Consider the following 56,616-nt stretch of genomic DNA (forward strand, 5'->3'; position numbering starts at 1 on the left):
GAAAGTTATAGCCATATAACCAGGCCCAATGCACACATACATACATATGTACAAGTACACAAACACGCATAAACACGATTCTGATGTAAATGTATCTATGCATGTATGGAATATTTTATATTTAATTTACTTAATTAATTTAATTTGTATAATATTAATTTAGTTAATTAATTACATTAAGTTCGTTAATTAATTACATTAATTTAATTAAATTAATCAATTAATTAATTAAATTAATTTAATTTCTATTTATAATACAAGGTATTTTAGAGTTGAGCCTGCTCGACTTTAGCATTCCTTTCTTGTTTATTTAATGCAATATTCGATCATGTGTTCTGGATTGCATTGCAAGCTTAGTTTCAAAATATATCATGAAGGGGCAGGTGTATATTTATGTATTTTTATACCCTGTAACCGTAGGGTAAAAAGGGATATTACAAGTAGGTTTGTGCAAAGTGACGAGAGAAATAGATCTAGACATGTCCGTCCGTCTGGCTTTCTGTCTGGATGAACGCCTGGATTTCGGAAACGACTGAGCGTATATTAACCAAACTTGGGATGAAAACACTCCTAGTCCCTAGTCTATACGAGTTTTTTTTTTTTTTTTGCTTGCTCAACACTAGCTTTCTCTCTTGTTTAATTTTTAATTAACACATTATATTTTTTTCGTATTAAGTTAAGATTCTACCAAATTAGCTGGAACTTTCCAAAGTGAGAGTTCAAGATTCGTTAGCGGCTTTACAGACGAACTTAATGAACTTAGATCCAATTGGCCAGACTCTACATTGCAATCTAGTGATAATTTTGAACCATCTACAAATGAAAACGTAAATGACTCGTCCATAAATAACAAAAGATCTATTTCTACTATTGAAACTCCACTTTATGATTTAAAAGATCTAATTATACCATGTGCTACAAAAAAAAAATGCAAACAACATTTTTGAAAGTTCTGCAAAACTTCGCAGTTAAAATTGGCTCGTCATCTTGAGGGCAAACATAAAAATGAGCAGGAGGTAAAAAGTTTCCTAAGATACCCAAAAAATGGTCCTGAACGTAAACATATGATTGATAAAATAAGAAAAGAAGGTGATTTTTTGCATAATACCGGCAGAACATTAAACACTGGTACTTTAATTGTTCCCCGACAAAAAAAAGTGAGCTCTACTGTCAGACCAAAAGACTTTACCACATTTTGCCGCGGATTTTTCCCAAAATGTACAATTCGATATCATATACGAAATTGTTCAAACAAATCCTATGAAAAAGGATCTCGCGATACTATACGAAATGGACGAACATTTACAGGTTTTATGCATAAAAAACCTAATGACATTTTACGGCGCCAAGTTATGACTCATGATGAAATATCTGATACTGTTTTATACGATCGACTGATTGTTTTATATGGAAACTTGGAGTGTCAGAAGCGGGAAAAGTTTCAACACGAAATGATACGGTAAAATATGAGGAATATGGGTCGTCTTCTAATTTGTATTAAAGAGACTTGAAACGAAATAAAGGAACTGGAGGATGCCATTCTTCCTAAACACACGGATATAATTGTCCAATGTATACGAAAAGTTGCAATATGGTGCATCGGCTAATTATCGGCCGCAGTTTCTGGCAACGCCGGCATACATGGGTCGCCTCAACCGGTTACCAGCGCCACCTTGCGGGACCGGCAAGTGACAGTGTCAGCTGTTGCGGACGCAGGGCATGGTTGTTTGGCGTAGAAGTATGAAAAGGCGGCAAAAATGGAAAGGATAAACGGACGTAAAAAGGATTGGGAATTATCACGCGGTACAGGGAATGGAGCCGACGCGGTAATCGACATTTTGCTGAGGATATTGGAAGAGTGCGGTTGTGCAGTGGGACTCTGCTGTCTTTTTTTTTTTTTTGTTCTGTTTAACCTGCAAATTGGTAAGAGAGCAAGGCGTGTAGTTGTGGAAAGAATGAACATTTACTGATACATTATATCCGTCTACAGAAGTTGTAGACCCAGCAGCAGATGAATGGCCGCTGGGTCTCTTTATTAACTCTGGCCGTATAAACCATCCACGCATTTTGTGGCCCCCATCACATGCCACATCGTCTCGCCGACCACCATTTCAACGCACGTTGAGACTGCATTGACCGTCCGCATCATCGCATCATCTCCAGCAGTATCCCGTCAATCATCATCGTCAGCGGTAGCCAGTAAGCGGCCTATACAGCGCAACCCCACCGACCGGCAGATTTGACAGCAGCGTCGGCGTTGGAGGCGTTATGAAGAGGAAGAACGACTGAGTGAGTCCTTTCCAATACGAGTCCCGTGGTGCAAGCGGCGCCCACGCTGCGCCGCCTCAGCAGCTGAGTTCTTGCCCCATCGTTGTAGCAGAGTAGAGGTGTTAGGCTGGCCGTCATCAATTGTAGTGCCGATGAGAAAGTGTTGTTCCTTTAAGACTGAAATTTTAAATAAAATAATCGTTTGCGTATACATAGGGCGTATAAATCTTTATATGTATGTATGTACACTTACGCGTATTCAGTGTGAATAGTGGAATTTTATACAAAGCAATCGCATGTACATGGAAGCATAGAGATCAGTGTCGACTCGTGTAGCTAATGGAAAAAGAAGGAAAACGAGTAAAATAGTGAATGTCAGGCCATAAATGGTAATCAATAGGAGTGCCCCTGACCCGTAAGAGCTCTTAGGGGGGAAGGTGAATTGCGCCCATAGCTTAACTGTCGTGTAGGCCTACGATTTGTCTCGAGCTTTCGTTCCACTTCTGTTGGCTTATATGAGTTTCGGTCCTTGTGTACATGCCCATGTTGAATCTGTACATACTTAAATATCACATATAGCACAACATTCATATACATATCACAACATTATACGCACATTTCGCAACGTTTATATATATACATAAATACCGCAACATTTACATACATGTCATAACATTTATGTACACCGTGCAACATTTATATATACATTCATAGCACAACATTCATATACATATCATAACATTATACGCACATTTCGCAACGTTTATATATATACATAAATACCGCAACATTTACATACATGTCATAACATTTATATACACCGTGCAACATTTATATATACATTCATATACATATCACAACATTTATACGCACATTTCGCAACGTTTATTTATATATATATACATAAATAACACAACATTTACATACATGTCATAACATTTATACACATATCACAACACTTATATATATATATATATATATATATATATATATATATATATATATATATATATATATATATATATATATATATATATATATATATATATATATATATATATATATATATATATATATATATATATATATATACATATCACCACACTTGCATACATATTACAACGATCAGGGTCAGATTCGACCGCGACAGGGGTGCGGCAGACCAACAATGAATTTATATTTTTTTTTAAACACACCTACTCATATGTCGGCTGAGGGACGTCTGTGGAATTTGGGTGGAGTTGTGGCTACCTTGATGTCACGTAGCCGCGTGGCCCTCCCTACCTTGAGCCGGTTTCGGCATTTTGTTGCCGGGTCCCGGGTTATTACAATAAAAATAAACTTTAATACTTAAGCCATTGAATTTTGGGACGCTGCAGTTCGTTGGCTATTTGTGCCTATTTTACTTATTTGAATTTGTAACCTCTTTCTACCTATACTCGAGTATGTAGTTATGACGGATATTATTAAAAGGAGAGAAACAAAAAAAACTGCGCCGCTCCAATACAGATTACAAACTCCTTTACTTATATTAAATTTTATACGTTTTCTTTTACCTTTTTTTTCTTTTTTTCTTTTTTTTTTTAAGTATACATTTGAATTTTTGTTTACAATATGGTTACTTGTTTGGTGTTGTGTCTCTGTTTAATGTTTTATATTATGTTGTGATCGTTTGGGCTATGTGTGTAACAGAAAATTGTTAATTGTTTTGTGTGTTGTATTGTATTGTTATGTGACTTGTATATGAATGGGTGTGTATTTTGAATTTTGTCCATGGCATACATGTGTATTTTCTTTTGGTGTTGTATATTGGAGTTTGTTGTATATAAATGGACTATGGAGCGGTGGGCTTTATATAATTATGGGCTTTATATTAAATGGATTATGTGCGTATGGTTGTATATAATTATGGTTTGCTCGAATGGTATGAGTATGTGGTGTATATAATTTTAAATTGTCCCAGTGGGAGTATTCATATAAACTTAGATTCTAAAGGGGGGTACTTAGCCCAGAATCAGTCTCTCGCTTCCAGCACGTGTTCCTCCGGTACACCCTGTCCGCTTTGGCGGCTTGTCCCGTAGAACGTTGGCGACTTGCCTCTTCGAACGTTGGCGACTTGCCCCACTCTCATTCCCCCTTGCGCCTGGTTCATTTTCTGTGCCCCTTACCTCGTCTGTCTTTGCGCTCTGCTCCTTTTCCTCTGCGTGGACAACCTGGGTCTAAACTCTCCTTTTCCCCTTTCCTGGATCTCCAATTTGCACCACTGATGTATATATTTTCGGTCACTTCCACACTTTTCTGCGCCTGAAAATTTTCTGCCTGTCACTTCCTTCACTTTCGCTTTCCTTCTGCCCTTGACAAAGGGCACGGCCGGCCACTCTTCATGGAACCGATAATTTCCCTTCTCCCCGATGCTACTTTCCCCACTTTGCAACCCTCCTAATTGGTAGCACTGGTCCTCGCACCTCACGCACGAGTACTCGGTATCGGCCCGCGCCAGCTGTCAATCGCGCGAGTTGCCACTCCTTTTGTCCGACGACATTTGTGGTTTGCCAATACTGCCGCGTCGCACATAACACCACACTCCGGTTTTATTTTGGTGTCAAACGAAAGAAACGGGAGTGGAAAGTGCCGCGGTTCCTCTTCTGCCCAACGTAGGCCAACGCCCACACCCTGAGATGGGTCTCTCGGTCTACCGACGAACAAAGCCGGGCCTTTGCTATTGCTTCAAATCTTTGGCGTGGAAGACTCCCAGCCGACGCCCGTGCATGTCCTCCAATTCGTACAGGCTGTTGCCCACGCTGCTCCGGACACGGCATTTCACATACTTGTGGCACAGCTTCGCGTTCACGTTGTCCTTAAAACGACTGAGGACAAAGTTTCGCCTGTAAATCTCTTGGTCAGGTACGTACGCAACCATCCTCGCACGCTTATCGTACTGCCGTTTCGCCTTTTCATACGCTAGGTGGACACTCTGCTGTACCTCATCCCGCACTGCCTTCTGCTGATCCGCTCTGGGCAACATGCGCAATTCTGTATCCTCCAGTGCTCCCAACTTGCGTGCCAGCTTGTAGTCCTTCTCGCTGGTGAACATGTGCTTTCCAAACAAAACGAAGTACGGGGACGTGCCAATGCTGCTATGGATGGCACTACGTGCTGCACACTGCACATCCGAGAGCTTCTCGTCCCACTTCGTGTGGTCGCCCTGTACATACGTCCTGATGGCCGCTAGCACCGTCTGGTTCACGCGTTCCGCCACATTGGCCTGTGGGGCATAGTTCGCCGTGCGTACGTGGGTGATGCTCAGCCCCTGCAGGAACCCCGTAAGCTGGCTGGGCACAAATTGCTTCCCGTTGTCGGTATGGACGGTTTCCGGGACTCCAAATGCAGAAAACACCTCCTTCTGCAGAAACCGGACCACTGCCGCCGCTGTTGCTTTTGGCATCGCTCGCAACCACACGAATTTGGACATATGGTCTAGAATTACCAGGATGGTGGTATTCCCTCTCCTGGATCTCGGATACGGCCCCAGAAAGTCTAGATATAGCCTCTGCATAGGTCATCACCGGCCTCGCTAATTGCGTGCTGTGTTTTGTCGCTTTGCACGTCTCGCAACCGGCCACGTACCTCTTCACCTGTGCCACCATCCCGGGCCAGAAGAAGAACTGCCGGAGCCGTTCTATGGTCCTCTTCATGCCCCCATGCATGGCCGCGTCGCTCTCATGGGCCTGCTGTATAAGGACTGCGGACACAGAACGCGGTACCCAGAGCTTCCAGGAAAATTCCTCTCGCTCGGGCCGCGTGAACTGCGCCCGCTTATACAACAGCCCATCCTCCACGCGCAAATCCGGAAATAGCTCCGCGTTTTCCCGCACTTGCTTCAGCCGCTCGGTATACTCCGCACCTTCGAACTCGGTTGTCTCGAAATCAAAAAAAACAACTTCCTCCAGTTCGAAAGGCCGTGAGAGGGTATCGGCTACAATATTTTCCTTGCCTTTCCGATGCTCAATATTAAAGTCGAACCTCTGCAGGGCCAACGACCACCGCGCTAATCGACCGTCCAACTCCTTCAATGACATCAGCCACCGCAGGCTGGCGTGATCAGTCACCACCTTAAACGGCATCAACTCAACGTACGGTCGGAATCTTTCGACCGCTTTTACTGCAGCCAGGCATTCCTTCTCGGTGACACTATAGTTCAGCTGAGCGCCCCGAAGCTTCGCTGAAAAAAAAGCTATCGGCCTTTCGGCCCCGTCTGCATCGAGTTGGAACAAAACCGCTCCTATGCCCGCTTGCCTCGCGTCACATTGGTTCACGAACGGCTTCCGAAAGTCTGGATGCACCAACACTGGCGCGCAGGTGAGTGCCCCTTTCAACTCCTGAAATGCCGCAACCGCTTCGCCCGATAACTGGAACTTTCCCTTCCCTTTCAGGCAGTCCGTTAACGGCGCGGAAAGCGTGGAAAAATTCCGTATGAAACGCCTATACCAGCCCGCGGTCCCCAAGAATCGGCGGAGCTGCTTCGCGCTGGTCGGCAAGGAAATCGCCCGAATCGCCTCGACTTTCTCCGGGTCAGTCCGCAACGCACCATCGCCAACCACAAACCCCAAATACTTCAAGTACCTGTAGCAGAACTAGAATTTTTTTAAGGAAATCGTCAAGTTGGCTACTCTCAAGGCACCCGCCACGTCCAACAGCACCTTGCAATGATCCTCAAATGTTCTGGATATTATGAGAAGGTCGTCAAGGTAGACGAATACATGGCTTCTCAAACGCTGGGGAATCACCTTATCCATCACACGGCAAAGGCGCTGCGCCGCATTGCACAGCCCAAACGGCATGGCCTTAAATTGGTACAGTGGCCTTCCTGGTACCGTAAACGCGGTGTACTGCCGGTTTTCCTGATCCAGCTCGATCTGCCAAAAAGCATGCTTTAAATCCAGGCTGCTGATGTAAACGGTATCCTCCACTCGGTTCAAAATCGACTCAATGCTCTGGAGTGGGTAAGCGTCCTTCACCGTGAGCTGATTTAGCTTTCTCGCGTCTAAGCACAACCGGTTCTTTCCAGGCTTCCTCACCAAAGTCACTCGGTTGCTCCATGGACTCTCACTTGGCTCGATCACCCCTAGCCGAAGCATCTCGTCGATTTCTGCAAACAATAGCGTCTGCACTGCCGGTGACACGGGATAAAAACGCTCTTTCACTGGCAGTGCCCCCTCCGTCAACTGAATGTGGTGCTGCTCCACTGGCGTCCTACCCAGACCGTGCTCCTCGAAGAATCTGAATTGGGCCACGACTCGCTGTAACTCCTCCTGTTGCCATGCCTCTAAATCGTGCGGCTCCGTTGGTGTACTCTTCCCTAAACGCTCCTCGTCCAACTCAGCCACGTGCTGTCCTTTGTCTCCAGCCGGGATCACATTCGGAGCCAAACCGAACCTGCTCCAAAAATCCACGCCCAGATAAAGCGTTTGGCATAACGACGGGCAAACGTGGAATACCATGTCCGACTCCGTTCCGTTATAACTAACGCGCGCCATCACGCTGCCAATAATGCAGTGTGGCGCGCCGCCGGCCGTCCTTACCGCGGATTTGTTTTCACGCACCACCAAACCTAGTTTTCGGACCGACTCTATGGCACCACTTCCCAGCAAGCTCACCGACGCCCCGGTATCCAACAGACCGGTAAATTCCCTGCCTCCAATCGATACCGTCGCATATGGGCGGCTGTCGGCACGACATGCAGAATTCACCGCTGCACACACCGCTTGACGTTTCTGTCGGCGTTCGCGGTGTCTCCTACGCGCCCGCAATGATGTCTTCGACGCCCCTCTCGCATCCAGTACGTGTTGGCTACCAAATATGCGGTTCCTGGCTACTTCATAGTCGCGCTGACGCTGCTCCAAGGGTTCCCGCTGCGACCATACTTTCTTCGGTGGGACTGCTTGGTTGACTTTATAAATCTGTGAGTAAATATGGCTAACGGTACTATCCTTATCGTTACTAATTCCTAACTTAACTACTGTTTCATCGGAGGTACGCGTTTTATCGTCTACCGAGAGTGCGACTCCTCCGGCTGCGTCGGACTCCTCTCCGAGTTTCCCGGACGGCATTTCGGGCATCTTGGCAGCACTATGCCTGGTTGTCCGCATTTGAAGCAAAACATATTGCGCACCGCGGACTCGCAATCGAAATATGTATGCCCTGGTTGGGCACAATTCCAACACTTGAGAGTCGAGCGGCTCCCACCAGTTTCATGTGGCCTATATACCGCCTCCAAATGCTCCAGTTGGCTGCCTTCTGGACTTTCTGCTACCACGTCTAGCTCGTGTACTCGATGCTGCTCTCGCTGCTGCCCGTAGTTGGTAGTAGCTGAGGGCCGCGCCCAACGTGTTGCCAGCATCTTTTCGGCGTCTTGGCACTCCTCTCTCAGCTTCTGCAGATTCGTGATATTCATCGGATAGATGACCCTAGACACGGTGTCTTTAATGTTTGCCTTTATCACCTTAATAAGGTCATAATCCGAAAATGGACACACCAACCGAGAACGCAACACCAACATCGCCTGAATATACTCCTCAATGCTCTCGCCATGCCGCTGCTTCCGCTCCCTCAGCTCCTGCTCTCGTTCAAACTCCGATCTTCGAGTATGGAATTGCTGCTGCAGCCCATACCGGAGATTCGGCCAGTCCGGCACGCCCGAGGTACGTATGTACATCCAATACCAATCTTTCGCTCTTCCGTTCACCAGGCAGTGGAAGTCTCGCAACACGTCGGCCCAGGGCACCTGATACAAGGACTGCAAATGCTCCAAGCGGAATATAAACTCCGCCACCGGCATTCCTTTGGTTTCGCCATCAAACACAAGGCCCCACTTCCTGATGTGGACGACGTCTGGCCGGGAATCGCCCATCGTGGTTCGCCTTAATGGCCTGTGCACGTCAGGGCCCAAATCGCGCATCCACGGATCGGCTGAGGACTGCCGCTGCTCAACATGTGGCCGCTGTTCTGCCTCTAAAATTCGGTTGTCGACGAACAGGTGAGTGGGTGCTGCAGCTACTGGTCTACTGCTTACAAACTCTCTTTCCTTCTCTGCCTGCTCGTACCCGCCTATGGCTGACCGCTGTATTTGCGCGTGAGCTCGCTCTGGCCTACCCACCGGCGCATGTGCTACAGACGGAGGCGCGCTATGTGTGGATTAACTCACCGACCGGGCCAAAATAAGGAGTACGTAGCTCCATAGTGGGTAGCCACAAACTGTGCTGGCTACAGGATGGGCGGGAGCGCTTGGGCAGAAACATCGACGTCCACAGAAACTGCCGGAGGAGTTTTTTTTTGTCGCATTGTAGTTTCGTTCTTTTGCAGTTTGTATTGGTATTTGTTCGACTCACGCGGGCATTGGGATGGACCCACACCCTGATTGGAGTTCCGATGAGCCAGCCGGCGTTGCCCAAGAGAAGAAGCGTGGTCGTAACAATTTTTGATGTTTGAACATTAGTCGCATTGGTGTTTTTGAGTGTGCCACTTGGCTTATTTGTCATTGTCTGCGTTGGCATTGTGGTCCGTGTGCCCGGGAGGCTTTTAGTTGTTTCAGTGGCCCAGGCGACATAAGTTGTCACCTGCGATGCACTGGCAATGGCACGGAGGATAAGGTTTAGGGCAGATTAGGATAAATTTGTATCCAAAGAGGCATGTAGGAAGGTGAGATCTCTTCACTGTCATCCATCCAGATGAGGATGAATGGAACAGTGAATAAAGATCTCGCGATACATAAATAAAAGATGAATCTGGCAAAGTATGTAAAGCGCAGAAAGGAGCAACTGGTGGTTCCGGTCGGATAAATGATGAATTTCCTCCCCTCATTGAATTAGTCAAACGTGAGAGTTTTTTTTTTTTTTTGATATCGTGTTTGATTGCAATTTTTTTGGCGGTGTACAACCTTTTTTTGATGTTTTTGTTTGTAAGCTGAAATAGAAAGGAAGATAGCATTTCTTTTTTGTGCTGTGTACATTTTGGGGAGTTTATTGGTTTAGTGCAGGTACATTTTTATGCGTATATACATATATATTTTTTGTTGTGTATAGTGCAAATTTTGTCATTTTTATATATTTTATTATTTATAATTTTTGTTCCATCGTCTTATTTAAATATTTATTTCGCATACAGCATATATATATTTTCTTTCGCATAATTTACTTTTGGTCGTTGTGTACAATTATATACAAATATCATTTTAGTTTTTTTTTTTTGGAATATAAAAATATACGTTGTTCTTGGTACACAAAATTTGACCGCAGCGGTTAGTTTTGCGAAATATAATACAGATAATAAATATAGAAATTATACAGGTAATAAATAATATAAAATGGAGCAGGACACGCAGCGCGAAGGGCGCTCGTATAATACGAGGGCGCAGGCAGCTCGAGAAGGTGGGCTGGTAGAGCTCGATGAAGGCTTGAAAGCGGGTGATGTGGCGGCGCGGTCTGGCAGTCTGCTGCGAACACCGCCCAGACAGCATTCGAGGCAAGAGGAGCGACGTGATGGCACACCGGGGCGCGTCGATAGCGAAGTGGCGTCAGCGGTAAATGTTGCCATCGCACAGGCCAACCAAACCTATCGGCATGCGCAGGTGGACGGAGTAAACCAGGTGTTGCAGGAGGAGATTCGAAAAGGCTTTCTGGAATTAATGCGAGCTGTTAACGAGGCATTGCTACCGGTCAGAACAGGCGTGGACTACGTACCTGAATTGCGCGCCGAGCAGCAGGTGTCTGATTATGGCAGCAGAGGAGCAGTCCCGAAAAGGTCTGAGCCAAGGCAGAGCGCAAGCAGGGCCCAAATACACGACGGCTCGAGCCGAGAGTATAGGCGGCAAAGCGACAACACGTCGAGCAGCATGGACGGCAGGAGCGAAGCGGCTGCGAGGAACTGGCGAAATCCGGGGAGCGCTCAGCGGCCAAGGCGCGTAGATTTCCGGGGCCACGATGATGCGCGGCAGGCTGATCCACCCCCACCATACGTTCAAGGGAACGAAAGGTCGTCTTGGGGCCGAGTTGAAAAATGGGGCCTATCGTTTGATGGCGACAGACATAAAATGGCTGTGGAGGATTTCGTGTTCCGTGTGGAGTTCTTACAGCGGCAGTGCAGATGTTCCTGGCCTGAAGTTTTGAATAATTTCCATCTATTGGTGAGCGGCAACGCGAGAGAGTGGTACTGGCAATATGTGCGTGACCACAGGGCCGATAGCTGGCAGGAATTCAAGCGTAGCCTGATCGCTCGGTTTAGAGGCGCCGCCGATGAGTTCCAGCGGATGCAGGAGTTGCGCGAGAGGCGACAAAGGCCCACAGAAAGCATCGAGGACTTCTTCCACGCCATGAGGAAGCTGGCATCACGGTTGCAATCACCGCCAGCCGAAGCCGAAATGGTAAAAATAATCAAAAAGGGGCTGAAAGTCGAAGTGGCGCGGTATGTTTACGCACTTCGAGTTTATAGCGTGGACCATCTGAGTGACGAGTGCGTGGAGGTGGAGGCAACGAAGGAGCGGCAGGATGGAACGCCTGCATACCGCAGTGGTTTTAGAGCTGGTCCCAGTGGGCGAACCAGGCCCGTGGACGAGTTGGAGGCCAATTTTGGAGGGCCTGATGCAGCAGACGACGTAGCCGTAGAAGAGGCGCGAGTCACCAGGCGTGTGCAGCTGCAGCTAAATTGCTGGAACTGTGGCCAAGCGGGGCATGGTTTCCGCGATTGCATGGCGCGAGAGCGGCGTATATTTTGTTACCGCTGTGAACGACCAGACACGTATAGTCCGCAGTGTCCGAGCTGTACGGGAAACGGGCGGTAGAGTGCGGTACCGGTGGGCGAATCGCGCTCGGCAGCTGTGCCCACACCACCGGCCGGAGGTCGAGCCTAGAACAGAGCGAAGAAAATATTAATCCTAGGTATAAGGGTAGTATTAGGGGTTTGCCGATGGTGGAGCGGATGCGAGCTTACCTAGAGGCGCGAAACAGGATATTTCATCAGCACCAGGTCACCGGAATGCGGATGCTTACCACCCGCGTTGTGAAGGCGAGGACGCGGTTTAAGAAGAGGCGTCAAACGAAGCGACAAGTCGCGGAAGCAGTTCAGCGTGGGGCGAGTAAGGATGCTAGGGTATTTGCCGAAGTCAAGGTGAAAGGCCGCCAGATACGAGGTCTGCTGGATACCGGCGCGTCGGTGAGCATTCTTGGTAAAGATAGTCGGGAATTGCTGCAGTTGCTGGATTTACACGTGCAGAAGTATGCCTCACAAGTGCGGACAGCATCGGGTGAACACCGGTCCATTATTGGACGCATCCGGGTGTCTGTGGAGTATAAAGGTATGATTAGAGAAATAACATTCTATGTGTGCCCGTATTTGGAGCAACCTAGTTACTTGGGAGTCGATTTCTGGCGAATTTTCGAGCTGGCACCAGCGGTTATTCCTCCACGTGAAACTGGCATCGCTAAAAGCTGCGTAGATGAGATTTGCGCTCCTAAGCGCGAGCGAAGAGTGGGTGTGGCCTACGTTGGGCGCGTCGGAAGGATCGACAGCCGAAGTCGAGCGACGGCGGAAATGATGCGCGCAAAGGTTGCAGCATTCCGGATGGCGTCATTCGCACCTTTGCGTTGGTGTTGCATCGGCTAATTATCGGCCCCAGTTTCTGGCAATGCCGGCATACATGGGTCGCCTCAACCGGTTACCAGCGCCACCTTGCGGGACCGGCAAGTGACAGTGTCAGCTGTTGCGGACGCAGGGCATGGTTGTTTGGCGTAGAAGTATGAAAAGGCGGCAAAAATGGAAAGGATAAACGGACGTAAAAAGGATTGGGAATTATCACGCGGTACAGGGAATGGAGCCGACGCGGTAATCGACATTTTGCTGAGGATATTGGAAGAGTGCGGTTGTGCAGTGGGACTCTGCTGTCTTTTTTTTTTTTTGTTCTGTTTAACCTGCAAATTGGTTAGAGAGCAAGGCGTGTAGTTGTGGAAAGAATGAACATTTACTGATACATTATATCCGTCTACAGAAGTTGTAGACCCAGCAGCAGATGAATGGCCGCTGGGTCTCTTGATTAACTCTGGCCGTATAAACCATCCACGCATTTTGTAGCCCCCATCACATGCCACATCGTCTCGCCGACCACCATTTCAACGCACGTTGAGACTGCATTGACCGTCCGCATCATCGCATCATCTCCAGCAGTATCCCGTCAATCATCATCGTCAGCGGTAGCCAGTAAGCGGCCTATACAGCGCAACCCCACCGACCGGCAGATTTGACAGCAGCGTCGGCGTTGGAGGCGTTATGAAGAGGAAGAACGACTGAGTGAGTCCTTTCCAATACGAGTCCCGTGGTGCAAGCGGCGCCCACGCTGCGCCGCCTCAGCAGCTGAGTTCTTGCCCCATCGTTGTAGCAGAGTAGAGGTGTTAGGCTGGCCGTCATCAATTGTAGTGCCGATGAGAAAGTGTTGTTCCTTTAAGACTGAAATTTTAAATAAAATAATCGTTTGCGTATACATAGGGCGTATAAATCTTTATATGTATGTATGTACACTTACGAGTATTCAGTGTGAATAGTGGAATTTTATACAAAGCAATCGCATGTACATGGAAGCATAGAGATCAGTGTCGACTCGTGTGGCTAATGGAAAAAGAAGGAAAACGAGTAAAATAGTGAATGTCAGGCCATAAATGGTAATCAATAGGAGTGCCCCTGACCCGTAAGAGCTCTTAGGGGGGAAGGTGAATTGCGCCCATAGCTTAACTGTCGTGTAGGCCTACGATTTGTCTCGAGCTTTCGTTCCACTTCTGTTGGCTTATATGAGTTCCGGTCCTTGTGTACATGCCCATGTTGAATCTGTACATACTTAAATATCACATATAGCACAACATTCATATACATATCACAACATTATACGCACATTTCGCAACGTTTATATATATACATAAATACCACAACATTTACATACATGTCATAACATTTATATACACCGTGCAACATTTATATATACATTCATAGCACAACATTCATATACATATCACAACATTTATACGCACATTTCGCAACGTTTATATATATATATACATAAATAACACAACATTTACATACATGTCCTAACATTTATACACATATCACAACACTTATATATATATACATATACATATCACATTGGGGGGGGGGATTAACTCATCGACCGGGCCAAAATAAGGAGTACGTAGCTCCATAGTGGGTAGCCACAAACTGTGCTGGCTACAGGATGGGCGGGAGCGCTTGGGCAGAAACATCGACGTCCACAGAAACTGCCGGAGGAGTTTTTTTTTTGTCGCATTGTAGTTTCGTTCTTTTGCAGTTTGTATTGGTATTTGTTCGACTCACGCGGGCATTGGGATGGACCCACACCCTGATTGGAGTTCCGATGAGCCAGCCGGCGTTGCCCAAGAGAAGAAGCGTGGTCGTAGCAATGGGATAATGAATCTATGTCGTTTGAAATTCGGAACACGTTAAAGAGGAAACTCAGGAAAAACGACAATCTGTCAACGATTTTATAAAGTTATGAGAGCACGACATATTTATAAATATCAACAAATAAGCTGTTGAAGATCAATTTACCAAAAGCCGCTCTGCTAAAATTATTCTTCCTACTAACGAAGTCATTAAAACACTCTTCGAAAATGTCAAAGGAAAGCCTACAGAAGCTGTAAAGTTCTTAAAAAATAACTTCGATGTTGAAACTTGGTCTGTGCTGGTGAAAAGCACTTTAGTAAATTTGCTCATTTTCAACCGTCGGTGGGTTGGTGAATTTGAAAGATTAACTGTGGATAATTATAAAAGTGCGCAAGCCATAAATGAAAAGGTGGATAAAGATAATTTCAATAAACTAACAAAAAAAACACAAGAAATTGCAAAGCAGTACACAAGGCTAACAATTCGAGGTAAACTTGGCAGAACTGTATCAGTTCTTTTAACGCCATTCGACCATGTTTGCATTGATACCATACTGGACAATCGCAAAAAAAAACTGGAATTAAAAATAAAAAATATGTGTTCTGCGCTGCAGATTCCGCAAAGGAATACATAAGAGCATGTCCCGTATTAAAAAAATTTGCTAAAGAATGCGGTGATTCTAACCCACAAGCATTAAGAGGCACTATGTTGCGTAAACATTTAGGAACATATACTTCATTGTTAAGTGTCGCAGATTCTCAAATTGACCGCCTAGCAGGGTTTATGGGTCACTACAAAGATATTCATACAAATATTTATAGAGTCAATGCAACTTATGATGAAATAACACAAGTCTCACAATTATTAATGGCTGCACTTAATAGTGAAAATGGTGATAAAGATAAAAATGACGCTAATTGTATGTATTACCTTTTTATTAGAATTATTTATAAGTAATTTTATTCCACATAAGTCCCTAATCACTATTAACTCGTAATTACCTTTTAATAAAACCTAAGCTGTCACTACATCATCTTTGAACATTATTAATAACACCAGCTGACCTTAATGGTTGTCGCAGTGTTGCATCGTCTTTGTTTGTGTTTTTTATTTTGTAGTTTACTTAGCTTTACTAATAAACTTACTTTGTAAAAGCTATTCCAGATCGCCCCTAGGCATAAGCTTCTAATTAAATTCCGAATATCTTTTTTTATATTAAATTGGCTAATACTGTTGTATTGGTAACAATAACGTTATAAACAAAATGTTTTTAAATTAATTGTCATTGTATTATTTTATACGAAGATCTTGACTGCTATTAATGTACATAAAGTTACGAATAACAGATTCATAAAACAGTAACTATAAACTAAAAATATATTTTGAACAAAATCCTCTCGGTAAGTTTATATTGGTATATTTTGTAAGCCCTGTCTAAGGCCCAGATAGATCAAGTTTGTTCATTTCTTTTTTTGCACCCAAACTCCCCCGCTATTAGGGATTTTTCCACATTCTTTACAGTCGAGCAACCTCGATAGTACAAAAAATGAAAATTAAAAAAAAAAACAAGAAAGGAATGCTAAAAAAAAATTAAAAAATGTAATTAAATAATTAAATTAAATATAAAATATTTAACACTTGCATACAGACATAAGTGTTTATGTACAATTTCAACAGCATAGATTTACATCTGAATCGCGTCTATGCGTGCTTGTATGCAGTAAAAAAAACAAGTAAAAAAGCTAAAGTCGGGTGTCCCGACTTTAAAATACTCTGTACATATGTTTACAATAATTATAGAAAATAAAAAAATTAAGAAAATAAAAAAAAAAATTTGATCGATTTTACCTCTCTCGGTATTCGAACTCACGTAAAGGGTGTATAATTGCACATTTACATAGCAATTGCGTCTGTGTGAGTGTATGTATGCCTATGCGCATCAATTCGTGTCTGTGTAAGCATTTTCGCAGTCAACCAAACACCAACATCAACAACAGCCGCGGGCAGCGCTGCAGCAGCGCTGCATCAGCAAATATATTTATGGCTATAACTTCTTGTTAAATCGGTCTATCATAATGAAATTTGGCATACGGACACATAATAACTAACTGGGGGTATTTCCAAAATTTTAGTTCGAAATTCCAAGAATTACGGGAGTTACGATTTGCGGGGTAGAGGGGAAAGGGAGGGGAATTCCAAAACATACATTTTCTGCGTATTCACATAAGGCATCTGGGACTAAAATTTGGTGTTCCTAGGTCTTATAGTCTCCGAGATATAGGCGATTATACGAATGGAAAATCGGGAAAACCCCCATAGGGGGGAAGTGGGGGGGAAAATCAAAAAAATAAAACAAACTCGTATAGAATACACACATAACGCATCTTTGTGCAAAATTTGGTGTCTCTATCTCTTATAGTCTCTGAGATCCAGGTGTTCATACGGACGGACAGACGGACAGACAGACAGACAGGGCTAGATCGACTCGTCTCGTCATGCTGATCAAGAATATATATACTTTGTGGGGTCTGCCACGCCTCCTTCTGCCTGTTACATTTTTCAGCTCCCGCAAACCTAATATACTCTTGTACATTTCATGTACAGAGTATAATAAGTCATCAGAAAAAAAAACATAAACTCGTCCTTGGATTTAGGAGAATCTGGATACAGAGTTTGGTTATTCTTGCTCTTGTACTTCCTGAGATCCTTGCGTTCATACAGACGGGCGGACATGGCTATATCGACTCGCCTTGTCATCCTGATCAAGAATATATATACTTTGTGGGGTCTGCCACGCCCCCTTATGTATGTTAAATATACATACACACAAAACTACTATACCCTTTTACCCTTTGGGTACAGGGTATAAAAACACACCAAAAATAAATTGTTATGTGCGGCGCGGCAGTATTGGGAAACCACAAATGTCGTCGGACAAAAGGATTGGCAACTCGCGCGATTGACAGCTGGAGCGGGCCGATAACAAGTACTCGTGCGTGAGGGGTGAGGACCAGTGCTACCAATTAGGAGGGTTGCAAAGTGGGTAAAGTAGCAATTCCTTGGGAATGACAAGTAGTAGTTTCCGACAAGGGCAAAGGCACAGTTTTGGCAAGTGACAAAGGGACGTGCACGTGGTAGTTGGAACGCACACAGGGAAAGAAAGAAGAAAAGGAAGCAAAGTGGAAGATTTAGAACGTAGGAATAGCTGGAGGACAAGGAGAGGACGAGGAAGTATATCTTTGGGAACATCTAGGCTGAGGTAAGTCAGTCGGAAAAGAGCTATGCCAGGAAATAATATATTATTACGCATGGTAGGCGATCGGCAACCGAAGCGACGGGGGGGCCTGAAAATTGGGCTGTGGGCGGTTTGGTGAACGAGCGTAGCTTGGATGCAGGAGGGCTTCATTGTAGCCACGACAGACGACAGCGCCAACACCGGCCGGCGACGCATCATTCTTCATGGGGCCTCAGCTTTAATTTGATTACAGCCAGCGGTGCTCGTTTGGACTCGGGCTAAGTACCCCTACGACTACCAACTTACATATATCTATACACATATGCATATTCTTTTTAAACACATACACAAAATTTATATACAGCCCACACGCACACATCCGTCATTTTCATAGCCCAATTTAAACACATACACAAAATTTATATACAGCCCACACGCACACATCCGTCATTTTCATAGCCCAATTTAAACACATACACAAAATTTATATACAGCCCACACGCACACATCCGTCATTTTCATAGCCCAATTTAAACACATACACAAAATTTATATACAGCCCACACGCACACATCCGTCATTTTCATAGCCCAATTTAAACACATACACATAATTATATAAAGCCCACCCCTACATAGTCCATTTATATACAACAAACTCAAATACACTACACCAAAAGAAAAATACACATGTATGCCATAGCCAAAATTCAAAATACACACCCATTCATATACAAGTCACATAACAATACAACACACAAAACAATTAACAATTTTCTGTTACACACATAGCCCAAACAATCACAACATAATATAAAACATTAAACAGAAACACAACACCAAACAAGTAACCATATTGTAAACAAAAATTCAAATGTATACTTAAGAAAGAAAAACAAAAAAAAAAAAAAAAGGAAAAAAAAATGTATAAAATTTAATATAAGTAAAGGAGTTTGTAATGTGTATTCCTGTTAATAATATCCCTCATAACTACATACTCGAGTATAGGTAGAAAGAGGTTACAAATTCAAATAAGTAAAATAGGCACAAATAGCCAATGGCTTAAGTATTAAAGTTTATTTTTATTGTAATAAAATTTAAAATTTGCACATGAATCTGGAGTAGAGTCCATTTATGGGGTGAGATGGGGTGATAAAAGTCCCGGAGCAGGAGAAAAAACCAAACCAAGCATGTTGAAGGGAGCCGGCAACAAAATGCCAAAACCGACTCAAGGTAGGGAGGGCCACGCGGCTACATGACACCAAAGTAGCCACAACTCCACCCAAATTCCCTCAGCCGACAATATGAGTAGGTGTGTTTGAAAAAAAATATAAATTCATTGTTGGTCTGCCGCACCCCTGTCGCGGTCGAATCTGACCCTGAGCCGATGGCTAGCCGGCGTAACGACAGGGGATGCACTGGCAAAGGCGGACCTAACAAGATGGCGCCCAATATAAATACACCTGGGTCTACATTTTAGCAAATGTTGCCCCAGTTTGAAGCAAGTTAAAAGCCAGAGTCTTGTTGTTTGTTTTTTTTGTTGATTTGTTTTCTTTATTTAATGTAGCTTTCAACAACAATAGCTGCTGGCGGCCCCTGAGCCGGCGGGAAACGGTGCAACTGCCAGGTCCGTGGGTGAGCTTCACTAGGGCTCAGCCCATCGTTGCCGCAGGTGCATCCTTCTTACAGCGCGGTGTAGGGGGGTAACCAGCAGAGTAGGTGCAGCGAAGGGGCAGGTCCGTGAGGGGTCTTGGTGCCCACTCATTGTTGCCCTACAGGGTGTTCTGAGGCTGAAAAGATCGAGAGGAATGTCTGTTAGGTGTTAAGTAAAGAATAGTCTAGTTGCCTTGTTTTTTTTTTGTGTTAGTTACCTTTTTTTTGTGGTTATTTGGTATTTCTTATGTATGGTTGCGTAGTAGGTCCATGTCCAGTCCCAAGCGGAAGGAGCATCGTTGCCCTACGTAGCAGAGCATAGGAGCAGCAATTCGCCATAGCCCGAGCAGGATTTGAGTTTTAGTCGGCGCCTGGAAGAAATTGGGTGGTGTAAAGCGTGCGATATATATATGTTTGTTTTGGTTGTTTACCTTCTGCAGTGACAGCGTGCCGTGGTGCAGCGTCATACTGAGGATCCCCATCTCACCCTTACATGTCTGGTTATTGAGTCTGTAATTGTGAGAATCTGTTTTTATTGGTCTTATGGTCAGTTAGTGTATTAATTACCTTTTATTTATTTATTTGCGTAGCAGCAAATAAGTTGTCAATAGACAGGGAGTCCATTGTGAATGGTCCCGGCCTAGCACAGCTGTTCCTGGGCTGAACCATCGATATTAATAAGTATCGATAGGGTTTTTTTTGGCACAGGTTAGCGGGTCTGTACATAGGGCGGGAATTTGAAGTTCAACTTATCGTTAGTTTGTTTTTTTTTTTTTTGGAGTAATATTTTCGCTTAGGATTATTTTTTTTGTTTGTTCAGTTTTTTTATGGGTGTATTTATTTATTCTTATTTATTTATTCTACTTATTTATTTGCGTGTGGCACTTATATATTTATTTAGTCTAAGTTTTTTTTGGTTTTGCCGGAGGCGTACAAATATCGTATATCCACGATTTATTTATTTATTGGACGTTTTTGCGTGTGGAGTATATTTACGTTTTTTGCATTCACTTATTACCAATTTCTTTGTTATTTGTGGTTTTCCTTTTTGTATTTGCATATACTGGTAAATTTAATTATTTTATGTAGGTAAGCTGGTGTTGGGGGTATATAGTGTGTATATAGCGGTGGGAGTATATTATCCCCGCTGCCCATTTAGAGACACATACGCGTACACCGGTCGGTTTATTTATTCGTTTATTGTTGGGTTTAGAAGAATTTTTAGCATTAAGCCTTAGTACTAGCACTGTTTTTTTTTGGGTTTGGATTAACAAGGTACTGAGAAATGAATCTTGACCCGAATGTTACCCGGAAGGTCAGGCGGAGTCAGGAGTTTAGTAGAAATAGGCCATTGGTTCACTTGGACTCTCCTCCTCACGTAGGATTGAGTGAGGCGGGCAAGCCAGCAGAAGCACTCCATGATGACGCATCGCCGCCGAGTGTAAGCGAGGCAGCGTTCCGAGGATTTGGGGACGAATTGCCGAACAGTTCCGGAGCAACAGCCGGCGCACGCGCGCATGACTATGGCGGTGAAGAGCAGGGTGGCAGAGCCGAGTCTGCGCTGCCAAGCGAAATTCGGTCGGCGATCAACGTAGCATTAGCACAGGCCCACGAGACGTATCGCGCATCGTTGTCGTCAGAAGTAGAGGCCATTCGAGAGACGATGCAGGCCAGCATGCTGTCGTTCATGCGCGAGATTAATAAGGCAGTGGCAGCGCTGAGGCAGGAGAAAACGCATAGCGCGCCTCCGTCTGTAGCACAGGCGCCGATGGGCAGGCCAGAGCGAGCTCACGCGCAAATGCAGCGGCCAGCCTTAGGCGGGTACGAGCCGGCAGAGAAAGAAAGAGATTTTGTAAGTAGTAGACCAGCAGCTGCAGCACCGACTCACCTGTTCGTCGACAACCGAATTTTACAGGCAGAACAGCGGCCACATGTGGAGCAGCGACAGTTCTCAGCCGATCCGTGGATGCGCGATTTGGGCCCTGACGTGCACAGGCCATTAAGGCGAACCACGATGGGAGACTCCCGGCCCGACGTCGTCCACATCAGAAAGTGGGGCCTTGTATTTGATGGCGAAACCAAAGGAATGCCGGTGGCAGAGTTTATATTTCGATTGTAGCATTTGCAGTCCTTGTATCAGGTGCCCTGGGCCGACGTGTTGCGAGACTTCCACTGCCTGGTGAACGGAAGAGCGAAAGATTGGTATTGGATGTACATACGTACCTCGGGCGTGCCGGACTGGCCGAATCTCCGATATGGGCTGCAGCAGCAATTTCAGACTCGAAGATCGGAGTTTGAACGAGAGCAGGAGCTGAGGGAGCGGAAGCAGCGGCATGGCGAGAGCATAGAAGAGTATATTCAGGCGATGCTGGTGTTGCGTTCTCGGTTGGTGTGTCCATTTTCGGATTATGACCTTATTAAGGTGATAAAGACGAATATTAAAGACACCGTGTCTAGGGTCATCTATCCGATGAATATAACGAATCTGCAGAAGCTGAGAGAGGAGTGCCAAGACGCCGAAAAGATGCTGGCAACGCGTTGGGCGCGGCCCTCAGCTGGTACCAACTACGGGCAGCAGCGAGAGCAGCATCGGGTACACGAGCTGGACGTGGTAGCAGAAGGTACAGAAGGCGGCCAACTGGAGCATTTGGAGGCGGTATATAGGCCACATGAAACTGGTGGGAGCCGCTCGAATCTCAAGTGTTGGAATTGTGCACAACCAGGGCATACATATTTCGATTGCGAGTCTGCGGTGCGCAATATGTTTTGCTTCAAATGCGGACAACCAGGCGTGGTGCTGCCAAAATGCCCGAAATGCCGTCCGGGAAACTCGGAGAGGAGTCCGACGCAGCCGGAGGAGTCGCACTCTCGGTAGACGGTGAAACGCGTACCTCCGATGAAACAGTAGTTAGGATAGGAATTAGTAGCGATAAGGATAGTACCGTCAGTCATATTTACTCACAGATATATAAAGTCAACCAGGCAGTCCCACCGAAGAAAGTATGGTCGCAGCGGAAACCCTTGGAGCAGCGTCAGCGCGACTATGAAGTAGCCAGGAACCGCATATTTGGTAGCCAACACGAACCGGATGCGAGAGGGGCGTCGAAGACATCCTTGCGGGCGCGTAGGAGACACCGCGAACGCCGACAGAAACGCCAGGCGGTGTGTGCCGCGGTGAATTCTGCATGTCGTTCCGACAGCCGCCCATATGCTACGGTAGCGATTGAAGGCAGAGAATTTACCGGTCTGTTGGATACCGGGGCGTCGGTGAGCTTGCTGGGAAGTGGTGCCATAGAGTCGGTCCGAAAACTAGGTTTGGTGGTACGCGAAAACAAATCCGCGGTAAGGACAGCCGGCGGCGCTCCACATTGCATTATTGGCAGCGTGATGGCGCGCGTTAGGTATAACGGAACAGAGTCGGAAATGGTATTCCACGTTTGCCCGTCGTTGTGCCAACCGCTTTATCTGGGCGTGGATTTTTGGCGCAGGTTCGGTTTGGCTCCGAATGTGATCCCGGCTGTGGACGAAGGACAGCACGTGGCTGAGTTGGAGGAGGAGCGCTTAGGAAAGAGTACACCAACGGAGCCACACGATTTAGAGGCGTGGCAACAGGAGAAGTTACAGCGAGTCGTGGCCCAATTCAGATCCTTCGAGGAGCACGGTCTGGGTAGGACGCCAGTGGAGCAGCACCACATTCAGTTGACGGAGGGGGCACTGCCAGTGAAAGAGCGTTTTTATCCCGTGTCGCCGGCAGTGCAGGCGCTATTGTTTGCAGAAGTCGACGAGATGCTTCGGCTAGGGGTTATCGAGCCAAGTGAGAGTCCATGGAGCAACCGAGTGACTTTGGTGAGGAAGCCTGGAAAGAACCGGTTGTGCTTAGACGCGAGAAAGCTAAATCAGCTTACGGTGAAGGATGCTTACCCACTCCAGAGCAGTGAGTCGATCTTGAGCCGAGTGGAGGATACCATTTACATCAGCAGCCTGGATCTAAAGCATGCTTTTTGGCAGATCGAACTGGATCAGGAAAGCCGGCAGTACACCGCGTTTACGGTACCAGGAAGGCCACTGTATCAATTTAAGGCCATGCCGTTCGGGTTGTGCAATGCGGCGCAGCGCCTTTGCCGGGTGATGGATAAGGTGATTCCCCAGCGTTTGAGAAGCCATGTATTCGTCTACCTGGACGACCTTCTCATAATATCCAGAACGTTTGAGGATCATTGCAAGGTGCTGTTGGACGTGGCAAGTGCTTTGAAAGTAGCCAATTTGACGATTTCCTTAAAAAAATCCAAGTTCTGCTACAAGTACTTGAAGTATCTGGGGTTTGTGGTTGGCGATGGTGCGTTGCGGACGGATCCAGAGAAGGTCGAGGCGATTCGGGCGATTTCCTTGCCGACCAGCGCAAAGCAGCTCCGCCGATTCTTGGGGACCGCTGGCTGGTATAGGCGTTTCATTCGGAATTTTTCCACGATTTCCGCGCCGTTAACGGACTGCCTGAATGGGAAAGTTCCAATTATCGGGCGAAGCGGTTGCGGCATTTCAGGAGTTGAAAGGGGCACTCACCTGCGCGCCAGTGTTGGTGCATCCAGACTTTCGGAAGCCGTTCGTGAACCAATGTGACGCGAGGCAAGCGGGCATAGGAGCGGTTTTGTTCCAACTCGATGCAGACGGGGCCGAAAGGCCGATAGCTTTTTTTTCAGCGAAGCTTCGGGGCGCTCAGCTGAACTATAGTGTCACCGAGAAGGAATGCCTGGCTGCAGTAAAAGCGGTCGAAAGATTCCGACCGTACGTTGAGTTGATGCCGTTTAAGGTGGTGACTGATCACGCCAGCCTGCGGTGGCTGATGTCATTGAAGGAGTTGGACGGTCGATTAGCGCGGTGGTCGTTGGCCCTGCAGAGGTTCGACTTTAATATTGAGCATCGGAAAGGCAAGGAAAATATTGTAGCCGATACCCTCTCACGGCCTTTCGAACTGGAGGAAGTTGATTTTTTTGATTTCGAGACAACCGAGTTCGAAGGTGCGGAGTATACCGAGCGGCTGAAGCAAGTGCGGGAGAACGCGGAGCTATTTCCGGATTTACGCGTGGAGGATGGGCTGTTGTATAAGCGGGCGCAGTTCACGCGGCCCGAGCGAGAGGAATTTTCCTGGAAGCTCTGGGTACCGCGTCCTGTGTCCGCAGCCCTTATACAGCAGGCCCATGAGAGCGACGCGGCTATGCATGGGGGCATGAAGAGGACCATAGAACGGCTCAGGCAGTTTTTTTTCTGGCCCGGGATGGTGGCACAGGTTAGGAGGTACGTTGCCGGCTGTGAAACGTGCAAAGCAACAAAACACAGCACGCAATTAGCGAGGCCGGTAATGGGCGCCGAAACCGTATCGCTCCGACCAATGCAGAGGCTGTATCTGGATTTCCTGGGGCCGTATCCGAGGTCCAGGAGAGGGAATACCACCATTCTGGTTGTTCTTGACCATCTGTCCAAATTCGTGTGGTTGCGAGCGATGCCAAAAGCAACAGCGGCGGCAGTGGTCCGGTTTCTGCAGGAGGAGGTGTTTTCGGCATTTGGAGTCCCAGAAACCGTCCATACCGACAACGGTAAGCAATTTCTGGCCAGCCAATTTACGGGGTTCCTGCAGGGGCTGAGCATCACCCACATACGCACGGCGAACTATGCCCCACAGGCGAATGCGGCGGAACGCGTGAACCAGACGGTGTTAGCGGCCATCAGGACATATGTACAGGGCGACCACACGAAGTGGGACGAGAAGCTCTCGGACGTGCAGTGTGCAGCACGCAGTGCTATCCATGGCAGCATCGGCACGTCCCCGTATTTCGTTTTGTTTGGGCAGCACATGTTCACCAGCGGGAAGGACTACAAGCTGGCACGCAAGTTGGGGGCGCTGGAGGATGCGGAATTGCGCATGTTGCCCAGATCGGATCAGCAGAAGGCAGTGCGGGATGAGGTACAGCAGAGTGTCCACCTGGCGTATGAAAAGGCGAAACGGCAATACGATAAGCGTGCGAGGATGGTAGCGTACGTACCTGGCCAAGAGATTTACAGGCGAAACTTTGTCCTCAGTCGTTTTAAGGACAACGTGAACGCGAAGCTGTGCCACAAGTATGTGAAATGCCGTGTCCGGAGCAGCGTGGGCAACAGCCTGTACGAGTTGGAGGACATGCACGGGCGTCGGTTGGGAGTCTTCCACGCCAAAGATTTAAAGCAGTAGCTTAGGCCCGGCTTTGTTCATCGGTAGACCAAGAGACCCATCTCAGGGTGTGGGCGGTGGCCTACGTTGGGCAGAGAAAGAACCGCGGCGCTTCTCACTCCCGTTTCTTTCGTTTGACACCAGAATAAAACCGGAGTGTGGTGTTATGTGCGGCGCGGCAGTATTGGGAAACCACAAATGTCGTCGGACAAAAGGAGTGGCAACTCGCGCGATTGACAGCTGGAGCGGGCCGATAACAAGTACTCGTGCGTGAGGGGTGAGGACCAGTGCTACCAATTAGGAGGGTTGCAAAGTGGGTAAAGTAGCAATTCCTTGGGAATGACAAGTAGTAGTTTCCGACAAGGGCAAAGGCACAGTTTTGGCAAGTGACAAAGGGACGTGCACGTGGTAGTTGGAACGCACACAGGGAAAGAAAGAAGAAAAGGAAGCAAAGTGGAAGATTTAGAACGTAGGAATAGCTGGAGGACAAGGAGAGGACGAGGAAGTATATCTTTGGGAACATCTAGGCTGAGGTAAGTCAGTCGGAAAAGAGCTATGCCAGGAAATAATATATTATTACGCATGGTAGGCGATCGGCAACCGAAGCGACGGGGGGGCCTGAAAATTGGGCTGTGGGCGGTTTGGTGAACGAGCGTAGCTTGGATGCAGGAGGGCTTCATTGTAGCCACGACAGACGACAGCGCCAACACCGGCCGGCGACGCATCATTCTTCATGGGGCCTCAGCTTTAATTTGATTACAGCCAGCGGTGCTCGTTTGGACTCGGGCTAAGTACCCCTACGACTACCAACTTACATATATCTATACACATATGCATATTCTTTTTAAACACATACACAAAATTTATATACAGCCCACACGCACACATCCGTCATTTTCATAGCCCAATTTAAACACATACACAAAATTTATATACAGCCCACACGCACACATCCGTCATTTTCATAGCCCAATTTAAACACATACACAAAATTTATATACAGCCCACACGCACACATCCGTCATTTTCATAGCCCAATTTAAACACATACACAAAATTTATATACAGCCCACACGCACACATCCGTCATTTTCATAGCCCAATTTAAACACATACACATAATTATATAAAGCCCACCCCTACATAGTCCATTTATATACAACAAACTCAAATACACTACACCAAAAGAAAAATACACATGTATGCCATAGCCAAAATTCAAAATACACACCCATTCATATACAAGTCACATAACAATACAACACACAAAACAATTAACAATTTTCTGTTACACACATAGCCCAAACAATCACAACATAATATAAAACATTAAACAGAAACACAACACCAAACAAGTAACCATATTGTAAACAAAAATTCAAATGTATACTTAAGAAAGAAAAAAAAAAAAAAAAAAAAAAAAGGAAAAAAAGAAAATGTATAAAATTTAATATAAGTAAAGGAGTTTGTAATGTGTATTGGAGCGGCGCAGTTTTTTTTTTTTGTTTATTTCCTGTTAATAATATCCCTCATAACTACATACTCGAGTATAGGTAGAAAGAGGTTACAAATTCAAATAAGTAAAATAGGCACAAATAGCCAATGGCTTAAGTATTAAAGTTTATTTTTATTGTAATAAAATTTAAAATTTGCACATGAATCTGGAGTAGAGTCCATTTATGGGGTGAGATGGGGTGATAAAAGTCCCGGAGCAGGAGAAAAAACCAAACCAAGCATGTTGAAGGGAGCCGGCAACAAAATGCCAAAACCGACTCAAGGTAGGGAGGGCCACGCGGCTACATGACACCAAAGTAGCCACAACTCCACCCAAATTCCACAGGCGTCCCTCAGCCGACAATATGAGTAGGTGTGTTTGAAAAAAAATATAAATTCATTGTTGGTCTGCCGCACCCCTGTCGCGGTCGAATCTGACCCTGAGCCGATGGCTAGCCGGCGTAACGACAGGGGATGCACTGGCAAAGGCGGACCTAACAAAATGCATTATTCTAATTTTTTTCTTTTTGTGGTAGATGATGATTTCCTTCCTGAAGAAGAAAATGTTCGTAAGCCTGACAATGACAATACCAAAAATAATGATGAGGAATTTATTCCGACCATACGCAAGTGCCGAAGCAGCAAGTTTTAAATTACCGTTATTTATGTACAATAGAGGCTAGACTGTAACAAACAATTATATCTATAACATTAATTTTTTCGTACTATAACCCATAACATGCATCTCATGCATTATAGTCGGAGCATTATAATAATAATTTTTAGGCTCTATTACTGGGCGATGTTAACCATATTTAGGGAATCGATATTACAGCTTTTAGGTAATTGGCCTGAGTAAGAAGACACAATTTTCTTAAATTCCATCAGAAAAGTAGGATTTATCGGCTGACCTCATTTAAATGAAATCTCTTTTAACCTAGTCGTTTCTTTAATTTTAATAAAATACAATATCCAAAGGGCAGAAGAATAAGAAAGATGTAGATTTATTTCTAAGTCATGGCGACTATCCAGGCAATTCTAATTGAAAACAATTTTTTCCATGCTAGTTAGTTGTTCATTAACTTCAGAAGAGATCTATCCAATAACTCATAATACATTGTACAAGACCTTCACCAGAAAACACCTTGGGTCTTTTCTTAGCTATCCAATATAAACTTTTCATCATACAGCAGATTTCTGGATCTGTCCAGTACAAGCTTTCAAAATTTTGACAATTTTTTGGCATTTAAGAACAGAATTACCTAAAATTATTTCAGTTTTCTAACTGATAATTTTTACTACGCGCTGTCGCTTACAAAGCAACGAATTTGTAATATTTAATCCTACAACTCTTGGTTGTATATTTTCTAATTTATTGAGCACTGTTATTTTATAATTCAATACTTAAGTACGATTTTTGTAGGCCCGGTTACCTTACTTTTATTACACATTAAATTTAATTTTATATCTTTTGCAGGGTCGCCTACTGGTTTTATAAAACGGGTACGGTGGACGAGAGAGGAGCGTTTTGAAATGATGAAAGCGTTCGGTAATGCAAAAAGCATGAAGGATCTGCCGTCCCTCAAACAGTGCAACAACATAATTAAAAATTCCACATACTTGAAAAATCGTTCTGCGGCGCAGCTGAAGACATGGATAGATAACCAACGGAAAGCTAAGGCGAGAATGCGCTTGTAATTGATAAGATTTTTGATAAAATTTCGTTTCTTTTTTGTAATAAATAATAAAATATATATACCACACATATGAAAGAATTATATGTTATACATTAAGAACAAGTAAGACTAGATACAAGTATCCTTGAAGAAATATAAAATATTGGCATATGTAAAAAAGTGGTTAAACTGTTATTTGAGAGTGACTTTTCTATTGATTCTCTTATTTCACGATGACTTCACTACTGTTTTGTGCGTACTATAATTTAACAAGTAAAAAAGCTAAAGTCGGGTGTCGCGACTTTGAAATACTCTGTACAAATGTTTACAATAATTATAGAAAACAAAATAAGAAAATTTATCGAACTCACGTAAAGGGTATATAATTGCACATTTACATAGCAATTGCATCTGTGTGAGTGTATGTATGTTTATGCGCGTCTATTTGTGTCTGTGTAAGCATTTTCGCAGTCAACTAAACAGCAACATCAACAACAGCCGCGGGAAGCGCTTGAGCAGCGCTGCAGCAGCAAATATATTTATGGCTATAACTTCTTGGTAAATCGGTCTATCATAGTGAAACTTGGCATACGGACACATAATTACTAACTGGGGGTATTTGCAAAATTTTTGTTCGAAATTCCAAGAATTACGGGAGTTAGAGAAAATCGCATTTGCGGGGGAGAGGGGGGAGGGAGGGAAATTCCAAAATATACATTTTCTGCGTATTCACACAAGGCATCTTGGACTAAAATTTGGTGTGCCTAGGTCTTATAGTCTCCGAGATATAGGCGATTATACGAATGGAAAATCGGGAAAACCCCCATAGGGGGGAAGTGGGGGGGAAAATCAAAAAAATAAAACAAACTCGTATAGAATACACATATAACGCATCTTTGTGCAAAATTTGGTGTCTCTAGCTCTTATAGTCTCTGAGATCCAGGTGTTCATACGGACGGACAGACGGACAGACAGACAGACAGACAGGGCTAGATCGACTCGTCTTGTCACGCTGATCAAGAATATATATGTACTTTGTGCGGTCTGCCACGCCTCCTTCTGCCTGTTACATTTTTCAGCTCGCGCAAACCTAATATACTCTTGAACATTTCATGTACAGAGTATAAAAAATATGTTTATATTTGTGTGGGATGGTTGGTAGAATATAAGCGAATAAACTAAACAACCCTAGACAACAATAAGTATAACGGAGCCATAGAGAAGAGGAAAAACTACAAAACTACGAAGGCGACAATTATGAAGTGATCGACGGCGCAAGCATAGAGTTCGGCGAAATGACGAGAGGCGACAACAACGGCGGCAAGAAGTGCAACACAAAGCTATGACGGGTGGCGTGTGATAGAGTCTTCGAGAGTTCGTCGAGCAGGACAGACGGTCCAAGAACATTCGAGTAGAGTTCGTCGAGAAGGACAGACGGTCCATGAACGACGCAGAGAGTTCGCCTTGAGACATAGTGAAGGACAGACGGTCCGCCAACGATGTATAAGACGAGCCAACGATGTTAAATGAAGTTTAATCACTTTTATATTTCAAATACTCCTAAATATTATATTCCATATATTCCATATGTGTTAGCCGCTGGAATGGTTGTATATACATGTGCACTATTTTCTACCTAACAATCATTTTGGGGACTGGGTACTGTAAATAGGAACAGTTTCTGGTAACAGTATTTATTTATCGTAGAGTCAGTTTTTGTTAGTTGCAGACCACTGTACATGTGTGTGCATTTTTGGTGGCGAGACATAGACGCAACCTAAGTAACGGGGTTCTAACGAATACGTGTAAGGCATGGTATCAGGATGAAAGAGAGAGACTCTGCTGCTGAGTAATGTCTGATCGTGGAGCGCTGACTGTAGAAGAGAGACAGGGAACACGATAGATTCGCAAATTGCGAAACTACGTTAGAGTGCTTTTTGAAGTCAGTCTGGTATGCGCTAAGGAGACGAGCAGAACTTGCTGTGCTGATACATATCGTGAAATATAATAAACTTGGAACAAAATGATACACACCCGACATCAGAAGTGGGATCTGCGTCGCCTAAAGATCATGACACCAATTCGTACCTTACAGTGTTGGAAGCGCAAAACCGCAATTTAATAGAAGTCATCAAAGCTATGCAAACATAAAGAGCGCCGTCAATGGATGGGAGGGCTTCACACGTCACTTTGCCTAAATTTGATCCCGACTGTGCTGGAGCGGACGCTTCAGCGTGGTGCACTACAATTGATCTTATTTTTGCGGATAACATTCTTGAGGGTAGCGGCCTGGTGATGGCATTAAGCAAGGCATTAGAAGGCAGCGCATCACAGTGGCTGTTACAAATATGCTTTGCCGGCATTACTTGGACGCAGTTCAAAGAGCTGTTTATTCAACGCTTTGTCGGTATTGAGACATCTGCGGCTATTCTAATGAATGTTTTGAACGGTCGTCCAAAATCTGGAGAAGGCATGGCTGAATATGGCAGCCGAATTGTCACACTACTTATGTCTAAATGGAAAGCAAAAAATTTGGAGGAAATCGCAGTGTCTGTAGCGTTGGCTCATATGGCGCAAATTGATAATAAATTGTTACGCTGGGTGTTTACTACCAACGTGAAGTCACGTAACGAGCTGCAACAACAATTACAAGCACACGCTTTTAAGAAGCGTAATATAGATGAAAATGCGTATACTACTGGTCCAGAACGAAAGAAGTCAACGTTTTTGTCTCTGGTGAAATGCAACTACTGTGGAAAGGCGGGCCACAAATATGCTGAATGTCGTGCTCGATTGGAGAAATCACATAACACCAAAGGAAAAAGTCACAACGGAAGCAGCGCATCTGGAGTGAAAGACCGGTCCAATATAAAATGTTTTAAGTGCGACGAAATTGGACATTACGCATCTGCATGTCCAAAAGGGAGAATATCTAGAAGCGACAAGACCTGTGAGAAGCGTATAGAAATTTGCACAGTTTCTCCACCAATGGGAACAATAAGCGTATCCGGTGAGTCTATTCCATTTTGTTTTGACTCAGGAGCTGAATGTTCTTTGGTCAAAGAAAGTGCAACTGATAAATTCAAAGGAAAGAGACTCCATAATATTGTAAAACTAAACGGCATAAGTAATGAGTCTATTTGTAGCACATTGTAAGTTTTATGTAATATAAATGTTGAACAATATTATTTTAAGATTTTGTTGCATGTTATTATGGATAAGTTTCTGAAATATGATGTACTGATAGGACGAGAGATTCTAAGCCAGGGCTTCGGTGTATCCATGGATGCTGACACATTTCATATTTTTTGAACAAAAAGAGTAGATGTATTAAGTACAAGTGGATATGAAAATGCTATAGAAACTGATAGTAATCTGAATGACTCTGATAAGACGGCTTTAAAGAATATTTTAAAATGTTACTCTGACTGGTTTATAGATAGCATTCCAAAGACACGAGTGTGCACAGGGCAGTTGGAAATAAGATTAATAGATCCACAAAAGACAGTGCAACGCCCTTATAGGCTTAGCGAGGATGAGAAAGAAAATGTACGATGCATGATTAATGAATTATTGAAATCAAATATTATTCGCCCCAGCTGCTCACCTTTCGCTAGCCCTATGATGCTGGTTAGGAAAAAGAATGGTACCGATCGTCTTTGTGTAGACTATTGCATATTAAATGAGAACACTATTACAGATATGTATCCGTTACCTCTAATTTCAGACCAGATAGCTAGGCTACGAGGAGCAAAATATTTTTCGTGCGTAGATATGGCAAGTGGCTTCTACCAAATTCCGGTACATCCAAACTCAATTGAGCGTACTGCTTTCGTTACCCCAGAAGGACAGTATGAGTTTTTTAACATGCCCTTTGGTCTGAAAAACGCGCCATAATGAAAGCGTTAGGTACTTTAGCACACACATATGTAATCGTTTACATTGTTGATGTGTTAATTATAGCCCAAACTAAAGACGAAGCGTTAGATCGATTGCAGAAAGTGCTAGAAACATTAAGTAAAGCTGGTTTTTCATTTAACGTAACTAAATGTTCCTTTCGCAAAACAAGTATAGAGTATCTCGGATTCGAAATAAGCAACCGTGAAATCCGGCCAAATGAGCATAAAATTCGAGCATTGGTAGGTCTGCCACCTCCACAAACTGTGTCACAGTTAAGGCAATTTATAGGTTTAGCATCCTATTTTCGGCAGTTCGTCCCAAAATTTTCCGAAACACTAAAGCCATTATATTTGTTGACTTCAAAGAAAAATTCTGATTTTGTTTGGCTAGCAGACCATGAGCGAATACGTTTAAAAATAATAACAGTATTGACACAGGCACCAGTGTTAATCATATTTGACCCACAATATTCTATAGAATTGCATACAGATGCTAGTTCGATTGGATATGGGGCGATATTGCTACATAAAATCGATAACAAACCGCATGTTGTTGAATATTATAGCAAATGTACGTCACCAGCAGAATCGAAATATCATTCATATGAGCTTGAAACTCTAGCAGTTGTTAACGCTATTAAACATTTTCGCCATTATTTGCAAGGACGTAAATTTGTTGTATATACAGACTGTAATTCTCTGAAAGCTAGTCGTACTAAAATGGATCTAACTCCGAGAGTGCACAGGTGGTGAGGTTTTTTGCAGTCATTTGATTTCGATCTCGAATATAGAAAAGGCGAGCGAATGGCTCACGTGGATTTTCTTTCTCGGAATCCACTGTCAGATCATAATAAGAGCGTAAATAAAATAATGGAAAAGCGAATTAATTTGACTGAGGTAACTGACAACTGGTTAGTTTCCGAACAACAGCGTGATCACGAGATATCAGATATATAAGCAAAATTAAGCAGCAACGATATGCCAGAAAGTTTAGATAGAACATATGAATTAAGGAGGGGAATACTGCATAGAAAAATACAAAGAAACGGCAAAACCAAATGCTTGCCGGTAATTCCTAGAGCTTTTAAATGGGCAGTGATAAATCACGTGCATGAATCTGTAATGCATCTGGGATGGGAAAAAATGTTGGATAAAGTTTATAGGTACTACTGGTTTGAAAATATGTCGAAATATGTGCGTAAAGTTGTTGAAAATTGTATCACGTGTAAGATATGAAAGCCACCGGTTGGGAAATTGCAGGAAGAGCTACACCCCATCCCTAAGATAGATATATCGTGGCACACAGTACATATCGATATTACTGGTAAAATGAGCGGCAAAAATGACCTGAAGGAATACGTTATTGTAATAATAGATGCCTTCACGAAATATGTCTATTTTCATCACACATTGAACACAGATACCGAAAATTGCATTAAAGCTTTAAAATCTGTCGTGTCTTCATTTGGCTTGCCGACTCGTATAATAGTGGATCAAGGTCGTTGTTTTGCCAGCACGGGGTTTCGGGAATATTGTTCTTCTCGAAAGATTCATTTACATTTAATTGCTACAGGCGCAAGCAGAGCAAACGGCCAGGTAGAACGAGTGATGAGTACACTCAAAAGTATGTTGACAGGTGTAGAAACAAGTCAAAGATCGTGGCAGGATGCGTTAAGCGAAGCGCAACTAGCAATAAATTGTACAATAAATCGAGTTACAACGGTTAGTCCCTTAGAACTGCTTATTGGTAAGGAAGCTAGACCTTTTGGTCTATTGCCAATAAATGAAGCAGGAGACGACGTAATAGATAGAGAAAATTTAAGAAAACAAGCTAAGAAAAATATGGATGAAAATGCACGTTATGACAAACGTAGGTTCGACAAAAATAAAGCCAAAATTATAAAACATAACGTAGGTGATCACGTATTGTTAAAAAATGAAGAGCGCCATCAAACAAAACTTGACCCAAAATTTAAACCGTTTCAGGTAGTTGAGGTGTTAGAAGGAGATCGATATATTTTAAAATCACTAACAAGTAAACGAACATACAAATATTCACACGAATTTTTAAGAGCCTTACCAAACAGTCAGCTAGTTGATGAATTGCTTGAAGATTCAGACAGCACCATGGAAGATGCTTCCGCTGCTCAGGAAGGAAGCAATGGATGACAGAAGAGACTTGTCAGAATCCCGAGGGGGGAAATGAAGACCGCACCATAACAGAAGAGACTTGTTATGGCGGGGGTTGAGAATGTAATGTGTAAAAGGAAATACACAAATGATGTTAAATTACTTAAGAATTAAATTAAGTAATGTTGACTTATTGATAGAATGTAATGTGTAAAAGGAAATACACAAATGTTGTTAAATTACTAAGAATTAAATTAAGTAATATTGATTACTTGATATATAATAATGTGTAAAAGGAACTACACCAATGAGTTACGGAATTAAATTTGATTTATGAGAAGAAATTAAATAACTGGAATTAAAAATTTATATGTTACATTTTTGAAGAGAAACATGTTACTTGGTTAAGAAGAATTTTTGTTATGAAAATAATGAATGTTTATGTTGGTTCAAGCGACTGTTTGTTTATACTTAAAATAAAATCATAAGTTATAACGTGTGAAAGAAAAACCGAATCTGGTGGTTTTAACAAGAATACTCTAATTCGAAGTCGACACACGAGGACGTGTGATTTGTCAGGAAGGCCGTGTCGTAGAGTCAGTTTTTGTTGGTTGCAGACCACTGTACATGTGTGTGCATTTTTGGTGGCGAGACATAGACGCAACCTAAGTAACGGGGTTTTAACGAATACGTGTAAGGCATGGTAGCAGGATGAAAGAGAGAGACTCTGCTGCTGAGTAATGTCTGATCGTGGAGCGCTGACTGTAGAAGAGAGACAGGGAACACGATAGATTCGCAAATTGCGAAACTACGTTAGAGTGCTTTTTGAAGTCAGTCTGGTATGCGCTAAGGAGACGAGCAGAACTTGCTGTGCTGATACATATCGTGAAATATAATAAACATGGAACAAAATGATACACACCCGACATATTCATCTACTTTCTATCGATAATTTTGGGGTCTGTCCTCAAAATGAACGCAGTACATACGGAGAGAAACGATACTATCAATTCAGGGACCCACTCGGTCCTTAAAAAAACCATTCGCATACTTTAGTGTATCGAGTGGCAACTCCACATTTTTGTCCTCATAATTAACTTTACACATAATTTTTTTTTATACTTATATTTGAACTCTGGCGCAGTGCTGATTTCAGGGACGGTGTCCCCAAAATATACGTTACACATAGTGTCCCCGAAAAATACTTTTGGCTACACTATTACCTTTATTTTTCGGCACAGCAGTTCAATAGGTCCAAAATTTTGTGAAAGAAAGTGTCCAATTTATAAAATTGTATTAAAAAAAACTGAAAAATTGTATGGTCCTCAAAATACACTTTATCTATATATATAAAACAGTTTGTCCTGACTGACTGACTGATTGGTGATCAACGCACAGCCCAAACGGTAAAAGCTAGGAAGCTGAAATTTGGACTCAAGTATCCGTTCATAGAATGGATTTTGGAAAATTCGAGCTCCAAAGGGTGGAAAACGAGCACCAAAGTTTGTTTGAAAAATCTTCAGTTTTTCACCAATCAACTTTAAATTTGATTTTCAAATTTGGGGACTGTAATCTACGTAACTAAATCTACAACTTTGCGTTCAAGGATTTTCAAAATATGCATTTTACAAATGCAGGCAGAACAAACAATACAAAATATCAAACAGTTGGGGACAACTTATACTTATACATACACACACACACACACACATACAAGCAGCTGTTCGTCACAGGGCTGAGCTCAGGCTACTGTGGGGGTCACAGGTGGCGGATAGTGAACGGCCTGTGCAAACAGGCCAGCTGCGAATAACCAATAAGCAGTCCCCGACCAAGAGCAGCAAGGATGGAAAGTGCATCTAAACGTGGGACATCCCGAGTAGCAGTGGCAAGACTGCAGACCCTAAAGAAGAACCGGCATACCAAGCCGAAATACCCACGAGCACACCAAATGGAGAAGCGGAAAAGCGGGTCCGAGGACCCATCAGGATCGACCCCAGTAAGATCCTGATTATGGTATACTGGGCAAACATGCAACACCTTGAACAGACGATACTAGGCTGGTGGGTGAGGTATTCTGTTACCAATATGGGCCGGAGTGGAATGTGATCCAGGCGGCTTTCAGGCTCGTCCCGTTAATTTGGGGTGTAGGGTCAGTTAAAGTTATCCTTCTGTCTAGCTCCCGGTCTGGCTCTGAACACATGCACTCATAAGGTCTTGTGTCAACACTCGCATGGCCTCCCTGCATTGCAAAGATAACCATGGGACCTAATAAGGGTAACTACACAACGAATACAAGATAACGGCTACGAGTTGGGACCCAACAGCACAAAAAATGGAAATAACAACAACAACCACACTGGTGGAAGTACAGATAGGCTCGAGCCCTCAGGCCGGCGCAAAGAGGCACTAACGGGAAGCCCGGGGCAAAACCCCTTCCAAAAAGCATCGAGGCTACCACGCTCTCTAGTACAAACCCTGCAGGTGCGGAGTATGGAAAGATCATGGTCATCTCCTCCGGAACTAGAGAGCGTACCAATGCTAGGCCAGGCTCCGAAACAAGGGAGAGACCCTCTCACGAAGTTGGGGGAAAAAATCGGAGAGCTCAACGAAATGATTGGTGGTGGGAGAAGGTCTATCCACCAACCAATGCGTGACTTGGTGGCGGTGATAACATCACTATACCAACAAGTTGCTAGGGCCAAGGAGTCCCAGGCAGAGAAATCCGTGCGAACAAATGATAGGGGCACACAGACTGCCCGGCAGCAAGAGGTACGCGGCACACCAAAAAGGCTAAGAGAAGAGGTAGAGAGACTTAGAAGAACACCGCCAAAAAAGACGAAAACTAGCAGACAGGAGAGCCAGGATAACGCAGATGCAAGCGTGCCGAAAAGAACACCGAAGCCAAAAACCGACCAAGCAAGCGGACCGAGCCAATAGAGGGAAAAGGCACCAACAAAAGGAGGAAACAGCCAGGCAACCAGCAAGTGGATACACGTATCCAAAAAGCGAAGGAGGCCGCCTAGGCCTGATGTTATGATCATCAAGCCGACGGAGAAACTGTCATTTGCAGATATTCTCAGGAAGGTAAAAAGCGCCCCTGAATTGAAAACAGTCGGAGAAGAGGTCCAGGCCGTACGGAAGACGCAAAAAGGAGAGCTGCTGCTCGAATTCAAGAGAGCAACTGATGTGACCACCGGACAACAACAGGAGCACATTAAAGGAATGCTGCCCACTGAGGTCTAGGTCAGAATGCTTACACAAGAAGCCACGTTCGAGCTAAGGTACCTCGATGAAGTGACTACGGAGGACGAAATACTCACCACATGGAGGAACCAGGTAGGTGACATACATGGCGAGGCCATCAAAGTAATCAGGGATGCTCCTGGTGGCACTAGGACGGCCATAATCGTCATACCGGAGAAACAGGCAAAAGAGGCAGAAGAGTTAGGGAAACTGCGAGTTGGATGGACAGTCTGCAGTCTACTCAAAAGGTCTACACCGACAAGATGCTACAAATGCCTTGACTTCGGGTATATGGCAAGAAACTGTAGAAGTCTCAAAGACTGGTCGAAGCACTGCTTCAAGTGCGGGGGACTTGACCACCTAGCCAAAGCGTGCCAAGGAGACCCACACTGCTTACTATGAAGAAACGACCCAAATGCCGACGCCAGGCATGTAACAGAAGGGCCTAAATGCCCCCACTATATATCAGCCCGACGGAAGGTCTTGAATAAACACAAATGAGGGTCCTTCAATTGAACTTAAACCACTGCGAGGCTGCCTAGGAGCTTCTAAAACAGATAGTGCGCGAGCAAAAAATCGACCTAGCAATCCTCAGCGAACACTACAGAGCGGATGACTCACAACGATGGACCACTAGCGGATGCAATAAAGCATCAATATGGACATGCGGCAAGTTTCCACTTGAGAAGACGCACAGTGGCGAGGAAGGATACGTAAAAAGCACAGTGAACGGAATAACGTACTACAGCTGTTACTACCCTCCCAGCATGCCGCTAGAGACATACAGACATGCACTTGATAACCTCATCAAAGGCGCGGAAGAAGTAAAGCCCATAGTTATCGCAGGCGACTTCAATGCATGGGCAGTCGAGTGGGGCTCAAATCGCACGAATCACAGGGGAGAATACCTTCTTGAAGCGTTTGCAACCCTGGATGTGGCACTGCTCAATTGCTGCGAAAAGGACACTTTCTCCAGAGGGGGGAGAAGCTCAAAGATCGACATAACTTTCATCAGTTCTGCCCTACTACCCTCAACGGAATGGCACGTATCGGATGAATACACGCACAGTGACCACCAGGCGATAATATTTGAGATCCACAGACGACCTACGAGACGGAACCCAACAAATGGCACCCGACCCAATCCAGGATGGAGAGACACCACCTTCGACAAAGAGGCATTCAAACTGTCGATGGGTGAGTGTCACCTAATGGGTAGTGCGAGCAACAAAGCGTCCATCCTGATGCGTTGCATTGCTGATGCCGGTATCGCGTCTATGGCCAAGAAAGGCCAACAGGCTAGAAGACAACCCGTTTACTGGTGGAACAGACAGATTGCCGACCTCCGCAAGAAATGCATACGCGCACGTCGAATATGCCAGAGAGCTAGAGGTCGCGAAAACTTTGCCGAACTCCAAGAAGAGTATAAGGCTGCGAGAGCCACCTTAAAAAAATCTATCACCCAAAGCAAAAGGAACTGCTACAGAGAGATGTGCGACGACGCTGAGAATAACCCATGGGGCACAGGGTACAAGCTGGTAATGAAAAAGCTAAGCAGCTTCCGTTCACCAGTCACAACATGCGCTACGAAGCTCAAGGCAATTGTGGAGGGCCTCTTCCCCCAGAGGGCAGAAATTACATACTCAGTGGCAGGCTGTGAGTCCACAGAAAACATCCCAGGTGTCACTCTTGAAGAATTAGAGGCGGCGAGCAGAGGACTAAAACTAAAGAAAGCACCTGGGGTGGATGGACTCCCAAACATTGCCCTCAGGATGGCTATCGAACACGAAGCTGAACTATTCATAGAGACCTTCGATGCATGCATTAAGGAGAGGAAAATCCCCCGGATCTGGAAGAAGCAAAGACTGGTGCTAATCCCAAAAGGAAATAGCGCCCAGGACGCTTCAGGCTACCGGCCGCTCTGCATGATTGACACTGCCGGCAAACTACTGGAAAAAATAATTAGCAGAAGACTGGACGAATCCCAGGAAGTAGATGGCCGACAGACCGACAATATGGCTTCTGCAAAGCCCGCTCAACAGTAGATGCGATAGCAGCAGTTATACACACAGCGAAAGACGCCATTAAAGGAGTGCGGTGGCTTGAGGAAGAAAAAGAGTACTGCGCCATTATCACGCTGGACGTAAAAAATGCCTTTAACTCAGCAGACTGTGATGTCATTCTTGCAGCACTTGATGGGAAAAATGTACCAAAGTACCTAGTAGAGATCATTAGGGACTACCTTAACGACAGAGTGCTCCTGTACGACACAGACGAAGGCAGAAAGCATTATGCCGTGACAGCGGGTGTACCACAGGGATCAGTGTTAGGCCCAATACTATGGAACATTATGTATGATGGCATACTTAGGCTGGAACTGCCCAAGAGGGCAGAAATCACTGGGTTCGCGGACGATATAGCAATAGTAATGACGGGAAAGCACCTTGACATACTGACAAGACTGTGTAACCAGACTGTAGCAATAGCTAGGAGCATAGGACTCAAACTAGCTGACCACAAGAAAGAGGTACTACTTGTAAGCAGCAGGAAAAAAGTAGAGTTTATAACAATAGAAGTAGGAAATGAACAGATCACCTCCAAAGCAGCAATCAAGTACCTGGGAGTCATGATGAGTTTCTAGCAGCACATAGAGCATCAAAACATGCTCATCTCTAGCATCTCAGCTGATCGCATATTTACAGCGACTTACCGTTTTAATGTTAGCTAACATCGCTCCAAATGTATTCTGAACAATTCTTAGAGTCATTTATCGTTAAGCCTATTTTGTGAGTGTATTCATGCGATTTACAATAGCAGAAACACACCTTTTACATTCACAACAATCATATTTGGAATTTAAGACACAAATTAGTGTTGAATTAAAAAATTTAATACATACTTATATATGTATAGGCGGATAACGCCTGCATGAAAAATTTAAATGTATGTATTTGCTCAAGCATTTGCTGGTTGGGGGCTGAGGGTTGTTGATTAACTACTCCCCCCTTCAAGACGCGGCCGTCCTCGGTTGTGCTGATGCTTGCCACCATCTTCTTTAGTTCGCATGTGTTTTTTCTTTTCATCATGTATTGTCTGACGAACACACGCAGATCGCCAGGTAGCCTCCAAGTCCCATGGAGATTCCAACTGCTAGTTTGGCATTTGCAACTACATCATCCTTAACCTCCTCAATAACACGTATGTTATCTTCGTTTAGTCGGTGGATGAAGGGGAGGCTCAGCATCTGGCCGTGTGCACTGATGTTAAGCAACGGAGACGATGCGATCCCTGGGAAATTGCTTTGAGCGTTGTTGCGGTTCACGAATCTGGTGTCGTTAATGCGGGCACTGGCCCGTCGTCGACGCAGATTCCCACCATGCGATCGTTGACGATGATGATCCCGTCATCGACGTATCAATAATACCTGCGATAGTTTTCAAGGCTGCACCCAAAAAGTCTAAGCTTCTCGATATTCTATGGTGCTCATTCAAAGCGGACAACAAATTTCTTACGTGCTCGGCATCCAAGTCCAATAGTTTCCGCATGTGAGACTGAGGAAACATCTGACATTCCAGCAGTCTCGTCTGTCATGCGTGCAAACTCGGTCAAATTCGCTGCTACCGCTAGCAACAGAAGTATCGCGCGTCCAAGTCTGGAAATAAAGCTTAGAGTCGTGTCTGTCCAACATAAATTATGTGTGCTTCATCTGATTTTTGGTCCCCGAGAGGTGGCTATTCAAGGCTACCCTGGTTACTACCTTAGGTTGTCCTTGCGGACAACTCTGCCATTAATTAGAACCGTCGTTCCTAAGTCTGCGTCCACCCTCCGCTCAACGCATAAAGGTGTCAGTTTGTTGCCCAGCCTTCTGTTTGTTTTTTCTAGGACCCTTTCTCCTACTTCGAATACTCTGTTCTGTCTGCGCTGGTTCTCCCTGTTGTGCAGGAGGTTCTGGGCTTTTTCCACCCTGCCCCTCAACAACTCCTACAATCCCGGGTCAGAGGCGTGCAGTATGTCAATAGGTCTTTTGTCTGTATCGTACGATTATATTCCGCCGTGGCCAGAAGTATTACGTCGGTCCTCGATCCCCTTTTCGATTTCAAGCACCTTGCCATCTCTAAGAGTGTGCTGTGAAAGCGTTCCACTTGCCACTTGCCCATTTGACGTACTATGTAGCGGAGGCGCATTCTCCATAGTAACCCCAAAATTGTTTAATAAAAGCGATCTCATCGTTTCCGACTTGAGCGCCGGTTCATTATCACAGTAGATCGCGCTGGCGTATGGAAAGATGTTCATTAATTGTATCAGGGGTGCTTTCACATCCTCTATTGTCCGTGATGCAATTGGTTGCACCACAGCAAATTTAGAGAACTTATCCACACATGTCAAAAAGAATTTCTTTTCTGTTGAGAAGATATCTATGTGAAGTCTCTCACCCGAGTGGGACGGAATTGGCGTCTCGCCCAGTTTCTGCTTCCTTGGGTGCCTGTCGTACTTTGCCCTGGAACAGACCCTACAGCTTGATACAACTTCGTTGGCAAGCCTGGTCATCCTAGAGAAATAGTAGTCAGACAAGATCTGTAACACGTTCTCTTGAGCGGCCCTATGAGCTTGATTATGACAGTTTTTGAGGATCTCTCTGCTTTCATTGATGTCAAAGATGTCCGCCACGAATTTCTTGCGGTGCCAGAACTACGTGGCCGGAAAATTCCGAACCAAGTCGTTCTGAATGTATGCTGATGTGGGCAGGTTGCAGTATATTGCATTTACCACGCCTGTGTTAACCACTTCTTTCACTTGCTCGAACAGATTTTCTTTGTTCGTGAAATCTATCATGTGGCGAGTTTTTTCGCCAAACAAAATAAAATTTAGCTTTAGTTGAAGGCGCGCCTCCTCTAGGACAATCTGATTCCTGAAGCAATTTAAGGGCTTGTCCGTGGATTCGACCGTGTAGGTCAACGACAGCTTACTGTGCATAGTGGCTGCGTCTGATTCATGGTATTGGTCTTCCAATGTATTGACAATCTGTCGCGACAGGGCGTCGGCAATATGATTTTCCTTGCCTGGTTTATAAAATACCTTGGCGTTAAGCTCGTCTATGCGTGCCTTCCAACGCTTAATTTTCGCGTTAGGGTTTTGCCTCATTTTCTGAAAAAACTATAACATCATCGACGTAGACATAGCAAGTCTTGCCGATCTGCTCGCGCAAAACGTCATCGATGGCCCTTTGAAAAATACTGCCCACATTCGTTAGACCAAACGGAAGTCGGCAAAATTCGTACTTCCCCCCATTTACCGAGAAGGAAGTTTTCTCACGATCACGCTCAGCCAGCGTGATCTGGTGGTAACCAGATTTTAGGTCTAATGTAAAATATTTGGCTTTACCCAAATTAGCCAATATCATTGAAATATTTGGCATCGGGTAAGTATCTGCCACCGTCTTCCCATTGAGCTTCCGAAAGTCGATTACCAGAGTTGCCCAACTCATCGGTGCCTTTTTTGTCAACAACCCAGATTGGGTTGTTGTACGGTGACCTGGATTTTTGGATTATACCGTTCGCTAGAAAGTTCCGTATATCCATGGTCACGAAATCAGCCACACGCATGGTGTGGGGGTACAACTTAGAATATATTGGCTGAGTGTCCGTCGTCCTTATGGTTGCGACGACCGAAGTATTATATGGCAGAGCCTCGCTTGGGTCTGCGAAAGCCTTTATTATATTTTTCAGCATTTTAATAAAGTTATTTTTTACCCTTTCTGGTGCTTCAATGTCATCAACGTTAGTAAAGTTGACATTAGAACACCTGTGGTATTCAATCTTTTCCGAACTTAGGACCACGCCTACTTGCGTTAGCAAGTCAAGGCCAATGATCCCATCAAACGTCGAGAGGCTGTTAAGCAAAAAAAATGGTGCTTTAACACCAAACATTCTCAAAAAACATTTTTTCTCAATACTGCTTGAACCGTGAAGTGAGTGAATTGAAAAGGGGGTATCGACCGGGACGACATTCTTCATACCCGTGTAGGGTTTTATGTAGTTTTTGGAGGCGCCCGTGTCGATTAAAAACTTCATGACTACCCCCGCTACTCTTTGTCTGATTAAAGGCAGCAGGGAGCTTCCTCTAAAAAAGTCAATCTCGCAATCGGCCCCGATTTCATCGGCAATTTGGGATACCGCGTCGAGTGCGGCCGAATTGTAAGTTACACACTCTTGGTCATTCCCCTGCGCAATGTGATTGACCCTTTGCCTTCTTTGGCCGGCCATGCGCTCAGATTGGGTAGGTTTTTTGCCTTGCTGGAAACCCTTGTAAAATGTCTAGTAAAATGTCGAAATTTCGACGAAGAGGGGTCTACGTCCATGGGCTCGCCAAAATCCCCCTGGGTCTGTTCATTTTGTGTTTGATCCGGCTGCTGCTGGCCGCCCTGCTGTCGGCTAAAGAATAGACTTTTTCCTTGGCCTGTCTGAGACCCGCCTTTTAGCCTTTATTGCCTCATCTGTTGTCTACCGTGTTGCCGCAGCTCCACACTTTGACACTTTCCCTCTAAGCTCCTGGCGTAATTTGCAGCAAAGGCATACCTTTCGTGATTCGCCTCCAACTCCTGGGCCAATGCCTAAGCTGAAGGCAAGTCGAGTGGATGGGCTGCGAAAAGCACATCCGTTAGATTTCGCTTGAGCCCAGATATGAGCACCCGAAGGGCATCCTCTCTAAACTTTTCGCACATGCCCCTTGCTAGGTCTGTATCGTAAGACATGTTGACCTTATTTATTAGTAAGGTCAACTTCTTCTCCACCTCGTCATAGTATCCTAACAGCGAAAGATTTCCCTGTCTGAGTGTACCTAGCTCCTGTTCGATGACGTGTATCCGTCTCTTGTCACTGTACGTAAAATCGAGTCTACCTATGATGGCCTCGAAATTCATAGGAGTGTTGAAAGATGCGAGCACAGCATCTGCTGGTACCGACTGGTAGTGGCGGGAGCTGCCATTGTAAGGTTTAGAAATTTTGTAGGCGGCGAGTGCCGCCTGACGCCAAGACACGTATGTCTCCTGTGTGCCGAAGAACTCGGGTAAGCACTTTACAGCGTCTACGCGCTCATCACAGCAGGCACCCTCCACGATTTCTACATCTTTATAAATTTCCAAATCCGGAGGCGCTATTTGTACAGTTTGTATGCGCTGCGAGAGTTCGTTAATTTTGCGGTTGAAGTCCCCCTTAAGGGTTTCTGTTCTCTGATCATACAGAGCTGCCTGGGCTGCCAAAGCGGAGGTTTCCGCCGCATCGATAATGACCCTTAATTCCTCAGCGTTCATTTTCCTTTCTGCTCGGTCGATTTGGCAATTACTTACGCCCTCGATCAACCCCTACAGTACACTATCGTCGCTGTCGTAGGTTTCTGACCGCACGGACACGTTACTAAACTCGTCTGAGCTATCGCCACTCATCAACAACCAGCAGCCCCTTCTGGCAAGAAAATATACTTATTTTATATAATAAGACAAGAATTGTATCAAACAGGGACCATTCAATAAGAAAACTTTTACGTTTGAAGTTTAACTCCGTTACTTTCGGAGTTTTTATTATCTCTTTTTTTTATTTACTTAAAGGCAAGAATTTTACCTCACTCAGCACAACCCTGCTCACAAATTTTATTAATTTATTTCATTAACTATAACGGGCCGTTTACGTAGCCGTAGTCAATTTAAGAGTAGCAACACACTAACATGCTCTCTTATTTTACTTATTGTATGTTCAATTTCTTTCATGTAAGAGCCTTTACTAATTTTAAACCTTTGATATAAGTCTGTGTGTTAATCATTCGTTCAAATTCTAAATCCTACCTTCTTCAAAATCAATTAAAAAGGTATAAAATACATTTGACCAGTGCGAACCATTAAGGGATTTTTTTTTATATGATTTAAAGATTTTTATTTATGCAGAAAGGGAGAAAAAAAAAATTTTTTTATTTATTTACGTATTCTCTCTTGAAAACCAGAAGCTGGTTTAACCCTTCTACCATGGAGGGTCCTTCTTTTTTTTTAAAGGATTCGCAGGATTGGGTGTGTTAACCGTCCTTTGTTGGGAATTTAAAAGTTCCCTTTCAAAGGCAGTTTTGACGTAGTAATTTATATTTTTACGATATTTTATGTAATCCCTTTTGGTCGCACTACTCACTTTTACTTTTAATTAAGTTTTTTTCTTTTCTTTCACATAAATAGCCATCAACACACAGACATAAAATATTATTTCATCTTAAGGTTTTAGGATATATAAAAATTTCTTCTTAACTGTATTCGATTTTTATTACAATTTTCACTTATGTTTTCTATTCACTTAACTCTACTTACATTACTATTAAATCCATCCTATTCCAAGGCAGAACTACTGTAGACGTGGCAGTGGTCTGGTCGTTGATGATTAGATTGATGATTGTACTACTCTCTCGACACTCAGTGCCGGGGTTCTTTTTTTTATGAACTCTCTCAGCACTTAGTGCTCAATTATCTATTTATTGTTGTATTTATTTATTCATTTATTTATCTAACATCCATATATCATATACATATATTTTCTTGCCCATATCCATATTTTCTGGTTATTTTGGCGTTTGCAAACATTTTCATTTTAAATGCTTGCCCATATATACAACAATTAAATTGGTACGCGAATTTTACTTCGGGCTTGCTTGATGGCTGAACAAATTTATAATCAAAAATCGGTTAAAAAAACATAAATAAATATAATAATAAAAAAAAACCGCGCTTATTCTAAATTGAAAATGGAGAAGAATTCTGCGTGCGCCTGTAACACCAGGTCGAGAACAGCCAGAAATGATGATGCGGCGGCGCAGGAAGAACACCTTGAAGGAGCCGCTGGTTTTTCCACCGGTGGCCTGGTACATACTCCGCAGAGAGCGTCCATAGCACCAGCTGTGCGCTGGGACGCCGAGCCAGTAGTCGCGTCGGCTGTAGAAGCAGCACTGGCGCAGGCGAACGAGACATACCGGCAATCGCAGAAGGAGTGCATCAACAAAGTGTTGCAGGAAGAAATCCGAATGGGGTTCAAAGACTTGATGGGCGCTCTAAAAGAAGTCTTGCAACCGTGAGCGAATAGCGGTGATTCAGCTGCGGATAGAGCATGGCAACCGCCAGTCAGCCAGAATCGTGGCGCTGTTCCAAAACGGCCGCATCAATACCAAGCTGAGCCTCTAACACCAGCGAGAAGCGCTTCGCGTCCGGTAGCAAGGCCAGTGGCAGCTAATTCCTCCAGTGGAGCCGGAGATAGCAGCAACACAGCTGAAAATTGGAATGGTCAGCTCCTTCGACGAATGGCAGGTCAGGATGGTGCCGCGTGGAAAAGTGGGACGTCATTTTCAGCGACGACAAGGAGAAAATGGCTGTAGAAGACTTCGTTTTCCAGGTAGAGTTCCTTCAGAGACAGGGTCGCTGCGCGTGGTCCGAAGTCTTAAACAGCTTCCATCTGTTGGTAACGGGGCATGCTCGGTACTGGTACTGGCAATATGTCAGGGACCACCGGGCAGACAGCTGGCCAGAACTTAAATGAAGTATGCTGTCCAGTTTTAAAGGCGCCGCCGACGAATTTGAGCGTATGCGTCAATTGCGCGAAAGACGGCAGAAGGCAAGCGAGAGCGTTGAGGAGTACTTCCATGCCATGAGGAAGCTAGCATTGCGTATCCAAACAGCACCATCTGAAAACGAGATGATGAAATATATAAAAAAGGGTTTGAAAAGAGAACTAGCTCGGTATGTGTATGCGCTGCGCGTATACACGGTAAACCACTTACGTGACGAATGCGTAGAGGTGGAAGCTATGATTCAGCGGCAAGAAGGCTTGTTCCCAACACCGTCCACCGGCAATTGAGGAGTTGGTCGAAGACAAGAACGGCGAGTAGTCGGCAGATTTTGGTATCATAGAGGAGGCGCGTTTGACAAGGAACTGCAGACAAGCTGGCCACAGTTTCCGCGACTGCATGTCACCGGTGAGGCGCGTCTTCTGTTATGGGTGTGGCAGACCTGACACCAATAGTCCAACATGCCTCGATTGTCCGGGAAACGGCCGTCGGAGTGCGGAGCGAGTGGGCGAATCGCGCTCGACACAGGTGCCCACCAGGATGGCAGCGGAGCGGTCCAAGATAGAAAATTTTTTAATAATAATACCCCAATTAGTTATAAAATGCGATTTATACCATAGGAAGAAAAGATCCGGGCATATCTAGAGGCGCGGAATAGAATTTTCGCTCAACATCAGTTGGACGGCATGAGGATGGTGACAGCCAAAGTTAAAAAGGCCCGAGCACGATTCCGAATAAGAAGGCAGCCGAAGAAGTTGGTAGCCGAGGCAGTGCGGCGCGAAGGAGCAGCAGACTCGAGGATTTTTGCCAAAGTACTGGTACGAGGCCATGTGCTACGCGGTCTGCTGGATACCGGGGCCTCGATAAGCGTGTTAGGCAAGGGCAGCCTTGAATTGCTGAAAGAGATTGGCGTGGAGCCCAGAAAGTATATTTCGATGATTAAAGCAGCAGGCGGTGAGGATCGAGCCGTAATTGGGCGAGTGCCTTTACCAGTGGAGTATCGAGAGGATACCCAAGAAGTGGAAATAAATTTCTAATTTTTGAAGAAGTGGGGCTTGGAAAAACAACTTTAGAGACTCACCGTATCGAATTGGTCAGCGGAGCCGAGCCAGTGAAAGACAGGCATTACCCTCTCTCACCCGCGATGCAGAAGATTGTGTGGGATGAGGTGGACAGCATGCTTACTCTTGGTGTCATCGAGGTAAGCGACAGTCCTTGGAGTAACCGCAGGACCATAGTGCGACGGCCGAGCAAGAACCGCTTTTGCCCGCAAGTTAAACAAGCTGACAGTAAAAGTCTCCTATCCGCTACCATGCGTGGAGGTAATCCTATCTGGAATCAGACGTATTATATTTCCAGCGTAGATTTGAAGTTAGCATTCTGGCAAGTGGAATAAGAAGAGTCCAGTCGAAGGTGCACGGCGTTCACCGTACCAGGGCGGCCTTTATACCAGTTCCGCATGATGCCATTCGGATTGTGTAACGCCGTTCAAAGATTGTTCCGATTAATGGATAAGGTTATACCCAACGAGCTGTGGTCCAACGTAAAGGTGTACTTGGACGACTTGGTTGTCTTCGGTGCAGATTTTGACACCCACTTAGCGTACCTGCGTAAAGTTGCCGAATGCCTTAAAAATGCGAATCACACAATAGGATTACAGAAATCGAAATTTGGTTTCAAAACTTGAAACATCGTGGGCGGCGGTGTATTTCGAGCAGATCCGGAACGGGTGCAGGCGATACAGCGCATACAGGTACCAAGGTCCATAAAGGAGGTTCGAGCCTTCTTAGTAACCGCCGGATGGTATAGGCGATGTATGAAGGACTTCGCCACCTTAGCAGCTCCGCTTACTGAGGCACTGAAAATGTGAAAATCAGCCACGCCAGTCTGAAGTGGCTGATGTCGATGAAAGATTTGTCCGGGCGTTTGGTGCGTTGGTCGTTGCTGCTCCAAGGCTTCGACTTTGAAATTACGCAACGGGCACCGACTTTGAATTAGGCTCCGACAACGTCGTGGCCGATATGCTGTCCAGGAGCACCACAGCCGAAGCGTTAGAGGAGTTGGATTACTCTCCAGGAGACCTGTTGAGGATAGAAACCACAGAATTCGAGTCAGAGGAATATCAAGAGTGGCCGTCAATGGGCCAATGGGTATCACAAGGGGATCAACGTGTAATCACCAAGCCAGGTGGTACGCGCCGTTTTTGTGATACCCCAGTGGAAGTGCGACTATACTCTCCTCGCGAGGACGGCCACAAGCAGGCCCTTGGCACGGCCATGTCTCTGCCTCGTGGTGCTGACTAATGGTAGTCGGACGAGAGCTGAAAACTCTATAAACTTTCCCTAATCCAAGGCGGAACAGCGTAGTCTGATGGATGCGTGGCTGAGGGGTGCTCAGTCTTTACTATGCAAACTCTGGATACCTGCCGACCTGCAGTTTTAAGTCAAGCTTCCCGTGGTACCCGGGCTATGCCACGGGTGACCCACCCCTTCCCGTCTACTCGTGGGACCAAACATGCAACCTTTCAAAAAAACAAAACCTAACAAATCTAACAAAAACACTGATACCGGATCTCTCCATAAGCCGGACGGGATTTCTAATCCCTCAAACCAAACGGTCATAGACTTCACTGTCTCCAGGATGGGAACTCCCAACAGCTCCCATCTCATTGCTGCCAGTGCAGGTGGAGACAATCCGACAAGCCAATCGGTTATCTCAGAATCTGGATAGCATCAGACACCCTCCACATCGAAAGCGAAACAGCTAAGCCAAGATGCTAAGCCAGCAGTCGAAGGGGAGGTTGCTGGTAACTCTGCAGAGCCAGGCCCCCGAATCATCACCCGATGGTCGGAAGATGGTAGAATGGGCAAAGAAAATTTTTACCGGATTTCAAGCCAGCTCCGGTAAGAAGACACAAAAATGCCCCGAAAAAGCAGAGGTCGGCAGAAGACACGCCGCATCGAACCCTCGCAGAAGTGGCAAAGGATAAGATCCTCATTGGTGTCCTAGATATGGGCAGCAAAGATGGTCTTATCCCGAGGCACAGATGGGCAGAAGTCGAAAACGAGCTGCAGGGTCGTTTTCTGATGGACCTGGTCTCAAATGGAGGACCACCACCGATCTGCGATGATGCAGACTGGCATCGGGGCAGAGTCAAGGCCATCGCTTGTCATGACAAACAGCCGGCCGAAGCGTATAAAAAATCAATATCAGCGCTTGGTGAAGTGTACCCAGGTGCAAAATTAGTAGCAGTGGACTGTTGTGATATACCCAGTAGACCAGGGCCGACAGAACAGTGGTGGAGATGGATGTAGATGCCCTTGAGGTTTCTACAAATTAATCTCCACCACTGCAAAGCAGCAGCTGCTGCCCTACTGCATCGTCTTAGCAAAGACGATATCGACGTAGTTCTCATTCAGGAACCTTGGGTCTGCAGAGGCAAGGTTTCTGGATTGAGAACGAATGAGTACAAGCTGATCACTGCAAACAGCACAGGCAAGACCCGAACCTGCATTTTATTCAAGAAAAATATAAATATTTTCTTGCTATCTAATTTTAGTGACGGCGACAATACAGGGGTATGCATAGAGGCTAAGCCAAAACCTACAAGAATATACTCAGCCTACATGGCTTGAGGAAGCCAATCCCCCCATCTGGTGACGAGACAATTTATAGAGGACAGCAGGCAGAGAAACATAGATCTGCTCTTAGGATGCGACGCCAACGCTCTTCATACTCAGTGGGGCAGCAGTGACTCCAACACACGGGGTGAGTCAATTTTCCACTACATCCTGTCTACTAACACACACTCTAGCTTTAGACCCACTGTATAACCTCATTTCCTAGTGGAGAGTTCTCTCAGAACACTCTTTCTCGGACCATAGATACATTCATTTCGAGATATCTCTAAATATTGATAGACCAATCGCGACTAGGAGTCCCAGACGCACAAATTGGTCCTCATATTCGAAGCATATCAGTAGGCTACTACCAGACTACCCTCCCCAGGGTCCAGATTCACTTCGACCCTAATTAATAAGTTCATGCAGCATGTGAAACCGCGCTGCAAAAATCGTGCTCCATTGGGAAACCAAGGGGCAAACTTAAGCTTACCTGGTGGACTCCACAAGTCAGTGAGTCAAGGAAAAAAGCCAGGAAACTGTTCAATGCAGCCAGATCCCAAGGGGGAGAAAACTGGTGTGCATGCAAGCAGAGCCTGTCAGAGTACAAGAAAATACTCAGACAGGCGAAACGATCATGTTGGCAAAACTTTTGCTCCGACATCGAGAACACTTCTGTCGCCGCAAGGTTAAGAAAAGTTCTCTCTAAAACTCCCCCCACGTTGGGATACCTTCAGAAGCCAGACAAGACCTGGACGACCTCAAGTGAGGAGTCTCTCAAGCTGCTTCTATGTATCCACTTTCCAAGCTCCACAAGCACTAGACTGACCAACAGCACACCAAGTGCGGGTCCAGATCTCAAGGTGCTTGATCTATTATCCGAGAACAATATCAGGTGGGCAATAAAAAGCTTCAAGCCCTATAAATCAGCAGGGCCAAACAACATCATTCCGGCACAGCTACTCCACGCAGGGAATACTGCCATCAGATGGCTGGCAGATATTTTTCAGAAAATCCTCCTTACGAGAAGAACCCCAGAATCGGGTAAAGCCTCGCACACCACCCCCAAAGACTTTAGACCCATAAGTCTCTCATCATTCCTAGTAAAGACGTTCGAGAGACTTCTAGGCGTCCATTTAAGAAGCATGATTTCGCTCTCAGAGCTGTCAAGCTCTCAACATGCCTACTGTAAAGGCATATCCACAGAGACGGCTCTCCACGCCGTTACTTCAAGTATTGAAAAGGCCCTCAGTGCCAAACTTTACACACTAACCGCATTCCTAGACATAGAAGGCGCTTTCAACAATGTGTCCCCAAACGCCATTACTAGCTCACTTACAGACCTGGGTGTGGATGCCTCCACTGTGGAACTGGTAGAGAAGCTGTCTTCTCACCAGGCGGTCCATCAAATACACACTGGGGCTGTCCACATCATCCAGATATGTAAGCAGCGGAACGCCTCAGGGCGGTGTCCTTTCACCCTTCCTATGGAACGTGGCAGTCAACACACTCCTACGATCCTTGGATGGGATAGGGGGATGCCGCGCGGTGGCTTATGCAGATGATGTGACCATATCCTTCTCGGGAAAATTCCTTCAAACTTTGTGCGAGCGCATGACCGATGCACTGAGCATACTGTCTACTTGGGCGACGTCAAGTGGCCTAAGTGTAAACCCCAGCACAACAGAGCTGGTACTATTCACAAGGAAATATAAAATTCCTCCTCTTCACCCCCCATCACTGAATGGGGTACCTTTAACCTTCAGCAGTTCAGCCAAATACCTAGGCTTGATACTAGATAGGAAGCTGGACTGGAACCTGAATATCGAAGACAGAGTGAGAAAAGCCACAATCGCACTCTACACTTGTAGGAAAGCCATTGGACTGAAATGGGGCATGGCCCCCTACGTGGTCCATTGGCTGTATACTGCAATTATCAGACCCATACTCCTATATGGAGTCTCTATATGGTGGCCATCGCTGAAAAGAAATTCGTCTCTTGAAGTTCAACGGCAAGCTGAACTAACAATCTCTGGTGCACTCCGCACCACCCCCAGCGACGCACTAGATGCGATTCTGGGAATACTCCCAATACATCTAATGGGGAAAATGAACGCCATGCTGGCGGCCTTTCGCATGAGATGGTCAGAGGAATGTGTTGATCACGCCAAAATCCTGAGAGGAAATGACATAATCCCCTCAGTCACTGACTATTGTACCCCAAAGGAGTACCTCTTATCATTCCTTCCAGGGATGATGGAATTTTGGCCCTCCAGGCCCCGAAAATTCAATAAAAATATATACGGACGGTTCTAAGCTGGACAACCGCGTAGTCGGAGGTGTCTTCTGCGAAGAACTCGGCATCAGAAAAGGCTTCAGGGTCCCGGATCACTGCAGTGTTTTCCAGGCAAAAATCACATTCAAGAAGCTCTCTGCATACTGCCAAGCGCAGTCACAGACATCAGAGAAATCTGCATATATTTGGATAGCCAAGCGGCAATATAATCCCTAGACAACATCACATCGAACTTGATGTCAGCAGACCTGTCGCAAATCTCTTTACGAGATGGCAGCACAGTTCTCAGTCTACCTCATTTGGGTCCCAGACCATCGGGACATAAAGGGAAACTGCATAGCCGACGAACTGGCAAGAGAAGGTACCACCGCTTCCCTCCTTCCAGACAAGAAGAGCGACGGTATACCATTGGCCAGCTGCAAGCTGTAAGTTTGGAACCACTTCGATTCTGTTGCAAATCAAATGTGGACCAATGACACAAACCACTACAAAATCACACGTCAAACGAGGCCCACCCGCGATAGGAAACGGACTTTAGAACTCTGTAGGCTGAGCAGAAGCCAATGCTCATCCGTAATCAGAGCCATCACGGGGCACTGGCTGGTGGGCTCCCATGCCGTCAGACTAGGACTTCGACACAACGACTTCTGTAGAAGTTGCAGAGACGAAAAAGAGGAGGAAACAGTCCACCTCTTCTGCGACTTTCCAGCCTTGTGTAGGACCAGACAACGCTTTCTAGGAGATGGCCTCCTCCCAAATCTGTCGGTGCTAGAAAAAAGAAAGCCGATAGACATTTCTAAATTCATCCGGGCATCCGGATGGGTGTAACAATTTGCGCAGGAATGCAGCCAACCACGGGATATGGGAAGCGGACTTTGTCCACGCGGTACCACAACGGGCCAAATAATCACGGCCTAAGTGAGTCAGGGTTTTCATAAGCTCTGGCTGCCGCACCTACCTACCTACCTAATATCAAGAGTTGATTAGCGAAATTCAAAATGAAAGAGAGAAATTACCTGACTTGAAAATGGAGAACGGCGTGATCTATAAGAAGGCATCATTCAATCAGCTAGTATATCAGCTCGAAGGAAGTGTGTGGAAACTGTGGGTCCCGCGTGCGCTGAACGGCATGCTGATAGCGAAGGCCCATACCGAAGCGCGAACGCATGGAGGAGTGGTGAAGGAGACGAAGGCCACCCATCACGGAATGCAGGTGGGAATCGGTGCCGAAGTCGTCACGGAGAGGCCGTTCCAGAAGCTATACATAGACTTCCTGGGCAAATATCCGCGATCAAGGAAGGGGCACGTATTCATCTTCATAGTGGTAGACCTCTTCACCAAATTCACGTTCCTGACGGCGGTGCGGGAGGCCACTGCGCGGAGTGTCGTCAACTATACATATATTTGCATTACCTATATGTATATATTATTTTTTTGTCGTGCTCACCTTGGAACTGCTCCTGCTTTCTACATATATGCCGCTGCTGCTGCGGAAAACTCAAATTTCGGCGCCTCTCGTAGCGCTACCACTTCGGTTTTTTTTATGTGACCAGCCCGATGCAACAATCTGTACATATTATTTTTTGATGCAAGAGCCATCTATCCTCATATGCATGTACATCCATATAAGTGGATGTATTCAATTGTACAGTTCAAGACCTATCCATATGTATATTTATGAATATGAATGTTGTGAGTGTAAAAGGAGTGTTTCTGCTTTTGTAAATCGCAAGAATACATTCTCTGAATAAGCTTAACGTTAAATGTCTTCCCAGAATTCTTCAGAATACATTTGTATCGTTGTTAGCTGACGCAACCGTTTAACACTAAAACGGTATATCGCTCGTAATTGGCTGTAAATGAATGAATTCTTTATGCATCGAATCTTTAGGAGAAAGTCGATATTTCATTTATGCTTGTATACATACATATGTATATAGTAGTCCAATTTTAAAGACCGATATATGTACAAAATATATATTTTACTTTTTCACAAAATATTAACACAATGTTGTGTGTCTTGCTGACGTCACTTTCGTCACACATAATCTTACCAAGGGCGTACGCAGTGGACCAGGGGGCCGTTGCCCCCTCTAGAAAAATATCGCAATATGAAGCCGACCACACATTCATTATTATGGCGCACTATTTCGCCTTAAAATGGAACTGAGTTGGATTTGTTTAAGTTCTTTTTATTAAGCATATGCATAAATTATTATTTAAACGCTTCGTGCACTATTTAATCAATATTTTTTTAGAGCTTCTCGTCCCACTTCGTGTGGTCGCCTTGCACATAGGTTCTGATGGCCGCTAACACCGGCTGGTTCACGCGCTCCACCGCATTCGCTTGTGGGGAATAGTTCACCATGGTACGTGGGTGATGCTCAGCCTCTGCAGGAACCCCGCAAACTGGCTGGACAAAAACTGCTTCCCATTGTAGGTATGGATGGTTTCAGGGACTCCAAAACTGAACCACCGCCGCCGCCGTTGCTTTTGGCATTGCTCGTAACCACACGAATTTGGTCCAGAACTACTACAATGGTGGTATTCCCTCTCCTGGACCTTCTATGGCCGCGTCGCTCTCATGGGCCTGCTGTATAAGGGCTGCGGACACAGGACGCGGTACCCAGAGCTTCCAGGAAAATTCCTCTCGATCGGGCCGCGTGAACTGCGCCCGCTTATACAGCAGCCCATCCTCCACGAGTAAATCCGGAAATAGCTCCGCGTTCTCCCGCACTTGCGTCAGCCGCTCAGTATACTCCGCACTTTCGAACTCGGTTGTCTCGAAATCAAAACAAGAGAGAACGCTACAGTCGAGCAAGCCCGACAGTGTAATACCCTGTACCCAGGTAAACTT

At 45.1% G+C, this 56,616-nt stretch overlaps 1 protein-coding gene and 2 long non-coding RNA genes across 4 annotated transcripts; all 3 read right to left on the reverse strand.

The window, feature by feature from the left end:
- Positions 1–19,677: 19,677 nt before the first annotated feature.
- On the reverse strand, positions 19,678–20,088 carry LOC115629436. Of its 2 annotated transcripts, none has more exons than XR_003995909.1 (3): positions 20,043–20,088; positions 19,830–19,982; positions 19,678–19,748 (listed from the first exon to the last, which is right to left on the reverse strand). It is a non-coding gene; the product is annotated as an uncharacterized LOC115629436 (long non-coding RNA). The 2 variants fall into 2 exon arrangements; XR_003995908.1 differs by having other exon boundaries at positions 19,718–19,770.
- A 2,899-nt stretch (positions 20,089–22,987) lies between these two features.
- On the reverse strand, positions 22,988–24,209 carry LOC115629435. The gene is made up of 3 exons (XR_003995907.1): positions 24,172–24,209; positions 23,533–24,102; positions 22,988–23,467 (listed from the first exon to the last, which is right to left on the reverse strand). It is a non-coding gene; the product is annotated as an uncharacterized LOC115629435 (long non-coding RNA).
- A 199-nt stretch (positions 24,210–24,408) lies between these two features.
- On the reverse strand, positions 24,409–24,905 carry LOC115629434. Its single transcript, XM_030525892.1, has 2 exons — positions 24,562–24,905; positions 24,409–24,499 (listed from the first exon to the last, which is right to left on the reverse strand). Exons 1-2 carry the CDS (start codon positions 24,847–24,849, stop codon positions 24,479–24,481), a joined length of 309 nt encoding a protein of 102 aa, XP_030381752.1. The 5' UTR covers positions 24,850–24,905; the 3' UTR covers positions 24,409–24,478.
- Between the last annotated feature and the right edge of the window lie 31,711 nt (positions 24,906–56,616).

Source organism: Scaptodrosophila lebanonensis, unplaced genomic scaffold, assembly GCF_003285725.1.
Source record: "Scaptodrosophila lebanonensis strain 11010-0011.00,11010-0021.00 unplaced genomic scaffold, SlebRS2 tig00000147-arrow-arrow-pilon, whole genome shotgun sequence".
Lineage (NCBI taxonomy): Eukaryota > Metazoa > Arthropoda > Insecta > Diptera > Drosophilidae > Scaptodrosophila > Scaptodrosophila lebanonensis.

Bases quoted from the DNA above. Each gene is read 5' to 3' on its own strand.
- LOC115629434 (XM_030525892.1), bottom strand. From the start codon at position 24,849: ATGGTCCTCTTCATGCCCCCATGCATAGCCGCGTCGCTCTCATGGGCC. The intron at 24,500-24,561 runs GTATCGGCTACA...GAACCTCTGCAG, and splicing joins GTTCGAAAGGCCGTGAGAGG to GGCCAACGACCACCGCGCTA.